Here is a 68,906-nt window from a genome sequence, read left to right as displayed (position 1 = left end):
AACCTGTCTGCGGGTTGTGTAGCACCTGCTCAGGGACAGAACTGAGGAGAAGGGATGTCACCAGTCACTGCCAGGAGGATGACCTCGACAGCCCAGGGGTAGGAGCTCCCACAGCCTCTCAGCTCCTGGTGGCAGCAGTTTGGTCCCAGCCAGCTGGTCTCTCCACGTAGCACAGTGTCCCTTGGGATGGCCGACACCTCAAAAAGTTCCTTTTCCTGTTTCTTCCCCTGCCAGAGAATAAGAAGCATAGTTTTCTTCCTCTGACACCTCTGAGAAGGATTCCCAGGCCTCCAGCCAGGGATCTTGTGTCATCCCGCCTTGCGTAAGGGCCACTCGGTGCTGTGGTTTGCTGGACACCTCTTGGGACAGACACTGCATCCCTGTTCGTTAGACCTTGGCCAGCAATCAGCTTTCACAACACAAAGGAGCTCTGTCCTCCTCCCCCCACGTGAAGCGTGCTCTCTATGCTTGGCTGCAAAATAACTGGGAAGATGCCACATGGGATGACATCGCTGTCCAACTGGCAGCCCCGTGAAGGACAAGCTTTAATTGTGCCTTTGTTTTGTGGAGTTTGCTGTATGTAACCCTTTACTGGTTCTCAATGTGCTGGTGGTGCAACTTCATATATGTTTTCGGCCTTCTTGCAGATTCATCGAGCATGTGTGTGTGTGTGTATGTTAAAAACATACTCGTGCATAGTAACGTGTATTCCCTGAGTGTTGCATGAATCACAGAATCACAGGATAGCTTGACTTGGAAGGGACCTTAAAGCTCATCTCATTCCAACTCACTGCCATGGCAGGGACACCTTCCACTATCCCAGGTTGCTCCAAGCCTTGTCTGACCTGGCCTTGGACACTTCCAGGGATGGGGTAGCCACAGCTTCTCTGGGCAACCTGTGCCAGGGCCTCCCCACCCTCACAAGTTCAAAGAGGGCTGCTGGGGCACTGGGGTGAGCAGATCTCCCGTTCTTCACACTTTTTTTCAATGAAACAATGTCCTCTCTCAGACCTGCACAGAGGGAGAGGGGCTGTGCTAAAAGACTGACAATAACACCATTGCCAGGAGTTGGACTCAGTGATCCTTGTGAGCCCCTTCCAACTCAGGGTATTCTATGATTCTGTGATTAATTGGGATGTAGTAGAAACCTAGAGGCACAAACTGTGATTTTGTGTGACCAGCCATTCCACCAAGGGCTTGATATGTGTCTCAAATGAGTTTTAGCCACTGCACATCTGGCTGTGGCATGCACAGTCCCACTCTACTAGTTCAGTTATAATCTGCCTGGCATTATCTAATCCATCTTCAGTACCATCTCTACCTTCTGGGAAGAGCTGTGAGATGAATTTGGAGCAGGTTGTCCAGAGAAGTTTTGGATTCCCCATCCCTGGAAGTGTTCAAAGGCCAGGTTGGTCAAGGCTTGGAGCAACCTGATCTAGTGGAAGGTGTCCCTGCCCATGGCAGGGGCTTGGGTCTAGATGATTTTAAAGTCCCTTACAACCCAAACCGTTTTATGATTCTATGATTTTATGAATTTGAACATGTACAGTGCTAGGGCAGTAGAATTGGGATAAGAAGCAAGGAGGAGATGTGCAGCATGGATCCTGTGAGGTGAGGTTTCAGCATGTGTTTCACTCTAAACTGCCTCTTGAAGCCATTCCCAAGTCATGAAGGCAAGGGCTGCTATTTGTGGTGGTGAACTGAAAGCATGACGATAAAAGATGTATTCTGCATGATGGTGGTTCCAGACACTGTCTCCAGAGCTGAATCTAAAATAACAAGGGCTGAACCCTCCCTGCAAAGTCCTCAGTCCTTGAGCAAAACATCTTGAGCCATTCCAGTTTGTGAAAGAAACACTCACCTTCCGTGGATTGTGCAAAACTTCTTAGGACATAAACTGTAAATTGCTGGTTTGGTTCCCCTTGGCAATTTCCTCAGGTTTCCATCCCGGGGAATCCCTGGGAGGTGGCCGTTGGCCCAGTTTCCTGCCCTTCACAAGGCTGTGGTTTCAATGGTGGCAGAGTCACTTGCAGAAATACCTGCTTTCAACAGGCCCAGAGACTGTGGGAGCTGGGCCTGTTCAGCCTAGAGCAGCAAAGGCTGAGAGGGAATCTCATCAATACATATAGATATCTCAAAGGCAGGTGCCAAGAGGATGGTCCCAAACTCCTTTTGGTGGTGGCCAGGGACAGGATGAGCAGCAGTGGCCATAAACTAAACACAAGAAGTTCTACCTCAACATGAGGAAGAACTTCTTTCCCTTGAGGGTGGTGGAGCACTGGAACAGGCTGTCCAAGGAGGGTGTGGAGTCTTCCTCTCTGGAGACATTCCAAATCCACATGAACGTGCTCCTACGTCACCTGCTCCGAGTGATCCTGCCTTGACAGGAGGATTGGACTGGATGATCTCCAGAGGTCCCTTCCAACCTTAAAAATTCTGTGATTCTGTGAAGGGAGGACAGATGATCTGCAACAAATGGGGAGCTCAGGGCTTCAAGTCAGTCCTTTGCACGCAGGTATTTGGGTTTGTTGTGTACCTTAAAAGTCAACCATTACTGCTCCTACCTTCATAGAATCACAGGATAGTTTGGGTTGGAAGGAACTTTAAAGATCATCTAGTTCAACCCCCTGCCATGGGCAAGGACACCTTCCACTAGACCAGGCTGCTCAGAGCCCTATCCCACCTGGCCTTGAACACTTCCAGGGATGGGGCAGCCACAGCTTCTCTGGGCAACAAGGATCAAAGGGTCACAGAATCACAGAATCAATTAAGTTGGAAAAGACCTCTGAGATCATCAAGTCCAACCTACACAAGTCCTTGTCTGCACAAGGATGTTCTCGGTGGTGCAGGGGCAGCTGCAGAGACAGGAGCTCACCAAGCAACCTGCACCTTCTGAGTTTTCTGTTCTGGTTCAGGGCAGGACAGGATGAACCTCTGAGATGAAAAGTGATCAAAGTCACAGAGGTATTGGTCTCTTGTACACGTTGTCTAATTGTCTCAAGCAGTGTCGTAGGTCTAGCTCAGATCTCCTGATTTGCAACTGCAGCAAATATAAATTTTGCAGATTAACTCCAAATTTATATCAGACGGAATAACCAAAGGTAAAATCAGGCTTTGAATTATAAATTGGGGTCACCTGCCTCCCTTTGTCCTGCTCAGTGTGTCCTTTGTTCCTATAATGAAACAAGATATTGTTCCCAGGTCTGAAAGCTTTGGACCAGGAGGTGGGAACTGAAAGATTTCGCAGCAGAGGTTCTATGAAGCATCCACATGGGAGAAGACTTTTGTGCTCCCTGTGGAAATGATGACTGATCCCAGTTTTGGTCACGGCAGAGGATCCCTAGCAGGGATGTGTGAAGAACATGCCAGTATTCACTCAGTCAGCAACCCAAGATGGGGAAATAGTTTGGTAAACTAGGCTTTCCTGGTAAGTTTAGCCTGATTTCAGAACTCTCACTTAAAATTCTAAATGGAAATAAGACTTCTAGAAAAATGAATGACAACAAACAGCCATACAAACTTCCCAAATCTTGCTTTTATTGAGAGAAGAATGACAAATCCTTGATGACTGGTACAACAATTCCCTGAATCCAACGATGGCAAAAGCAATCATCCCTGGAGATTCTCCGCAATTAGCCACGCTACAACCTGCACAAAGGAAAGGGTGTTTCAGAATTATGTTGATGAGGAAAGTCTTACTCAGGGCTCAACTGAAAATCTGGGGACCCATCTTTACCCCATTTAAATCCTAAACTTACCATCTGCAGCAACTATACCCGAAACGACACAACCCCAGGTAAGCGTTGCCACGAGGGCATTTCCCACTGTGGCAGAAAGTCCCACGGTATCCACATTCCATGTAAGGTCTTACGGGTCCTGCAAGGCTTCTACCTTAAAAACAAACAAACAAACAAAACCAGGAGACAGTTGTTTCTGTCGGGGTTTTGCATTTTGCTAAACTCCTGTGAGCTGAGACCGTGCCACACCTGTGCCCAAACACAGTCTTAATGCAGCCCTCAGAAGAGGAGGTCAGTGAGCAGAACAACCAAGAATATGCTCTAATTCCTTCTTCAGATGTAAGAACTGTGTCTCCAAGCCCAGGACTCCTTTAGGAACTCACATTTTAGGGATAGACACCAGGGACCTGGTATAAAACAGTAAGTGGGCACTAAGCAGCTCTGAAAGTCTTGTAGGTCACACTTAAGGAGGGAGGCAGCAGCTCGACTGGGAGGCTCACACTTGTACAAAAGAGAGGGAGAGAGATTTTTTTACATGGACAAATAGTGACAGGACAAGGTGGAAAATTTTTAAACTAAAAGAGGAGAGATTTACATCAGGTTTTAGGAAGAAATTCTTCCCTGTGAGGGTGGTGAGACCCTGGCACAGGTTGCCCAGAGAAGTTGTGGCTGCCCCTGGAATTGTCCAAGACCAGGTTGGACTGGGCTTGGAGCAACCTGGGATAGTGCAAGGTGTCCCTGCCCATGGCAGGGGATTGGGACTGGATGATCTTTAAGGTCCCTTCCAACCCAAACCACTCCATGATTCCATGGTTCTACAGATTTGGCCTATTTTCCTCCCTATAAATTTCAGCTATATCTCAAAACAGGTCCTGGTGTCCATACATGGATAAATTCATCAATCCATGTAGAAAAATTCCATGCTACCAAACACAGCAAACCAGGCATTGCCCTCTGGGTCTGAGGCCTGGCAGCCTGGCATTGCTCTTACCTACATGGCTGAACTGTCTTCTCCATTAAAATAGCATCCCCACATTCAAACTGCCTTTTGGGAATGGCCAGCAGCCTGTGCTATTCCCAGAACAATTTTTTTTCTACGGCAGTGCTAGTTGTCAGGGATCAAAATGACCCCAGGGAGCAGATTACTAATTAGGCAGCCTGTTGCCTGGTCCTGTTTGGGTGATTAATAGAGATGTAGCCTGGCAGCTGATGTGTTCTGGATGCACCTGAGTGACTGCACATGAACCAATTAATTCCAGTTTCACAGCTCATCCATGGAACTACACTAAGTCCAGCATATTCAGAGAGAGGAGAGCTTGTTCCAGCACACAGATAATGGATATTACACATTCACAGTGGATCCAGCACATCCCTGGTGTGTTAGATTCCCAGCATGGGAATGGATCGGTGCACGCACACTCAGCAAGACCCTGAAAATCCCAGGCAGAAATAAAAGAGAAGGGTGAATAAAACACTTCTGGTGCCAAACTATCTTTCTGTGGGACATTGCAGAGATGATTGCAAGCAGTCTGAGCTCTCAGAAGTATTTTATTTCCAGAGAAATTTCTTGGTTTTTATATCCAGAAGAAAGGTCCTACTGTAAACATCTGTCAAACATCCACTCTGTGTATTTGTGTGTTAAACAAGGACATAAAAGAGACCAAAGGAATGCTTTGCCCTGTGTCCTGTCTGTGAGAACTGCCATAAGCAAAGGCCCAGGTAAGAATAAGGTCAAACAAGCATATGTAATTATGGAGTCATGGAATCACTTAGGTTGGAAAAGACCTCTGGGATTATTGAGTCCAACCATTCCTCCAGCACTGCCAAGCTCACCACTAACCCATGTCCCCAAGTGCCACATCTACACACCTTTTAAATCCCTTCAGGGATATATGTGATACTGGTCTTCTGCAGTCCATCACAGTCTTTTCCCATCCTTACTCCCCCAAAGGACACTTTCCACCCTATTCCCACAGAGATCAACCCCAAAACTTCACTGGGCACTTGTTTGTGCACAGAGTGCCCTGCAACTGCAGTGGTGCCATTTTCAGAGATGGTGTTAAAACACAAACCCTTTTCCTGGATAATAGGGTGGGTTTGGGGTTCCAGACTCCTTTGCATCCCCCCAAAAGGCACAGCTTTACACCACCACTTATGATTGCACAGGCTTCTCCACTGAAGAGATACTACCAGTAGAATTTCAGTCCTAACTCATCATCTTCTGCCTCCTCACTCCAAGAACAAACACCTGAAACAAACAATATTTGCAGAATATGGGACCAGATTCCTTTTATTTTCTGTGTGGCTTAAAAATATTTGATTATGATTTGATTTGGTTGTTGCTGGGTGACTCAGAAACAAGTTGATTTAAGTACAAGTCTGCAAAGGGGAAAATGCTGGTGCTGAATGGTAATTTGGGGGTTTCCCCTCATGCTTTCACCTCAGATTGGACTTCCAGAGGAGTAGCAAAGGCACTGAAGTGATGGTTGGAGTGTTTGCCCGCTAATTTCATGTATCATCTGTTGTCTGCCAACAAGTTTTGATGGTATGTGTGAAGATTCTTTGCAGGAGGCAGCTTGGCCACATCCCAAAGGGGATGGGACACCTTTGTAAGACACCAGCACCTCCTTCTCTATAGTCCCCCATCTTCATTTACAGCTTACCTGCAGCTCCATGAAATGCCACCAAGAGGAGACCAAAGAGAAAGGGAAGGATTTTCATGGCAGAAAGTGGGCTGGGAACTCGAGTCCCTACAGGGAAAGGAGGCAAAGACATCAGTGAGAAGGTTGTCCCTCCACAGTCATCATGAGCTGAGAAGTGACGAACAGAAATGTTCTTCAAGACCCAGGAGTTATCTAGAAGAGGTGTTCCACATTTTTGTTATGATAATGTCTATTGTCCTAAGGTTTCTCTGGGGCATACATAGGATCGTGGCATAGGAAGAAACTACCATGCAGAAAATACTATTTTAAACTCCCTTTTGATTAATGCATTAAGTACCCAGACACTTATTCTTGATTTCTTGATACTTTGCAATGCATTACAGTAAATTTGATTTGTTTTATGGAAGTTAAATCTGTTAATTTAAATAGAAAAATAAGAAAATTTTTGCCATATTTACACAAAACAACCCAATGTGATTTCTTAAGTTTTTCTAATAAAAAAAAGAGCAGAAAAAGTTCCTGTACAAATAAATCAAAATTCTCCTTATTCTTTCTTAGTGGCTATTGCCTTTCCTTCACCTCAAGAATTATATGATTTCCAGGATGCATTTTTGAGTGTTTACATTTCCTGCAGCCAACAGAAACTCTTCTCCCTTATCAATATTAGAAGCCTCCAGAACTGACTCCTGTCAGACTGGAGTCACTGCACAGTTAAGGCTAAAACAGTGAAATGCAGCTAAAAGTGAAAGATATGAAGTCTCCAGCCAGTTTAAGAATGACAAAACTTTCTCAGAGAGGCTGAATAACGAGAAGATTTTGGTTGTTACCAGGCAGGAGGAGGCTCTAGATTGGAACAGTCCTTGGATCAGTGTCAGCCACCCCGATGCAGGAAGACGAAGGAGCAGAGCGTGGCCTTGTGCTGTTTCTGGAGGGTGGTGGAGGACGGTTGATCTCCACAGTCTTCTGGTGGCCAATCACACAGTCCCTGTGACTTTGGGGTGACACAATGAATCCTCTTTCTTGCCATCCTCCTATGAGGAACCAAAGTATGGCTTTCAAAACGTTGCAGCATCCACTGGGGAAATGGGTTGAGCGGCTTAAACTGCCTTGAACCACCTCCCTTTGAGCAGCCCTTGGGCCACAGCAGCTCACTCAAGGTGTCTGGGCCATATATATTGTCTTCTGGCCAGCTGAGGCTTGGTGGCATCTGCTCTCCAGCATGATAAAATAAATAAATAATAAATATACAACATATATGTATATAATATAAAATATATAATATATTTATATAATAGATGTAATATATAAATATTTAATAAACAGATATATTTTAAATAATATATTATTAAGATATATGCATATATTATACATATATATTATAAACATTATATATATATATATATAAACATAATGAATAAAATAAAACCAGCCATTCAGGCTGTCCTGCTGCTGGGTGGTCATTCTGCACATCTCCATTGGAAGCTGGTGCTGTGTGATGGGAACCCTCAGGGAAATGGTACATGGTGGGATTTACTCAGCTGATGTCCACAGAGCAGGAATCTTTCAAAGGATACCTCTCATCCACAATTTTGGTTCCTGTGACATGGAAGAAAACTATATACCTGAAGCTGATATATATATATATATATATACACACAATGTCAACCAGTATTTGAGGGATATGCAATGATTTCTAGCTCTAGGTATTAATTTTGCCTTCTGCAGTGATGTGCTTCAGGTTTTGATGAGACTAGTCATGTGCATCTGAGTGTTACTAATGAACCAGCCACTTATTTAATTTACCACATAAATCCCAGCAGGAATTTCTCCTTAAATGCCTGCAATTGTCTCATAGGGAAGTGCTGTCTCCATCTGTTTTCAGAGGTTTCATATTAATTCCTTAAAAACACGAACATTCTATCACCCTAAAAGAAAAATAATTATCAGCTGGAATTAGGTTAAAAAACCCCACCTAAACCTATGTTAAATGGGAAGTTCATTCTTCTTTGGAAATTCAGGAAGAGTGTTAATGAGGTGTTATTAATGCTACATAATTTCTACTGTTGGAAGAGAAAATTTGGGCAGTTCTGTTTTGATTAAGAACATGGAAAAGATCTGCACTAGAGATTGGTTGGGAAAAAAGTGAGAGTAAAAGAGTAATCTAATAGTTAGGAGTAAAAAAAAGCAAAGAAATGAAAAAGTGATTTGTTTTTGTTAAACTTTTGCACCAAACCATTTTTAGTACTAATTGCCTGCGCTGTATGTAAGATATTTTAAGCCACATCTATTTATGGAAATTATTACAGCCCATGCTCAGCAATTTCAGTTTTATTAAAACCTTCTCTCTCTTGCCATGGGCAGAACAGTGCACTGAGCACAGCACCCCTAAGTGTCCTTCTCCTTTCTCAAGGACTCCTCCAATGGTTTCCTGCTTTCCAGAGATTTGCAGACATTTCTATAAATTCAGGTGTCTGTTGCAATGGGATCTTCACTTTCCTTTTATACCTTTTTCCTTCTGGAATCTGACCCGTTTCATGGGAGTTGCCGCTCTCCTCTGCCAGCTGTATGAGCCCTGCTGAGCTCATCCCTGCCAGAGCCTCCCTCGACTCTCCCTTCGTGCCCTGCAGGGATTTTTCTTAGATCTCTTTGTTTTCTTTCCCAGCCAAATCAAATACTTCATGGACGTTTCTAGCACAGCCTTTCTTAACAGCTTCCAGGCTGCCTGCAGGCTTCTCTGGACTGTTCCTTTTGGTGCTTTCCTTTCCTCATTTTCGTTTTTTTTGGGTTTTTTTTTTGAGTTTCAGTACTCACATGTTGAATGCATTTAGTCCCACAAGGTGATTAAACCTAATTGTACTGTCACTTTTACAGAGCAGCTCTCACAAACAGCTTTGGAATTAGGTCCTTTGCACCTAATCCAGGAAGGCAAATGTTCTTGTGGGTGTCTGGACTAGTTGTTCTAAGAATCACCATCTTGCAGCCATAAAAACCTGATCTCTACATCTCCTGATATCACCCACAATCACCCCTCAGCACTTCTTTCCTCAGTCACCTCAAGCAAGGGAATGACCTGCAGAAGATGTGACCTGACCCCTGTGTCCACCAGGGTGGAATTATTCACTGAAAACCTTCTCTAAAGTGTTGTGAAGTATTTGCAGAGGTGTGTGGCAGAACACCTGGGCAGAAACGTGGCACAGCATGTGAGGGGCAGCTGGGTCTGTGTGATGTCACCTGTAGGCAGCTTACCTGGAGCACTGAGTCCAGGTTTGGGGCTCTCAATGTCAGAAGGACATGGAGCTGCTGGAGTAGGTCCAGAGGAGGCCATGGAGATGCTCCAAGGGCTGGAGCACCTCTGCTGTGAATCCAAGTTGGAAGAGCTAGGAGTGTTCACCTGGAGAAGAGAGAAGGCTCTGAGGAGACCTTAGAGAACCTTCCCGTGCCTAAAGGGGAGCCAGGAGAGCTGGAGAGCGACTTGGGACAAGGGATGGAGTGACAGGACAAGGGGGAATGAATGGTCTTAAGCTGCAAGAGGGAAGGTTTAGATTAGATAATAGGGGAAATTCTTGGCTATGAGGGTGGTGAGACCCTGGCACAGGTTGCCCAGAGAAGCCTCAGTTCGCAGGTGCAAAGGACTTTCAAAGCAATAGATGGAAGGAGTAATTAAGGTTTCAACAGCTTGGGCTTGGAGAGCTTGATTATTATTATTATTAATGATTTTTTTTCCTTTGGCTTGGTGCTGTGCAATAACGTCACTGTGCCTGGAGAAGCTGCTACATCAAAATCAGCAGAGATGGCTGATGAGACACCTTCCACTATCGCAGGTTGCTCCAAGCTCCATCCAAACTGGCCTTGAACACTTCCAGGGATGGGGCAGCCACAGCTTCTCTGGGCAATCTGTGCCAGGGCCTCACCACCCTCACCGAGAAGAGTTTTTCCTATTATCTAATCTAAACCTTCCCTCTTGCAGCTTAAAACCATTCCCCCTTGTTCTGTCACTCCAGGCCCTTGTCCAAAGTCCCTCTCCAGTTCTTCTGGAGGCCCTTAAGGTACTGGAAGGGGCTGTAATGTCTCACCAGAGCTACTCTTCTTCAGGATGTACCTTTGTTGGAGGCCTGAGAGTTTTTTTTTTTATCAGAAGAGGTTCCTGAACACCAAAGTCCAGCAGAGAAAAGCACAGCCAAACCAGTGGCTGGAAGGCAGCCAGAGCAACTGGGAGCTGGCAGTGAAACTGGGGAGGGTGGATAGCTCTGGGAATATCTTCTGGAAGGTCTTCTGGTTTTCGCCTTTTCTGCTTGGCATTGTTATGGGGCGATAACAGCATGACCTGTGTGGCGTGGAAATTTATTCCCGGCTTGGAATACAGCCTTTGAGCAGAAGAGGCTGAGAAAAGACAGCTGAGACACCTTGGCGTGGGTTCTTCCCAGGAATGATGATGATGGAGGGCAGGGGGATGAGGTGATGAGGTTCTCACATATCTTCCGTGGGTGACGAGAAGGATCACACCACATTGGGCCTGCATGGACCCTTGCAGCTTCTTCACTGCTGGATTTACAAGCAAGATGGTTCTTCAAAATCCCACCCTCAGCTCTAGGAAAGGCTTTGGTGCCCATTAGAGGCTGAATTGTGCTTTGCATGCAAAAAAAATGGGTTTTCTAGGAATGGGCCATTTGGCAGCTGTGTATTTGCTACTGTGGAGGACAAGGCTCAGAGACAACCAAGGCTGAGCTTCACTTGGCTCCAGAGCCCAATTACACCCTTGACTTTATTAAAATGCTTCGCTGGAGCTGGGCCCAACAGCTCAACACTGTTAATTAATGAAACATGAACGTGGATGTGACGACATTAACCCACTAACCCCCAACCCAACCACCGGAGTTGAAGATGCAAACATGCCAAGTTATGGCAAAAAGCAGTGCTGGACACGGACAGAGATCCTGGGGATGCTCCCACAAGAAGGGATAACCAGGCAAGGACATCTCTGAGCGGTTTGGTGGCTCCTGTTAAGCATCAGACTCTGGGCTTTGTTCTCAGAGTTGCAAAAACAATAGTTAAAATTTAAAAAAAAAAATAAAAAACGTATGAAAGCCCCTGAACACACATACATCCAACAGCCCAGCCAATGTAAAAAGCTTTGGGAGCCTCCTGCAGGATTTTGCAAAAGCAATTACAAAACCTTAGATGATATTTGGACCTAATTAAACCTCTTTTCATGGCTTTTCCTGTAGGGACCTGCTGGGGATTTATTTCCTAAAGAGCATCAGGGATGGAGGCTGCAGGGCTGGGAATTGTGATAAAAAGCAGATGAGGCACATCTCTGTACACACAAGGGCCCCTGGAGCCACCGACGGTTGGGACAGCGTTTCACAAAGGTTTTGTCTTCGGGGTAGGAGGGGGGAAAACAACCTGATTAATTTACGGGTCCGTGCACACCATGTCCCGGCTGCCACCTAGTGCTCATCCCTGCGGCACAGGGACGTGGCGGGCATCGCACAGGGGGACATCGGGGTGGGCTTGTGCCAGTTCACAAGAACCAAGGGGAAATCAGGGTGGGCTTCTGCCAGTGCACAAAAACCTGGGAGACACCGGGGTGGGCTTGTGCTAGCGCACAAAAACGTGGGAGACAGCGGGGTGGGCTTGTGCTAGTGCACAAAAACGTGGGAGACACCGGGGTCGGCTTGTGCTAGCGCACAAAAACCTAGGAGACAGCGGGGTGGGCTTGTGCTAGCGCACAAAAACGTGGGAGACACCGGGATGGGGTTGTGCCCGTGCACGAGAGCCTGGAGGACATCAGGGTGGGCTTGTGCCAGTGCACAACAACTTGGGGGATAGCGGGATGGGCTTGTGCCCAGTGCCCAGTTGCCCCAGAGGTCTCGGGCTGGTGCAGCCCCCGAGGTGTGACGCAAGCACCGTGACGTCACACCGCCCGGCGGGAAAGGGCACTGAGGGAGGTGCCCCTGTGGGGGGAGCGGGCGGGGAGGCACCGGGCTCGGCGGCTCCTTCTTCTTCCTCCTCCGCCTTCTCCTCCTCCTTTTCCTCCTCCTTCTCTTCCTCCTCCTTCTTCTCCTCCTCCTCCTCTTCCTCCTCCTTCTCCTCCTCCTCCTCCTCCTCTTCCTCCCTCTCGTCCTCCTCCGCAGGATGCGCGGGGCCATCCCGCGGCTCAGCCTGGCGCTGCTGGCGGCGGAGCGAGGGGCGAGTGAGTGAGCGCGCAGGATGCGCGCAGGATGCGCGGGGCTGTGGGGAGGCTGCGCCACACCGAAGAGGGGGGAAAGGCGGGCGGGAAGGTGGCAGCGGCCCCTCTACGGCCATCTTCCGAGTCACAGGTCATCCCTGGAGATCGGGGAGTGGGGAATCATCCCTGCGCTCCCGCGGAGGGGGGGAGATGAGCGGTTCCGTCCTCGGGCTGGGAGGTTCATCATCCCTGCGGACCCAGCCGGTCTCTGAGGGGTTTAATATGAAAAATTGGAGGTTTTCTTAACTTTTAAAAATTTTATTTATTTATTTATGTATTTTGGAGACTGAGGTTTTTATCAGAGCCCTTCTTGGGGCTGGGCCCCTCTGTGGCGGTGGCTGTGCCACGGCTGACAAGCCACCGGGAGCCGGCAGCTGGAGATAAGACCGGGACAAGGGCTGCGAACCCCCTCGGTGGCTGGGAGACGGAATTGTGGCGGGAATGGCTTTAAACTGAGAGTAGATTTAGATTGGATATTAGGAAGAAATTCCTCCTTGTGAGGGTGGTGAGACCCTGGCCCGGGTTGCCCAGAGAAGCTTTGGCTGCCCCATCCCTGGAAGTGTTCAAGGCCAGGTTGGATGGGGCTTGGAGCAACTTGGGATAGTGGAAGGTGTCCCACCCCTTGGCAGGGATTAGAACTGGATAGTATTTGAGGTCCCTTCTAACTTAAACTTTTTAAGAATTCTAAGACTGTAGGTGGCACCTCTCAGTTGCTGGGTTGTGTGGCTGTGGCATCCCTCAGCGCTGCTTCTCTGCCCTTCTCCAGGGCTCTGTGCCATCACCCATTACCTTGTCCATGGGCAGCTGGGCTGGTTTGGACTGACCATGGCCTGTGTGGTGCCCGGCTATGCCGCTCAGCTCCTCAGCATCCTCTGGTTCCGGGCGGACGGACACCCACCCAGCTGCTGGCTCCTGGTGCTCCACCTCCTCCAGCTGGGCCTTTGGAAGCGGTGAGAGATGCTCCCTGTGACCCATCCAACCCCCCCAAACCCAGGTGCAGTCCCAAACTTGCCAAAACTAGGGTGGACATCCCAGCACGGTGACTCCTGCAGGTACTGGGATGTTTTGCGGATGGCAGGTGGCAGTGCCCGTGCTGGGGATGTGCTGACACAGCTCGGGGACGTGTGTGTGCTGCAGCTCCTGGAAGCCCTGTTGCAGACCCTGCCTCACCTCCTGCTCCAGGCCTACGTGGCTGTTGACCCAGTGGGCTTCATCCCTGGTAAGCTGGGAGTTCCCAGGAGGATGCTTTGAATTGTATAGGAACGATGCGTTTGGGTGAGGGATGTGTGTGCCCACCTGGCAGGGCACAGGGTGGGCCCTGGGTGAAGGAGAAAGCTGCAAAGGGACTGGGAAGCCTCAATGCAAAGCACCAGGGACAAATGTGGCTGCAAGATCTGCTGTGGCTGAACGCAGAGGAGTTCTGAGCCACCCATGGCTTCTCCTGGCCAGTACAGTCTGTACGAGCAGTATCCATGTGCAGTGTCTTGGCTGGGTGTGAACCCAGCATGTTCCTGTTGGTGGTCCAGCCCTAATCACACTGCAGTGCTGAGCGTTTAGGGCTTTGGGGCTGCTTTGCAGGAAAGGTGAACTTTCAGATGTGCAAAGGGAGAATTTGAGGCACGCAAGGTCACACTCTTGTGTCCATCTCTGGTCTGATGGCAGTGACCAGGATGGAGCTGCCCTGGGGCTGCAGAGATCTACCCATGGGAGAGAGTGGTCAGAGGATTTCCACAGGCAGATGCTAAGCACACAAAGAAGACCAGATTTAGCATAAACTAGTTGAAATATTCCAGTTCCATCCCTGGAAACATTCAAGGCCAGGTTGGACGGGGCTCTGAGCAACCTGATCTAGTGGAAGCTGACCCTGCTCATTGCAGGGGGGTCAGACTAGATGGCCTTTAAGGTCCCTTCCGACCCAAACCATTCTGTGATTCCATGATTCCATGATTCTGTTGGCAGAAGTATGAGATGTCTAACTTGTTTTGGGGTGCCATGCTACCAGCAGCTCCTTGACACTGAGATATGGCCCCACAGCGCAGCTGGGCATCCTTCAGAGCCCTGACTGCCCTGTCCCTGTGCAGGTGTCAGCGCAGGGCTGTCCCTGCTCTCCCTCTCCTGGGCTTTGGCCTCCTACAGCCACTTCACCTGCCTGCTGAAGCCTGGCCACCTCAGCCTGCCGGCCGTGGCCATGCTCTGCCTGCTGCTCTGGAGGACAGGGATGCTGGGGACCAGGGTCCTGGCCCTGGTGCTCTTTGCCAGGCTCTACTCCTTTTGGGTTTTCGCTGTGGCAGGTAAGACCTGAGATCCCTCTTCCCCACATCCCACCCTGAGGTCAGCCCTGCGATGCTCCTGGTGCTGGAGCTGTTTGCAGCCTCCCCCAGGAACGGCTTTGCCCATACAGTCCCTTCTCCTTGCAGGTGTCCACTGGTTGCTCATGTCCTTCTGGCTGGTGGCCCAGCAGACAAATATTGTGGTCCACCCGTGCCACTGGAGGCTGTTTAATGGCCTGGTGGGGGCCGTGTACATCTTCTGCTACATCAATGTCCTACCTGGTCCCTCCAAGACCAGGGTGTCTGTATTTTATGCAGTAAGTACCCAGGGTATTCCTTACTCCACATGGATGCAGCTGCTGGAGAGAAGCTTCAAACTTTCCATTCTCATTTCTCACATCACCACTTGATGAAAGTCCAGTGTGGATAAAAAGCCACATGGTCACTAAGGTGGATGCACCTTCTCTTCTGGTTTCGTGTTTTTAGGGGCAGCCATACAATGTCAGAGTTATTTTTCCTGGTAAAAAAGGGTGGACACCTTGCAGAAAGTTAAGGTCAACAACTTTTATGGTTTAAGTGGTACGTTAGGTATGAAATAAAACAGGGAAAGTGTTCAAAGCCAGGTTAAACGGGGCTCTGAGCAACTTGGTCTAGCGGAAGGAGTCCCTGCCATGGCAAGAGGTTGGAACAAGATGAATTTTAAGATCCTTTCCAACTCAAACCAGTCTGTGATTTTGTAAATTTATGAAAATTAGAAATTGGGTGTTTTCTGTCATCAGAAGCACAACTAAAACCATGAGAAGGATAAAGGTGACGACTCTCTTCCCTCTGCTCTGCAGATAATGCTGATGGAGAACACGCTCCTGCTGCTGTTGGCCACCCGGTTCCTGCAGGCAGAGCTGAGGAACAGCCTGGGTGTGACTGGGGCTGTCATGTCAGGGTCTGTAATAGGTAAGATCTGGGGGGTTTAGAGCCCGGATTGCACATTTTGAGAGAAGTTTGAGTAAATGAGCATCGTCAGTTATTTTAGTTGCATCATACTATTCGCTTTGTTTCTTTGAGCTTTCAGTTTAAGCCATTCCCCTTCCCGTCACTCCAGGCCCTTGTCCAAAGTCCCTCTCCAGCTCTCTTGGAGCCCCTTTAGGCACTGGGAGGGGTTCTAAAGGTCTCCCTGGAGCCTTCTCTTCTCCAGGTGAACATCCCCCAGCTCTCCCAGCCTATTTCCAGAGCAGAGGGGCTCCAGCCCTTGGAGCATCTCCATGCTGACCAGGCTCATGTTTTCCCTGTGGGTTGGGAGCAAAGGGAAGCTGTAATGCCCACGTGTGCTGGGCTTTGTGCATCTCCCCAGACTGGTTACACGCAGATCAGTTGTGATCAAGAAAGGGCATGTTTGGGCTGGAAAAGGAGCAATCCCTCTGCCCTTGGATGAGTTTAAGATAGGACTAGGAAGGAACCTGATGTCTCTACCAGTAGAAAGCACCTGATGTCCAGCACCTTTTCTGCAAAGGGCTTGGTGATCTAGAGGTGGCAGTGAGGTCTGGCCTCTTCTCCACATCTCACCCAAATGCTGCTGGGACTCATCCCTTGACACCTTTCTGCTCTTTTCCAGGTGCCACAGCTCTGGTGGTTTATTACAGCCTGCTCCATCCCAAGTCCACAGAGATCTGGCAGGGATTCCTGGAGACATCCTGCAGTGCTGCAGCAGCGGGTGATGATGAGGTCTCTGGGGAGAGCTCCCAAGCTGGGCAGAGCTCAGGAATTTCAGGAGATGAAGAGTCCTTGTCAGGGGAAGGGACCACAGCGGATCCAAAAACTGGGAACAGCTCATCGCTCCTGCAATCCAAAGGGTGTTTGGAGGACAGCTGGACAAACCATCACCACTGGCTGCTGGTAAAGCTGGCCTTGAAGACAGGAGATCTGTCTGTGATCAACGCAGCCTTCGGAGATGGTGGCGTGGGAGAGGTTTATCCTGGAGGATGGATGATGGGGAAACTCGCCGGAGTTGAGCCTGGGGCAAACTCTTCTCTCCCCATGAGAGACATTGTTCCTCAGGAGGCTGAATCTGGTCTGACAGTGGGGAATGGAGGAAGCATCAAACCCAGCGCCGGCGCTGCAGGAATGGCACAGGAGGATGGAGCAGGGCAGGACCCTGTTTTCCCCCCATCCATATCCCATCCCAGCAGCTTCTCCCCGGATTCAGCTGAGGGCTCCTCTGTGTATTTCACTGCCGTTGCAGGAGGCATCACCTTGCCTGGGACAGGGACAGGCACAGGCACAACAATGTGCGTGGCCCTGGTGCAAAAGGACAATGAAGCCCAGCCTTCTCCAGGATGCCTGAGAGAAGGAGGAGGAGCAGTAGGAAGAGGAGAGGGAGAGGACTTATCCCTTGGGATGGCAAGCATCAGCCCAATCCTGGGCACTTGTGCCCACAAGCACCTGCAGAGGAGCTTTTCCCTTGGCAACACAGGCAGCTCTGGGGTGGCAGGTCCCCCCAACGAGGGCTCAGAGGGGACAGAGGGTGCCCTCATGGAGTGGCATCACCTCTGGGACATCCACCCTTGTGGCATGCAGGGGACTGTCAGGAGGAGCAAGCTGAGGTCACCGTGCTTCACCTCCACCCCCAAGGCTGACCCTAAATGCCCACAGCAAGGACTGGGGGAACTGGGAGAGGGGACAGACCTGTCTGGGTTGCCAGGGTGACCCTGTAAAGGGCTGCACTGTCACCTTGGGGTGACTGTCTCATCAATAAGGCCTGGCAGGAGGTGGTGGGGTGAAGACTGTCCCCGTGATGCCCCTGACACTGGGCAGATGTGCTCCTCCATCACCAGGACATCACCTTCCTTCATGGTGCATCTTCTACTTGCTTTTTTGGAGAACTTCAAAGGTCTTAAAAAGCCCTAAAAGTCCAGGGCTAGTTATTTTTTGACCTTATTTATGTCACAGTCCTGCCAGGCTGCCATTGTGTGCTGCCTTTGGTATATTTGTGACAATGACTTGAACTGTGTCCTTTACCAAGTGCCTGTACAAACTGCTGGCCTGTCCCAGTCTGGAGACCTGGCTGCTGTCTCCAGGCTGCAGTCTTGGCCAAAGCAGGTGTTTTCTCAGGACAAATAAGTGCCTAAACCAGAAAAATTATGAGTTTTATGTCCCTCCTTCAGAGCAGAGTAAGCCCTCAAGTAAGGCTCAGCAGTGCTTGGTTTATCTTTCCCCCACCAAGTTCATCTTGAGACCTTTACCAACTCCATTTTTCAGGGTCATAGATCCTCTTCATGCTGTAGACCACAACCTCAGGACTCTGAATTATAGCCAAGAGCCATGTCCTGCTGCTTGTCCACTGTCCCACTTCCTCAGGTGGCCTTTTCTGCCCAGTCTCCTCCTTGCCCCCTTCCACCCAGCTTCCAGATCATAGAATCACAGAATGCTTTGGGTTGGAAGGGACCTTAAAGCTCTTCTAGGTCCAACCTCTTGCCATGGGCAGGGACATCTTCCACTAGAACAGCTTACCAGGCTATAATCCACATCTGCCTGGATGCTGCCTCCTAAATTTAGCCTCAGGCCAAATCTCAGATCTACATAGTCCTGCCACCATCAAATCCCCAGTGCAGACAGGGTTTATTTATATCAGGAACTAAATGTGTGGCCTCAGGAATAGCCAGTGCTTCCCAACAGGCTGGCTGGGCATGGGTTTGTGCCCAGGACATGGGTTTGTGCCCAGGACATGGCTGGATGTGTTAATTGAGGTGTGGTCAGCTGGATTCACCAGCAAGCTCAGGGGTGCCAGCTGAGGCACATCTGGCCACGTCCTCCAGCTGTTGTCCCGCTGTGGGCAGGACTCCCTCCAGTGATGCCACAGGGCAGGAAAGGCAGCAGGAAGGACACAGGCATGCAATGAATTATTAAAAAAAGCTTCCATGATGCATTCACTGCTCAGGGCTGACCCAGCCAGATGGTTCTCCTGGGCACTGAAAACCCAGTTGGTGCTGGTTATGGAGGGAAGCCACATTCCAATGGGATGAAGGCTCTCTGTCCCCATCCAGATCCCAGCCCTCCATGCTGTGGCTGTGCTCTGCAGGGACAAATCAGTTCCAGTGGCTTTTCCAGAGTCCTCCTCACTGTGTGCATCACACAGAAGGCAGAAGTGCTGCTGGAGCATTACAAGAATTTTTATCTAGTTTGTTTTTCTACCTTTGATAATATATAATTATACTTAAAAAACCCAAACCAGCCTTTGCTGTGTCTGTGTCTCATGTTGGGGGTGCACGTAAGCGATGTGAAATCAGGGCAAATAATATGGATTGTCTGTCCTTAAAGCCTTCCAGCCTGTGTGAGAGGCTTGTTACAGCCAGGGCCCAAGTCCTGCATGCTGGGGACAGTCCCAGCAGTGAGCCACAGGTCTCCACCTACAGAAATAACCTGTATTTAATCACAGAATCACAGAATGGTTTGGGTTGGAAGGGATCTTAAAGACCATCTAGTTCCAATCCCCTGCCATGGCCAGGGACACCTTCCACTATCCCAATTTGCTCCAAGCCCCATCTAGGGCCTTGGACACTTTCAGGGATAGGGCAGCCACAGCTTCTCTGGACAACCTGTGCCAGGGCCTCACCACCCTCACAGGGAAGAATTTCTTTCTAATATCCAATCTAAACCTCTTCAGTGAATTTTAAAGCTCTGTTTGAAGTAGGAGGACTCCAGCAGCACATCACATCTCTGGATGTCCCTCCCCACCCTTCCCATCTTTTGGGGGGGGCAGAACTGAAGATACCCAAATGACCTGGTGCACATGCAGATTTTTCCCAATGGTGCCAGAGGGGAGAAACGCTGGGGAGGTGTTCCTCTCAAAATCTCGTTCATTTGCCACCAGAGGGAGATGCTGCTCAAGGTCCAGAGGCTGCGTGCACATCCAGTGCCTGTTCTAGGAATTGCAGAACCATCCAGGTTGGGAAAGTCCTCTAAGATCGTGGAGTCCAACCGTTCCCCCAGCACACTCAAGGCCATCACTAAAATATGTGCCCAAGTGCCACATACACATGGCTTTTAAATCCCTCCAAGGATGGGGACTGGAGGGGAGAGGGACTGAGGCTGCTATGGCATCGCAGATGGGAGCTGGTGAGAATGAAACAGGGAGCTGTGGGATAGTGGAGGTGGCAGATACAGTGCACAGCAAGTGCCTGGAGGAATGAGACCATGGCTGTGGGAGTCTTCTTCTACCTCCCCAGGCATCAGTGGGCCATGGGGAAAGTTTGGAAACCCCTGCCAAGAATTCAGTGCTGGAAAGTCATCCAGATATCTGCAAATATCCCACAGTGACTTCAGATCCAAAGGTGTGTGTGCAAGGGGAGGTGCCACTGACCACACTGAATGCAGGAAGGGAACCTGTTGGTTTGGTAGAACCAGCTCCAGCTGTCAGCACCATGATGCTGAGTCCTGATTTCGGTGGTGTATCCCTGGAGCTGTGCATATGTGCCTGGGGGGTGACAGGGTCACTCCCCACTCTGGTCTGTCTTCACATCAACCCACGGGGTGCAGAGATCCCCCAAATCCCATGTCACAGCTCTGTGTGGAGCAACATGGCCCTGGGCCAGTCCAAACCCAGGATGAGAAAGTGGAGCTGGCAGAGGGGCAGAGGGGAACCAGCTGATGAAATCTCAAAGTGCCCCAAATGCTTGAGGAGACCCAGTCAGACCCTCTGCTCCTTCTGCAGCATTTCCCATGAAGCTCTTTTTGCATGAGGCATGTTATGCTGAGCTAGACTGGGATCTGCCCAGCCTTTTGGGATACACACCACCAACTTTTGGGCTTCAGCCACTCACAGAAGGGCTGGAACGAGGGGATATTTCCATCCCACTGCACTTAGATTATCCAGTGCTTTTCCCTGCTCTGGAATAGAAAATTTCAGCTCATTTGCTTCCTATAACCTCTTTTTTTCCTTTTTTTTTTTTTTAAAGAAACCCTCTCCAGCACTTTGGACGCGAAGGGTCATGCCCCAGCCCAGGAGAGCTCAGTGCCACTCATGAGAGAAGGTCTCAAGGGCAACACAGGAGCAGGGAGCAGGAACCAAGAGTGAATTTTGACAATGAAGGGAGCGACCTGCAGGTTCCCCAGGAGAACTGGCCATGCCACTCACCAGCGATCTGGAAAAAGGCAGGAACAGAGGCTACGTCCCTCAGAAATTACACAATACCCAGGTGAGTCTGGGCTTGGGGACGTGGCTGCTGGCACCATCCCCTTGGCTTGTTTTTAACAGGTCACCCTTGTCCCTCTGTCAAGGTAAAATAAAACAAAGCAGGATGGAAAGGTACAGACAGGGCACGAGGCTGGCAGCAGCCCTGCCCCAGCCCTGCTGGGATCTCACCTTCCAGCAGCACTGTTTTCCACCTCCCTCTTCACCTGGATTTCTGAGCACAGGTTTTGGGGTGGGAGAAAAAACATTCCTTCCAGCTCCAAGATGATGTAACCCCGCCCCTGAACTAGCTCAGGAAAGATTTACCCAGAAAAACTATCTTTTCACTTCCAACAACATTGAAACACAATACTTGGACATTACTGACAATAGAATTCTTTGCCCTGGGGGTTGTTGTTATCTGTTTTTTTTTCCCAAGCTGAAACTTTGGTTATTTTTCCCCTCCTTAATTAAATTTGGTTTGCTGCAAACCCCTTTTTGGTGCCTTTAGTGTTCCTGTAAAGGAACAGGGCCCAGGCTGCAGCTTTGTGCCCGTGGCTCCAAGGCTAAACAATACCACAGAGGGGGGGAGTGGAGGGTAAACCCAGCTAATCAGGACTTGCCTAATAGGACTGAGTGCCTAATGAGGAGCCAGGGACTGTGCTTCCCGGGCTGGATTTGGCTGGAGGAAAATGCTTTGTGGTCTCAACACCAGGTTTGAGATGGCTCAGTTCCCTCCAACGTGCTGCAGGAGCGTTTTCTCCCTCCTGTGAATCCATCCTCAATGGCCACAGGGAGGATCTGTGAGGGATCCATGGGGACCCAGGGGTGTTGGAGGAGCTGAACAAGATCCTGGAAGCAAAAGGATACAGTGATTCTTTTGCTTGAAGGGAGATCCTTAAAATCAAAGCCCTGTTTGTGCCTTAATTTTCCTAAGCAAAGCCACCGAAGGGCCCTGCCTGCTCCCCTAAGCTCCACGAGGAGCTGGGGGATATTTTAGAGATTGGCTTCAATAAATAGCAGCGAATATTCCACTGCTCTGCCCTGGAGACCCATCTGGATTGTCTCCATCTGTGCTGCTACACCCCAGCCCCAGCCAGGGTGTGGGTTTGCGAAGGGCGTGGGGTAGGGAAGGCACCACATGCCTCAGGCCTCTCATTGGTTAATAGGGAGGGAGATTTGGGGTTCAGTGCTGAGGCTGTGGGGTGCAGAGCTGGTGGGTAACTGGGGGGTGTGGGTGCTGGGACACAGGTTGGTGGCTGGGCGTGCACAGAGAGGAGGGTGTGGGTGAGGGCCCAGATGTGCACAGTAGGTGGGTGCAGCTGTGGGAGGGTGTCTGGACATAAACAGTAGGGTTCAGGTGTGGGTGCACATCCAGACATGCACAACAGGTGGGTTCAGGCGTGGGTGCACATCCAGACATGCACAATAGGTGAGTTCTGGTGTGGGTGGGTGTCCAGATGTGCACGGTAGGTGGGTGCAGATGAGTCTGTGTGAGGATGGGAGGTGGGTGCTGAGGCCAGTGGGTGCTTCTGTTCCCTGTTGAGAGCCAGGGCGTGCATGGGGCAGCCAGGGACCGAGGCTAGGGCCTGTACCGGTGCTGTACCGGTGCTGTGCCAGTGCAAGTGCTAGTGTTGAGTCTGGATTCGGGTCCGGGTCCAGGCTCTCGCTCCCGTGCCGGTTCCGGGCCCGAGTCTATGCCCGTGTTCAGGTCCGGGTCAAGGGCTGTGCCGAGCCGGGGCAGGGGCTGGGTCCGCATTCGAATCCATGCCCAGGTGCAGTGCCGGGTCCGTGCCCGTGTCTGGATCCGGGATTGGGGCTGGGTCCAGGGCGGGGTCCGAGTCCTTGCCCGGATCCGGTGCCAGTGTCGGGGCTGTGTCCGTGTCTGGCTCTGTGTCCGGGTCCGTGCCCTGGTCCGAGTCCGGGGTTGTGCCGGTGCCGGTGCCGATGCTATGCCAGTGCTGTCCCGGGGCTGTACCGGGTCCGTACCCGGCTGGGGGTCCGGGGCGGGGTCGGTGCCGGGTCCCGGTCTGTGCCGCATCCGTGTCGGGTCCAGGTCCGTACCCGGCTCGGTGCCGTGCCGGGGCGGGGTCGGTGCCGTGCCCGGTGCTGTGCCGAGTCCGTGCCGTGCCGAGGCGGGTCCGGGGTTGTGCCCGGTGCTGTGCCGGGTCCGTGCCCGGGGCTGTGCCGGATCCGTGCCGTGCCCGGGGCTGTGCCGGGGCCGTGCTCGGTGCTGTGCCGGATCCGTGCCGTGCCCGGGGCTGTGCCGGATCCGTGCCGTGCCGGGGCTGTGCCGGGTCCGTGCCGTGCCGGGGCGGGGGCGGGGCCGGGGCCGTGCGGGGCCGGGCGGGCGCGGGGAGGGCTCAGCGGCGGCGCCTGCGCGGGGCCGTCGCGGAGCTCCGCGAAGTTCCGCGGGGCCCGGGGAAGTTTGGGCTCGGCTCGGCTCGGCCCCGGCCATGGCCTTCCGCCGGCGGGCCAAGAGCCACCCGCTCTTCAGCCAGGAGTTCCTCATCCACAACCACGCCGACATCGGCTTCTGCCTGGTGCTCAGCGTCCTCATCGCCCTCATGTTCGAGGTGAGAGCCCCCCCTCCATCCGCATCCCCCTTCCCCGCCGGGGCCGGCTGTGTGTGTGTCCCCACCCTGTGGACCAGCTGACCCACCCAGTTCTGCACGGGGTGTCCCCCCCCGGGGCTGTCTCGGCTCAGGGGGGTCCGCACCCCGGCCAGGAGCCGCCATCCCGCTTGGGGAGGGGGCTCTGCGGTGCGGGACCCCTCCGTCTGGGGGGGCACAGCGCCGCCTCATTCATTCCCTGTATCTCACCCACCACCAGAGAGGTGTGTGTCCCACAAATTCCTTTGGGGACCCAGCCTGGTGCCGACTTCTGGAGTGGCACATCCTTCTTCCCCTGCTCCAGCCCTGCCCGGGGTCCCTGGTTTGGGAAGGGGCAGCACAGGGAATGTCAAACCCCCTTCTCCAAACCCACCGCTGCTGCAGGGATGTCCCAAGCACTGAAGTGGAGTGCATCAGCCTCACACAGAGAGAAACCAAGCCCTGGCCGATATTCCCAGCTCTTGGAAATGGGAAGAATTTTTTTTTGCCTTTTTTTTCCCCCATTTTTTCTTCTTCTTTAACATTAGCCCTTTTCCAGGTATTTTCTCCGCAGCCAGCGCCGTGGGACGAGCACCGGGGGCTCCTGGGCCTCGGGCAGGACACCAGCGGCTCCCTGGCCTTTCCCCATCCTGGCCATCCCACCTTGGGCCATGAGAAGGCATCCCCGCTCCTCCATGGGATACCTTCACCCGGAGCCCCCCCGGGAATGCCGCTGTCCCGCCAGCGCCATGCCCGGAATGCCGCTCTCCCCCTGCTCCGGCTCCTTCCCTCCCAGCTTGCTTTTTTCCCTTCCCTCTTCTCGGGGAGGAGACGGGAGAGCAGGAGGCCGTGTGGCTTCTCTTGGCTCCGGGAACCCACGGCCGAGGCTGCGAGCCCGTGGTCAGCGGCACAGCCGGGCCGGACCCCCCCTCTTCCCCCGCTGAACCCTCCCCTCCAGCGCAGTGCCACGTTTCAAAGCAAATCCGGATGGGAAAGGGGTGGCCGGGGGGCCTGGCGGAGGAGGAAAGGCTCCTTCTTGCAGCAAATCGCAGGAGGAGGAAATCCATTTCCTTAATTCCCTCCCGCTGGAGCCCCCCTTGCTTTTCTCTTCCCCCTTTCCTCCCCCCCCCTTTTTTTTTTTTTTTGCTGCGAATGCTTTGAATGAGCGAGTGGCTTCCAGCACTCAAATCCCCTTTTGATGTGCTTGTGCATATATATATATACATATATATATATATTTATTTAAGGGTTTCAAAACTAGCCCAAGAGGGCCAGCTGCATTCCAAAGCCACATGCAAATGATGCAAAGTTGGGCTGCAAGTTTCATTGTGGTACTTGAAAAAGAAAAAAGTCGGTGAGGTGTCGTTTCTATCTCGGGGTTTCTCCCTGCAGGTGGTTTTTTCGGGATGCTGGTGCCTATGGTTGCATGTCAGGAACCCCGTCCTGGAGAGGTGGTAGCTGGGCTTGGGAGTGATTTTGGTTGATGTGATGCTCTGAGGATGGTTTGAAATGTGATGAACCCCCCTGTGGAGGTGCCAGCAGGGAGGAGTTTGTGGTGTTCCTGATTTTTTTAGTGTCTTTTAATTAAATATCCCTGGGATGCTGAAGGCAGCAGTTTGCTGCTCTCCCCGCAGACCTCAGGGAGACGGTGCTCGCCGTACTGGGGTGGGTTCCAGTGCTCCCTGTGCACTGCCTGGCTGCATCCCCTCCTGGCATCATCACAGAATCACAGAACCATGGAATATGCTGAGTGGAAAGGGACCCATCAGGATCATTGTGTCCAACTCCTGGCCCTGCACAGCACAGCCCAAGAATCACACCATGGGCCTGAGCATGGGGTTTGAGACAGCTCTTGTTCCTTGTGGGTATTTTATTTTATTTTATTTTATTTTTATGGTTATTTCTTCTGCTTTCTTTTCCTCTGGAGGAGAAATCAGGCTCTGCTCTTCCCTAGCCCTCCAAACCACCCATGCCCATTTGTGCCACCCCTCTACAGTGATTTTTGGTGGCAGCTCGGATATTTCTGCCTTTTGACACCTTTTCATCTCCTCCTTTGCTGTGGTGAGGAGGACACGTCACTGTCCCTTCTTCTCCTTTCATCCCTGCTTCCCACCCCACAGCTGGGCTTCCACCTTCCTGATGCTGGTGGCCACAGCCAGGCTCAGGCTCAGCGGAAGCGGCCGAATCCTGCTCACAATAGGCCGTTTCCTGCAGGGGAGGTTTCTTTGGGAAGACACAAATAAGATTTTTAACCTTTTCCCAGGCATCCCCCAGGAGCTGAGTGCTTCCTTGCTCCAGCACCCTGCTCAGGATGATGCTGGAGGGCTGCTGGGTGTCTCCCTTTCCCCAAGCAAGGTGCACCCTGAGTATCCTTTTGGGTGCCCAACCTTTCCCCTCCAAACAGATTCACCAACCTGGGAATTCCTCCACAGCAGGGAGCAGGTACATGATGGGATTTGGGGGCACAAAGTGTGGCATGAGGCTGCTCACCGGTGTTATGAGTGTGTTGGATTTGATTATTCCAGTGTTTCAGATGATCATAGCATTGCTCAGAGAGGGAAATCCCGGGCTTGGAGGGGGTTTCCCTAAAAAGAGCTGTCCAGAGCTTGGCACTATGCAGTGTTTTTCATTCCCAGCCTGCCTTAAGCCTTCAGGGTGTGAAACACACCTGGTGTATGTCTGTGTGGTGCCAGGGAGGGATTTTGCCACGTGTGTGTGGCTGCTGGAGCACAGAAAGAAAAGCCTCCTCTTTTTTTTTTTTTTTTTTTTTGGTGAAAAACTATTTTCAGTGATAGAAACGTGAAACAGGTGCTTCCCATCCTCCTACAGAAATGGCTTTGCATGTATTTTTCCACCCTGCTTTGCAGAAAAATGAAGCCAAGGCCAGGCTGGGGTTAACCTGCAGCTGGCTGGTGACCTGTGTCCTGTCTGGGGTGGGTCAATCAGTGGGTTGAGTTTGGGGAAGACCTCACTGATTTTGGGCAAGTTCGTGTGTTAGATGGGGACTGCTGCTGCAGTCTCTAAAATGGGGAAACTAAAGCTCAGTTTTACGCATGGGGTGATGATAAGAAAGTGATAATAGAGTTAAAAACCCATTGTTTTATAAGAGCTGCCGTGGCCTTGCTGGGCTTTCCCCTGTGGGCAGAGTGTGAGTCACGGGCTCCCAAACTCTGGGTTGTGACACTGTCAAACGAAGGCGGCTGACGAATGAGCTGCTATTTCCAGGCTTCCTGCTAAATATACTTCCCCCTTCCTGGTCCCCTCCGTAGTACTCTAAAAAATTAAGGCCTTCTCGTTGTTAATGCGGGAAAACAAAACATGTTTCTGCCTCCCCTGGTCGTTGCCAGATGTGGGAGCTGAGGCCATGCGGGCGGCGTTAAGGGCTGGATAGTTGGGGAAGAAGGGGAAAAAGGGGGGAAAAAAAGCAGAATTTAGGTTTAGTTTTAAAAAGGGAATAAACAGGAGGGACTGTGAGGCAGTGAAAATCATGCTGTGCTGAGGGATGAGCGTGTCTGCGGGAGCAGAGGGGCTGCGCCGCCCTCGAAAAGGGGTTTTTGTCACAGCCAGATGTTTACTTTTAAAGGCTTTGGTCCAAAGTTTGGGCTTTAGTTTACATATAGGGCCTGTGTCAATCCATACCGTGGGTCAGCAAGTTTGTCTTTCAAACTCTGACTGGTTGGGGGAAAAATACCCCCATATTGTGAGAGAAGCCTTCGGACAGCGTTTTATCTGTAATTAGTTTGAGCTGTTTTTCAAGCCCTGGAAATATTTTCCCAGCTCTGACTGCAGAAACTCCCCCAGCCTCCCCCACCAGAGGCTTGGAGCTGCTTCCTTCCTGCAAAGTGATTTTAATTCAAGGAGGACTGTGGGGCAGGCAGAGTGCCTGGGGGCTCCTGGCTGGGGTAGAGACAGCGACTGCAAATCCCACTAGGATGAGGCTTTTGAGAAGGGAAACAGGTTTTATAGAATCCCAGAATGGTTTGGGTTGGAAGAGACCTTAAAGATCATCTCATTCCATCCCCTGCCATGGGCAGGAACACCTTCCACTATCTCAGGTTGCTCCAAACCCTGTCCAGCCTGGCCTTGAACACTTCCAGGGATGGAGTGTCCACGACCCCTCTGGGCAAGCTGTTCCCCGAGTTCATAGAGTGTCTGGTAACTCTCTGTGAAAGATGCTCAAAAATTATCCCTCGTTCCTGAAGATATTGGTGTTTAGTTGCAGCAGGTAGATTTTGGGACAGGTGCTAAACTGCCTGGATGCATGTGCTTAAATCCCTTTATTAAAAGCCACTTGCTTATCTGCACAAGTGTAATTGGGATTTGGGTTTGGACTCTTGGAGCCTTTTATGGCAGGGAAAAACCAGCATTTTTTAAATTGCTGGATGGGGCTTGGAGCAACCTGGTCTAGTGGAAGGTGTCCCTGCCAATGGCAGGCGGTTGGAACAAGACAATCTTTAAGGTCCCTTCCAAACCAGGCTGTTCTGTGATTCTAAAAAAGAGTAGGGAGAGCTTTGCTGCTCTGTATTAAACAGCAATTTCCAGGATGGTGGGTTTTTGGATTTTTCCAGTCACCACATTATCAGGAGTAGATGCCTGGTGGTAGATAGTAGATGCATAGTAAATAAAGATGCATAGTGTAGTAGTGCTGGGATTGTTTGGCTTTATCCATTGCTCTGCCATCAAGGGCTGTGAGGTGGATGTGCTGGTTTGATTTTTAGCCATGAGAAGCAGCCTCATCGCTGTCCTGAGCATCACAGGAAACTCTGGTCTTGATGGACACGTGGAGTTTTCTGTCTTCACCATCCGTCTGCCCTTTGGTTCTCACATTAGTGGCTTTAACCACCAGAAACCCACTCACTGCTGAGGATGCTGTTCCCTCTGCATGACTGTAGAGAGCTCCCAGGACAACTGCTTCCCAAATTTACTTGGTTCAGGCACATAGAATCATAGAACTATTAAGGTAGGAAAAGACCTCTGAGTTCATCGTGTTCAACCCAGCTCTGCCAAGCCCATCACTAACCTGTATCCCCAGTTACCACATCCCTCATGCAAGGCAGGATGAGAAGCATCTCCCTCTGTGTAGAGATGCCCTTAATGACGGGCAAGGAGCAGATGAGTGGTGGATGAGGAAGGTACAGCCTTTCCTACATGGTCCCTGCTCTGTGCATTCCATGGAGAGAAACCCCTCTCCCACCCTATAAAAAGTTGTGCAGGGGAAGGTTTAGGGATTTTAATAGCCAGTTGGATATTGGGGAAAATGTCTTCACTGAAAGGGTGCTCAGGAATTGGAACAGGCTGCCCAGGACAGTGGTGGAATCACCATCTCTGAAGTGTTCAGAAAACATGTAGACGTGACACTTGTGGACATGGGTTAGTGGTGGGCTTGGCAGTGCTGAGTTCATGGTTGGACTCAGTGATCTTAGAGGGCTTTTCCAACCTAAATTATTCTATGATTCTATGAATTCCACTTCTGCCAGCAGCAGTTTGGTGGCAGCTCTGGTTGTTCTCCTGCCCTGCAGGGCAGGAGCATGCCTGGCACTTCCTTTCCCATACCAGCATCTTGTTTCAGAACAAACAGGCAGCGAACGTCTTGTGCCTCTGAATAATACTCATGTTGCTCTTCCCGTTCCAAACTTCTGCTTTCTCTGGCTGCCTGTGAAATGCTCAATGCAATCCCTAAAGCTTTGCCATCCCTGGTGCTCGTTGCTCCTTCCTAAGCCAAGGAGACCTGGTTTCTGCCTTGCAGGGGAGCTGGAGGTGCCATTGCTGGAGGTCACGGTTCTGGCATTCCCTGTTTTCCAGGAGGCTTAAGCTGCTCCGTGGTGTGTCTGGGACTATACACTACTCAGGGCTGTGTAGCAATGGGTGCACCATGGGTGCTCCCAGTTGATAAAGTTGACGGGATACTGAGGGGGTTATGTGGGAATTTGAAGCTTGATGTTCACTTGCTGGAGCTCAGCCATGACCTCGGTCAAGTCCCCTGTCCCTCTGTGCCCGCTGGCAAGGGGCATGTCATGAGTAACATCAACAAGATGCAGGTCCCCCCATGGATGTGCAGCGTGTCCCTCACCTTCCAGATGGAGGAATGTAGCAGTGTCCTGCTCAGGGTGGTTCATCTCATGTGTTTCATGCTCCATCTGCTTCTAGAAGCAATGACTGTCTGAACCAAGATGTCCTTGTGGTGGTGCCTGGAGGGGGAGGCTCCCTGGCCAGGTGTGTGTTTCATAGTCTGTGTGAACACTTCCCAGCTGGTTGCAGGAGAAGGAAATGCCTTTGGTGCCTTAGAGGAGACCTTCCCTCCATGTAAACTCTGTAAGATGGGAAGGTTGGATGCCTGGAGTTCATATTTGGCCGCTGTAGCACTTTAGTGAGTGGCTGCAGGTTTGCCTGGGCTCCCCCATCTGTCAAATGGAGCAGACAAGCAGTTTGTCCTTGGAAATCGGTCTGTCAGGAGCCTGCCTGTGTCCAGGAAGTTACATTTATCTTTGGCAGTAAAATGTTTTACTTAGACTTTAGAAAACGACTCACTACCCCTCTGTAATGAAAGGTGAGGGGGTGCAAAGGTGATATCTGAAGCTGCTGGTGGTCTTCCAGCCTATAGGAAGCAAAGGCGAGTGTGGAGATGGGACAAAGCATTGCTTGATGCTGGACTGGATGGATGAAACCATCACCAGGCCCTCTAGAAAAGAAGATTAGGAGAGTCCTTGCAAACTGTGTTGGGGCTGAGCACTGTGCTGGCTTTTCTTCCCACCTCGGAGATACTCCAGAGTAATTTTCTTGGACTTACAAGTCTGGCCTGTGGCCCCTTCAGCAGGTTAGGAGGCTTCATCTGGAGATGATGTCTTCTTTCCAGCTGTTTATAGCTCTGGATGTCAGCCAGGTACTTGGGTAGCTGTAAATCCTTCAGTGCCTGCTGCCGTCAGCACTTCCATGACACGTCCACCCATCTCTGCAGCATCACGGCCACCACCGGCTCTGTGTGTTTGTATCATACCCTGCGCCAGCTTGTGGTGGGGTTTGGATGTGAAGTCCAGGTCCTGGATGTGCTGTACCGCTCTGGGATGAAGCAACTTGGCTTTCCTGGCCAGCAAGGTCTGTAAGAGCCAGCAGTATCTCCTTAAGCCAGCTGAAGGCCGGGCGATGCGCTTTTTCCATCCCCACCCCAAACTCTGCCCGTGGTCTCCATATCCTGCAGCAGAGCCTTTCTTGCATCTACTCCTCCACAGAAAGAGCACAACATGTGGGATTTCCTTTTTTTTAAGTGGGAAAAAAAAATTAAATCCCCAAACATCCTGAAAAGATGCTGTGGAGTTTTCTGTCCCTCGCCTGTGCCAGCAGAGCAGAGCCACTGGCTGGTTGCTCCATGCTCATGGGGGCAGAATGGGAACGCTTGGCAAAGCCCCTGTGTCCCCCCCACAAGCTGTGGAGCAATTTCCAGCTGGGATTTTAATAGCCTGCAGCTCTGGAACAGTGGTAGCTAGGTCTGTGTGAAATGCAGCTCATCTCCATCGGTGTTGGACGGGCATGGGATTTTTTGGGGCTGCCTGTGTATGAAGGTGGGTGCTTGCAAAGCGTTGGAGGGTTGGCTGGGAGCCCTTGGAAATGTGACCTGCTGCCACTGTGGGGTTGGATGGGATGAAGACACATTTGCTGTCAGATGTCTGTGCACTGAGCTGTGGTCCCGGGCTCGAGGGTGTGTTGGTCTCATCCTGTGGATGCACTGGGGTGGAATGCTGTGCCCCATTCCCACAAACCCTCCTGCTTCATTGCTGGGAAGGATCATTCCCTTGAATTAAAAGCAATTTAGACAGGACCAGAGAGAACAGCATGAAGCTGTTTCTGGAGAGGTTTAGGCTGGATATCAGGAAAAAGTTCTTCCCCCAGAGGGAGGTTGGACACTGAACAGGCTCCCCAGGGAAGTGGTCATGGCCCCAAGGCTGCCAGAGCTCAAGGACCTTTTGGACAACACTCTCAGGGACCTGGTGGGATTCTGGGGGTGTCCTGTGCAAGGCCAGGAGTTGGACTTCAGTGATCCTTGTGGATCCCTTGCAACTCAGGTTATTCCATGATTCTATTCTGTGATTCAATAAATGAAGAGTGAGCAGCACAGCCCTGGTTTGCAGGGGCCCTGATGTGTCATCCCAGGCTTTTTTATTCCTTTTTTGTACATGCATCTGGAATCTTGTGGGTAACTAGTGTGAGGTTCAGCATGTCTGTCAAAGCTGCTTTTCCCCTGCCCTGCTGGACCTTCATGGATGCCTGCATGGACCCTAGAGGGGTCCAGCCTCACCAAGTGGAGGAGTCTCCACAAGTATGTGGAGCTAAATCCATGTGTAGCCAGTCCATAGGGCTTTGCAGCCTCTGAGTTTTTCATGTGTGGGTGCTGCCATCCCTACTCAGGCTGGATTCCCAGTGTGGCTGCCCAAGTGGATGGGAATGAGGGCTAGTTTTAATTAATGCAAATAGCCAGTTGGGTCAGTTCCCAGTGTCCCTTGAGCAGCAGGTCACATGTGAGGATGGTCCATGCTCCTGGAGGGATGCTCCCTGTCAGGTTGGCTCATGGCTTTTCCAGCTATGTTGTTTTTCCAGGTTTCTCCCTCCTTTATACCTCTCTTTCTCCTTCCCAAATCCCAAGTTTCTGTTGTCAAACCACTTCCCTTGCAATCTCCTTGCTGAAAGATGTTTCTGCAAGTGAAGCAGGTGCCTGTACATCTCCCTGGACAATTTACCTTTCCCTTTGTGGTAGGAAAAGAGAGTAAATGGTGGCAGAGGAATGGAATCAACAGCTGATTTGCTTTTTTCCCCCTCTGTGTGTCTTTTACAGGTCACAGCCAAGACTGCCTTCCTGTTCATCTTACCTCAGTACAACGTTAGTGTGCCTACAGCAGGTAAGAGATGCCTCTGCTCCAGACACCCCAAGGGGAGGATTGAGTCGTGGTCTGTCCCAAATCCTCTTTGCCAGCTGGCCCGGGCTCACCCTGTACTGATCACACTGCCCAGGCTCTTGTCTGGTGGTAAAGGAGATGTTAAAAATAAGATATTTTGGGAAGAAGCAAAGTTTGAGCAGCTCAGAGCACTCTGATCATGTCTGCCAGCCTTCGTGCTGCCAGGGTTGGGAAGAAATGCTTTCCAGGGGGTTTTGGGGCTTCCTCTGTGTTTCTGCCATGGCCAGGCTGCTCTGTGCTCCCTGCAGGGTGAGGATCCTGCTCCAAGCCCAGTCAGGCAGGATCAAACTGCCTGATTGCATGCCTGGAGTAGCTCCATGTCCTGCTGAGGAGTGGGAGGGATTTACCTCTTTGCTAAGCAGCAGGGGCTGCACAATAGTTCCTGCCTTGCTGATTTTTGGAGGGATGGAACAAGGTGAATGTGTGGAGGTGCACGTGGTGCACAGCACAGGGCAGGTTATGGGCCTGGTTCACATGGAGTAATTTGAGGAGGCTCCGAGGTGGTACAGCTCTGAACCAAACAGACCAGAGGATGTGCCCCAGCTGCCAGCCAGGAGGCAGCTGGAGGCTCGGCCCCTGTTCATATTTTGGCTGCTGGTTGCTACCTTCCTGGCCCAGAGCCCCTCTGGATCTGGCAGCGATCTGGGCACTGGCGTGGAGACAGCAGGAGGTGGTTTGGGTAAAGCTCAGGATGAGCCAAACGCCCGGGGCACAGAGCCTGGCTTGGTGGCAGAAAACTGCAGTTAATTGGGAGTGTTTGAGTAATCATCCAAAGAGCAGGGTGTTGGGATTAGTGGGACTACAGTGAGGCAGACATGCGGAAGATAAAAGCTCTGCCCTTAAAATCTTTGAACGTTGAGGCTGAAGAAGTCATCCAGCTCCCAGATTAAATTGGTCTGTGCTCCCCTATGGCACAGTCCAGACAACTTCCTGCTGGTTTTTAAGGGATTTATTGTTTCCTGATGCCAGAAAACTCAGGGAGGGCACAGAAACACCTCACCAGAGCCAGGTAATGGGGTTTCAGTATAGAGCATGAGGTGGCTGAGGCCTCGGGGAGAGAGACCTTGATGCAGCAGCTTGTTTGGAGGAAGGGTTATTGCTCATCTGAATTTTTCCAAGGCTGTTTCACATCCCTCACAGCTCCTGCTAGAGCAGCTTCTGAGAGAGGAGAGACGAGGCAGAGCAGTTGCACATGTGCACGATATTATTTTCTTGGGACTTGCAATTCAGTCTTTTGCCTTGCTGTGGGATACAGGCACCATGTTTACCTCTGGGCTTGCACAGCACCCAGCCCAGGCTTCTATAGACAGGGTGTTTTCATATCCTTTGCCAGATGTTTTCATAAATCCTGTTCAAATCTTAAAAATCTGAACTGAAGCTTTGCTCAAGGGTAAACAGGGCTGGTGACAAGACGCTTTCTGCAGTGCACCACAAGGACAGCAGCTTTCCTAAATCTGCTTCTTCCCCATAAGCTGCAGGGCTGCAAATAGTCACCTAAATGCAGCTGTCTGGGGTATTTTGGGTGCTGTTGGGTCTCCCGTTGCTCCAGAGGAGCATGGCCTCTCGTGGGTCCTATTTCTCATCCTCCATCCCCTTGCTGCTGTCTCAGATCTCTTAATAGCACAAGGCATCTGCATTTCAGCAGCTGAATCCTGCTCCAGCAGCTTTCAGGAATGTGTGGAAGGGACTGGATACTGGATCATAACTGAGGGGGTGGAAATGCCATCCTGAGCCCTCATGTTCCCAGTGGGGCATCTTTGATCCCATCACCTACTTCAGCCTTCCATGTGTTCATCCCTGCAGGCTGATAAGTTCCTGCCTCCATACCCAGGCTGTCCCTCATCTCTGGCAGGGAAGCTTGAGGTGTCCTGAGTGTCTCCTCCCTTGAGGTGTGTAACTATTGGAGGAGAAACCACCCACCTCTGCCATGAACTAACCCTGGATGGAACCCTGGCACAGTAATGACCTCTCTCCAGTATCCCCATATTGGGAATAACCCCCCTGCCCCACTAACCCTTAAACCCCCACCTGGAAATCATTTGGGTCATGGGGATTTGATCCACTGTTTGGTGTTTTGCAGATGGGGAGCTGGTCCAGTATCACTATGGGCTGAAGGATCTGGTCACAATCCTCTTCTACATCTTCATTGCCATCATCCTGCACGCAGTGGTGCAGGAATACGCCCTGGACGTGAGTGCCATTCCATGTCTTGAGCCACCAGAAGACCTCAAATCCCATGGTCCTGCTGCAGTTAAATGCTGTTCTGGGGGTTAAGGTGGTGATTATGAGTGAGCCTTCACCTCTGGAGGCTGCTTGGGATGAGGAGCAGGAGGAGGAGAGAGGGTTGATGACCCAGTGGCTCATGTGTTCTTGGCTTTTTCTCTCTTCCTCTGCTCCTTCCCAGAAAATCAACAGGCGTCTGCATCTCTCCAAGGTCAAACACAGCAAGTTCAATGAGTCAGGGCAGCTGGTTGCCTTCCACCTCACCTCTGTGATCTGGTGCTTGTACGTCGTGGTGACGGTAAGGCACGGGAATGGCTGGGATTTGGGTTGCCAAGGGGGAATTTGGGATTTCTGGAGCACAAAATCCCACTGGGAGCAGAGTCCCCAGCCAGCCCCTGGGCCAAAATTGGCACATTTCAGCAAGTTTAGTTTTCAAGTGTGGTGGATCTTTCCAGCCACTGAGTGAGGGCAGTTTTGGGAGATCCTTCTCCTGCACTGTGCAAGGCATAAGCTAATGGGATGTGAGATATTTTGGAGCTGGTCTTCAGAAATCCTACCTGGTCTCATCATCTCCATCTGCTGCTCCAGATCATCTTTCTCAGATTCTTATTTTCCTCTTTATTTACGTTCAGTGCTTTGAGGTTTTTGGATGCCTTTTGCAGGGTTGTGGGGCTAATGGGCGGATTTTTGGGATCCCTCTTTGTGGTCCCTTTCCTGGCAAGCTGGCAGTGAGGAGATCGCTGAGAACAGGAAAGCCACGCTGTTCCTTGGGTGCATTGCAAATGTGTCAACCCAAAACTGCTGGGAGAAGAAATCAGAGGGAAAACATGTCTTTTTGGGGAGGAAGGGGGAGGGAAGAACAGGTGTTGTGGCTATTTTGGAAGTGTGAAGTGATGATGCTTTGCTGCCTGCAGCCATTGGGGTCCAGCTGGGGATGGATCCTTGGGGACAGGTCCCCTCCCCACTGCCTGGGGGTTCCTACCAGCTCCAATTAGAGTACTGCTTTCAAGGCCAGCATTTCAGAGGTCTGCTGGCACTGCTTCTCCCCTATGGAGCTCTGAGGAGGGAAACACTGATAACACAGTTGATGCTGCTGGTTTTGGGCTCCCCTTTCCCAGTGCCAGACCCATCCCTCAGCAGCTGTGGGGCTGGAGCCTCCTCCTTGCCATTATGTGCTCCCCAGACACCCCATGTGCTCAAAGCACGTCGCCCTTCACAGCACTTGCACTTCCCCTGGCCTCCCCCAGCTGAAAAAAGGGCTTAGGGCAGACAGGGCATGGATGGTGGTGACTCGGCAGGACAAGTTTCCCATGCCAGCACCTCCTTCCAAAGCCCAGTGCAGCATCCCCGTGGCAGGAGCAAGAGGGGAGCCACATCCTGTAACCTGCCCTGCAAGCATAAGTTAAGAGGTGGAAAATAAAACTATCCAATGCATAATAAATTGGTGCATAATAAATTGGTTCTGTAGGTGTTTTCTGTTTCCCTTTCTTGTCAGTAGTACTTCTGGTTGCTTAAGTGATACTTGGTTGGACAGGCCAGTGAGGGAGAAGCCCCACAGACCATGCACACAGTTGCAGGCATCTCACCCCCACGCCTCCAGAGCATCCCAAACCCCAGAACATCCTGTCCTGAACGTGGGATCATGTGTGCAACCGAGCAAGGAGCCTTCAGCCCCCAAACACAGGGCCTGGAGAGATTTTATAGGGGTGCTAGAGACCCAAAAATGTGTCTGAGCTTTGGTGAGCTCAGCCTTGGCTCTCGCAGGGGACACGTTTTTTCCTGCAGGCTGGGTGTCATCCCCAGTTCCTTTTTACACTGTAACATCAGCCCACCCTGTCATACATAACCTGTTTCTTTTGCTGAAGCCTTGCATCTCTTCTCTTTCTCAGGAAGGATACGTATCAAACCCCCGGAGTCTGTGGGAAAACTACCCGCATGTTTATCTTCCGTAAGCACTTGCGAGGGTGTTTTGTTCCGGGGCTGACCACTTCCTTCCTCTTCACGGTTTTCCCTGTGGCTGGGAGAGGGGTGCTGACAGCACAGCACCCTTTGCATGCACCCTGCTGCAAGGATGCTGCAGTGAGGTCATGAGGAATGGTGGATACCTCGTGTGTGAGCCTGGGGAGGGTGTTCCGGAGGGTTTCCCCCATGAGGAAGGTCCTGTGACCCTGGTTACTCATCCTGGCTGTTTTCTGCATCACCTTGGGCAAGTCTCTTCGCTGTTTATTTTTCACAGTAGGAATGAAGTGGGGGATAACCCTCCCTTTTTGGATTTTTACAAAAGTGAGGTTTGCTGAGGGCATGGAGACCGCAGCAGGAGCATCTGGATAAACTCCAGGTGTGGCTGTCTCAGCTCAACAAATAATTTCAGCCCAGAAATGATACCTCCTAAATCCTGTGGCTTCAAAGCAGTGGAGGGATTGCCCAATGCTGCCCTGCCACCCAGGTCCTTGGGGTCCTGCCATGCCCTGGGTTGGCTCTCATGGATCATCCCTGCATTTCAGGTTCCAGGTGAAGTTTTTCTACCTGTGCCAGCTGGCGTACTGGCTGCACGCCCTGCCGGAGCTCTACTTCCAAAAAGTTCGCAAGGTGAGAGCCAGGTGGACCACCTGGGGATCCCACACGCTGGATTTTGGGAGAGGGAGCTTTGGGAGAGGGCAGGTGAAGAGGGTTGAGAGGTTGACATGGCTCTCTGCCCTGCCAGGAGGAGATCCCCCGCCAACTGCGCTGCATCACGCTCTACCTGGTGCACATCGCCGGCGCCTACCTGCTCAAGTGAGTCACCTCCCTCAGCACCACATCCCGCTCCAGGGATGGGGCTGAGCAGCTCCTTTTGCAGTGGGAGTCACCTGGGAATCCTCAGTGGGGTGGGAGGCTTAAAGGGAATAAAGTGGAGTGTTTCAGTGGACAGTGAGTTTTTGCACAGGCGGGTAGTGATAGGAAAAGGGGGAATGTTTTTAAACTAAAGAGAGATTTAGATTAGATATTAGGAAGAAATTCTTCCCTGTGAGGGTGTTGAGGCTCTGGCACAGCTGTGGCTGCCCCATTCCTGGAACTGTTCAAGGCTGGGTTGGATGGGGCTCTGTGCAACATGGAGTAGTGGAAAGTGTCGCTGCCCGTGGCAAGGGGTTGGGACTGGATGATCTTTAAGGTCCCTTCCAACACAGATCATTCTGTGATAAAAAGCAGAGCAGCCTTGCCAGCAGTTAGGGGTTTGTGTTGGATTCCTACTGGTTTGGGCTGTGCTGATGATTTGGGGACAGGGATTTCCCCCGCTGCTGCAGAAAGGCCTGGCTTTAGGGTGGTGCTGCAGCTCAGGAATGGCAGGGGAGAGGCTGTAGCTGAATTTGAGAGATGATGGTTGACCAGTGATGCTTTTTTCTTCCTCTTCCCTCCTAGTTTAACCCGCTTGGGGCTGATCCTCTTGCTGTTGCAGTACTTGGCTGAGTTCTTCTTCCACATGGCCCGGCTGGTTTACTTCACGGATGAGAACAACGAGAAGCTGTAAGCAGGGGAGCTGCCCAGGGCTTCCACCTCCTCCAGAGCCTGGGAGAGCCACATGGCTTGATCTCAGTGCTGGAAGCTGCTCCTGCCCACAGCTCTGCTTGTCCCTCCCACAGGTTTAATGTCTGGGCTGTCGTGTTCGTGGTCACCCGGCTCTTCACCCTCACCTTGTACATCCTGGTCATTGGCTTCGGGCTGCCACGGGTGGAGAGCCAAGCCCTGGATCCTGAGAGAGGGAATTTTTTCAGCTTCCTCTTCAACAATATCCTTTTCAGGTAGGAATGTCTGCTGTGTCTTCCTTGGCTGTGTTATCTCAAGGTGGGTTTTGCCGAGTTTGGAAGTCACAGAATCACAGAATGGTTTGGGTTGGAGAGGACCTCAAAGCTCTTCTCCTTCCAACCCTGTGCTATAGGCACCTTCCACTGGACCAAGCTGCTCACAGCTCCATCCAAATGCTAGTGGGGATCTGATATTGGTTCCATTTAGGGAAGGTCCTAATGAGCTGAAGGGGTGTGAAGGAAGCAAGAAGGGGTTTAAAGACTACAGAGGGGAAAAACCATCAAATAAGGTGTTCATTGAATGAAGTTATAAACCATGAGTCTATCCTAGAGAAAGGCTTACAGGCTTTCCCTGCTTCACCTTTAAGTGCATTAACACAGATGTGGTCAAGGAAAATGCATTTTCCCTTCTGCTTGGACATGTTTTTCTCTCTGTTGACATGGGAAGCAGAATAGGGGATGGGCTCCTCATGCCTTGCAGTCTGTCTGTCAAGACTGGGACCCTTTCTCGGCCATAGAGCAGCTTTGGGTTCAGTTCAGAATTTGCTAGGCCTGGTCATTCCCAAGCTTTTTGAAGCCATGGACTGCTGGCACACACGAAGATTTGGGGGACTTTCTTAGCTCCATTCCAGCCACATCCATCTTTTAGATGTACAGAGAAGTTGGGAAAGTCATACCTTGACTGTGCAGAGTGTGGCTTGGGCAGTGCTGGTCGAGATGATCCTGTTGATCCATTCTTGCCCTGAAGTTGTAACAATCAGCAATGCCCTGAGCACCTGAGAGCTTTATGGTGTCGAGAGAAAGGGAAGGGGCTGCTCTTTGCTCAGGGGATGGCAGGAAGGGGAGATGGTGGCAGCTGTAGGGATGGCACCTGCCACCCAGGGGGCCACCAGCCCCGGTGTGGGTGGAAGGCTGGGTCGGCCGTGGCCTCGCTGCTCTGTTCTCAGCCTGCCTCTTCTCCGCCCCTGCCAGAATGAGTGTGCTGCTGTTGGTGTGCCTCTTCCAGGCCTCGGTGATGTGGCGCTTCATCCACTTCCAGCTGCGGCGCTGGAGGGAGTACTGGAACGAGCAGAGCAGTCGGAAGCGAGTCGCTGCCGCCACCACCGGCACCAAGCAGCAAACCAAGCCGCTCAAGAGGGACTCGGGTGAGTGCTGGGATGGGTGGCACCGTGGGAGGTATCAGTCCTGTGGTTCAGCACCCCCTCAGGGGGTCCCCAGCAGCGTCCTGGCATAGCGGGGGCTTTCCCCATGTCTGTGGGCCAGGCCTGAGAGGGTTTGGCTTGTGCAAGGGACAAAGTTTCCTCTTTCCATAGGATCACAGAATCAATTAGGTTGGAAAAGACTTCTGAGGTCGTCGAGTCCAATCTATGGATGAACACCACCATGTCAATTAGACCATGGCACTAAGTGCCACATCCATGTGTTTCTTGAACACCTCCAGGGATGGGGACTCCATCACCTCCCTGGGAAGCCCATTCCAATGCTTAACCACCGTTTCTGTGAAGAAATGTCCAACCTGAACCTCCCTTGGCACAGCTTGAGGCTACATCCTCTTGTCCACTCAGTTGTTCCCTGGGAGTAAGCCTGACCCCCGCCTGGCTCCACCATCCTGTCAGGGAGTTGTAGAGGGGGATAAGGTCACCCCTGAGTCTCCTTTTCTCCAGGTTAAACAACCCAAACTCCCTCAGTCGCACCTCATAACCTCTAGATCCTTCACCAGCTTCATTGCCTTTCATTTCTGTCCCCAGGTTACCATGAAAACGGGGTGGTGAAAGCAGAGAACGGCACCTCACCTCGAACCAAGAAGCTGAAGTCGCCGTAGAAGCCAAGGGTTGTCTCCTGGGGAGGAGGGCGAGATACCAAGACTAAGCAGCCCCTCCTCCTGGTCCTCACGGGCAGCGTCTTGAGTGGCTTGGAAACCAGTCATCTTCCCAAGGTGTCTCTCGCTCTCCTCCCTTCCTCTCTTGCTCTCTTGAACCATTTGCAATAAAACCAAAAAGGTCCCTTTCCCCTGCTCCTTTCCCCTCGTAGGAACCTTTTCCAGCCCTCTTGGTTTTGCCTTCCTCTGTTTGATGGTAAATGAGTGTGCAATTTTGGTTTTTTTCTTTTCTATTTTAGTGTTTGGTTATTTTGGTTAATGGTTACAAATGTGTCGTAGACGGTTCCAAACGATCCTTTTTTCTCCCACAGCGTGTTCCTCCCCTCTCTCTTCATGGTGCTTCCCTGAGTCCCTGAGACAGGGCCACGACAGCTTGAAGGCACCAAATGCATGTTATGGGAACAGGTTCCTGGGGGAGTGTGCTGGGGCTGTGAGATCCTGAGGCCCTGGGGCACTCTCAGGTGAGATGGGGCCAGTGCTCAGCAGGGTGGTGATGCTGCAAAGAGAGAGCAGGGTCTGAGGGAGGAACCTCAGCCCTGTCTTGTCTCATGATGGACCCCTGGTTATGTGGGGCTTTTCTGACCCCTGGTTTTGAGCTAATTTTGGAGAGCTGGGCAGCAGAGAGAGGAGAGAATTTCCTTCTTCATATGGAAGGCCCACCTCCCAGCCTCTGCTTGCCCCAGCTCTTCTGGTACAGCTGGGTCTCTCTTGGCTGCCCCGTGGTTTTTCTGGACCTCCCAGCCCCAAGAGCTGAGCAGCTCTCCAGCTCACAGTGCCTTGTCATGGGGCAGCACCATCCTCAAGTCCAGGTGAAACCTCGAGTCCTGCCCCACTCTGAGCACTGGCCTGGCTCCTGTCAGCCCAGGCCCTTTGCCAGCTTGTCTTTGCCCCGTGGACCTGGTGTTCTTGTGGCTCCTGACCATGTCCAGATGACAAACTGGCTGCTGCAAAGGATTTTCGCATCAATGGGACTGTGCCCCTCATGCTGTCACCTCAGCTTTCCTCATCCCTACCATACCAGTCCAGCCGTGCCATCGGTAGCCACCAGCTTCACTCTTTGTTTCAAAAGGATACAGTGCTTGTATCCACCCAAGGTGCTATCAAATCCAGGGTTTCTTCCAAAAAACCTAGCCCCTTCATCCCTTTCTGAGCTGTGAACGAGATGACAGGGAGGGAAGGGGAAGGAAGCCAGAGCTGCAAGGAGCAGCTTGTGTTTTAGGAAAAGCCTGACTTGTGACGGTAGCTGTTGGCAGATGGAGTTGTCTCAAATCTACCTCAGAGGCCATCTGTTGCTGCAGACCACTTTCCCCTCTTGCTCCTGCCCGCTGCCACCTCCGTGTGCTGGCAGAAGCTTTTGTGGAAAGCCAGATCCCACCGGCTTGATCCCTTGCTGCTGAGGAGCAGCATCTGCGTGGGGTTTCGTGGGTCAGTGCCATCTCACTGAACTTCTTTGGGGTGCCACACACCGGGTGAGCAGCAGTGGCACCCTTCACCCCACACTCTCCTCCAGGGCGGTCCCTAAGCTGGGCTTTGCTGTTGGTGCCTCTTGTGCAGCGAAGTCGGGCGTAGCTTTAGTTCTGCTTTGCCGCTGCAGGAACAGGCGACTCGTGTGTTCCCTTGGCTGGGCGAGGAGAGAGGGCACAGAGCTGGGGGGAGCTGGGGTGCTCTTCCATAGGCAGTCCAGGATTGATCCTTGGTGTGCCCCTTGCTCAGCCCTTCGGGCAGCTGAGCTCTGGCTCTCTCCCAGTGCAATTTCAGATTGAGGCTGGCGCAGGTGTTCTTTTCATCAGTTGTGTTTTGAGGAATGGGTGAGAGTTGATTTTCTGCCCCTCTTTGAGTTGAGTTGGGGTTTTTCCCTGTTTCTGTGGGTGACTTTTGTCCCTTCCTTTCCCTCTCCTTGTTGGGGATGCACTGGAGGGAGAAAATGTTCAGGGATACGAGGACAATTGGTCAAATTCCTGTTGATCCTCCATCCTCATGACCTGTGAGTGTCAAACAAGAGATATTGGCAGGAGAGGGTTTCCCCCTTTCTCGGGGGAGCTGAGGAAGGAGGTTGGAGCAGAGCCCTTGGAGGTATCTTGCAGTTGCTCCTCACAGCCCGTGCTGGGTCAATAACACGCATTTTGGCTCAGAGACAATGGCAGTACCCGTGGGGCAGTGAGACCAGAGGGGGAAAAGAGCTTTATGTTTAGGGAGGACGTGGAAAAGGTCTAGTGTGAGAGGTTTTTCCTTTCCCTTCCTCTTCCCCTCCCCAGCCATCCACTGCCATGTGCCCTCCAAGAGCGACTGCTGGCCGGGATCTCTCCGGAGCCTCGGCCGGTCCTTTCCGCAGAGCCGGTGCCTCACAGCAGCTGAGCTGTTGACTCTGTTAACAGGCGACACGTAACAGCCCCCCAAAAAGCTGGCTGCTGAATGATTCCTCCTGCCTGCCTGCTTTGCTTCAGGCAGCTTTTCCACTTGCACAGTGCTGTCTCTTCGTACAGTAGCCGATGATGCTTTGTATCCCAAGTGCCTTATGTTGTAGCCTCTCTGTACTTTAGCAATAGCTGAACACCCCCCCTCTTTAGTATGTATGTACAGCATATGCTACGTTTATGTGGTTTTTTGTTTTCTTTTTGATAGAGCTACCAGGAAAAGGGATAGTTTGTTATGGAAACATTTCCATGTGTTCTTTCTATCATTTGTTTTTTTAAACCTATAGGCGATGGGGGGTTTTTTTGCCCTCCCCTGTATTTAGTACTCAGAAATCCCCATCCTTCTGTTAGACCCAAACCTGGCAGGTTGTTTTTTTTTTTAGGCTGAGCCTTTGTTGTGAGGCAATATCCACTGTCATCCTGGAGGTTTGCAATCCCCTCTCCATCAGAGAGGCTGCTCCTGTCTCTGTGTTCTAGTCCAAGCACAATCCCTCAGCTGCAAGCCCACAGTAACTGCTTCTATGTCCATGTCATTTCTCAGCAGATCGAGCCTTCTTTTCAGCCCAAAGAGCTTTTTTCTTTCCCAAATGGAGTGTTTTCCTTACAAGCCCTTATTGGTCAGTCTGTCCTTGACAGCTCTGTGTATTAAATGCCACGAGCTCACTTCCCTTGAGTGGATGCTCTTCTCATGCCCCATCTTGTCAAGCCCTGTGTCATCTGCAGAAAACACCATAGAATTGTTGGGTGAGGTTGGAAAACACCTCCAAATTAATAAAAATCCAGCTTTTAATCCAACACCAAGATCCAACCCCACACAGGAGCTCTTGTCCACCACAGTGCAGAAGGTGATGGAGACTATCCAAAACTGCAGGTCTTTACTTCCAGTGTAACACTATTGCTTGCACCCTTCCCATGGGCTTGTAGTCTGTGTCCATTATCCATCCTAAGGAGATCAGGAATTGAGTAGCCTGTGAATTTTGGGGTGAAGCATAGTGTTCTCCTGTCCTAGCCTAGAAGAGCTGTAAAATACCAGCAGTAGTTCTCTCTTTCTGTCTTTAGATAGTCAGAGAACGGGCTTGGGAAGAGGAAGGGGTGGAGGAAGAACAGATGTAGCATTTCACGTACAATTTTTGAGTGACACTTACCTTATGGGGCATTACAGTCACGTTTTGTCTTGTTGTTGTTGTTGTTTAGGATTCTTTCTTTCTTACTCATCCTGTTTGGGCTAGTAGTAGACAAGTTCCAGTTCCCCTGTAGGTCCCCTTACCTTCAACTCACTCTTTTAAAATGTATGGTAGGCTTCCTTGTTGGAGGGAAGAGTGGCTACTCTAAGATGTCTCTTCCTTGCCTCCAAGTGACTCTGGAAGCTTGGAGCTACCCTGCCTTTGCTGCAGTGCCTGCGGGTTCCCAGCAGCCTCAGGCTCTTGCCTTTGGTAGATGGACCCCAAACTGTGTAAACAGTGGATAGAAATGATGGGGTTTGATTTACAGCCTTTCAGGAACAAAAGGTTGGCTTGGTAGGTTTTATACCCAAGTGAAATATGTTCCTTTGGCTCGGGGCTGTGTGTGGAGTTTTGCTGGGAAGAATGGCTGGTGGAAAAGCCAGGCAGAGGCATGTAGTTTCTCCTCAAAAATGTTGAACTCAATGGATCAAACTTCAGCAAAGGAACTCAAGGAAAATTTCTCTACTTCCGTATTTCCTGATTTTTGAGTGGGTGGGGGGAATTAACAGTCTCTGGTATTTTATCCTGTTCGTTTCATTCTTTCTGTTACTTCAGTTTTTGTACGGATTTTGTTTGTTGTTGTTTGTTGTTAAATGACTTGTGATAAACTCAGCAAAAGTATTTTTCTGAAATAAATGAATAAAAGGCATAGATTCTTCCACTGCTGCTGTCCAGTGATGCTTTATCACTCCTGAGCTGTACATGTGGCAAAGCAGCTGTGGTGGGTTAGACTGGTCTTTTCTCCTGTCATACCAGGCTAATCTGTTCCCTTTGCAGTATCTTGTGTCCTCCTCTTCATGGAATCATGGAATGGTTTGGGCTGGAAGGGACCTTAAAGCTCATCTGCCATGGGCAGGGACACCTCCCACTATCCCAGGTTGCTCCGATCCCCATCCAACCTGGCAATTCCTGGGATGGGGCAGCCACAACTTCTATGGGCAATCTGTGCCAGGGCCTCACCACCCTTACAGGGAAGAATTCCTTCCTCCTAATATCCAATCTAAATCTACCCTGTCAGCTTAAAGCCTTTCCCCCTTGTCCTGTCAATCCATGCCCTTCCAGCTGGGCTTCATCTTCCCACATTTCCCATGTCCACAACACAGGCAGCTGCTCCGGAGGTCGTTACTTGTGGCTGCCTTCATCACAGGGAGTGGAGGAGAAGGGTATTTGGAGGAGATGATTTATCTGATGTGGTTTAGGCGCATATTTCTTGGTGAGTTAAATTGTATACTTTGTGCAGCTGGCCCGGGATACGACATGACTTGGCTCAGGATTAGGTTACTGTTTTGTAGCATGTGCAGAAAAGAGTTTCAGACTTTGTTTTCTACAGCTCCAGTAATTTCATCCGTAATCTCCTGGTCTCTTGAAGAGTGAGGTGGACCAGAGATACCTGGAGTGATCCTCAGTCAGAGTGATCAGCAGCACAAAACGGGCCCAGAAGGGAAGAGGAGTGACCTTTCTGAACAAGGGGAGCAGGAGGGAGCTGTCATGTGGAGACTCAGCTGTCTGAGGGGAAGTGAGAATCCACAGCACAAAAGCTGGTTTAAAGAAGCATTTTGTTCTAAAGAGCTTTGTTCTCCTCTGCGTGCATGACAGCTGCCTTCTTCTTTTTATTTGTGCTCCATGGCAATACCTGGCAGGTGACATTTGGGGCGATAACATCCCTGCCACATTTACCTTCGTGGAGAGATGAGTAATGTTACTCTAAGTGGAGCACAAGTGTCATAACTCTATTGCTATGCCAACTGCCAGTATTCCCTTTTCCTTGGAGCCCTGCCTGGTGTGATGACAGGCTGCATAAGATGGGTTTAGATGGTATCTCAGTCCTAAAACCATTCTCCCAACCTTTTGTTAAAAATGTGCAGAGCTGCTGTGAGCAGATTTGTGTCCAGACCCCTGCTATCTCCAGATAGCTAAACTCACTACCCCATTTCGAGTAAATCCAAAATGTCACTTTGTGGAGTTTTCCCCCCTCCCTTATTTTAATCCTTAACTATTCCAGCCATTGAGGTAATTCTATTTAAAACAGATTTACTAACACTTTTATAGCAACTGCATTTTTATTGCAATTTTAAAACAATGTAAACTGGCAGTCTTCACTATTTGAGGGTGAAAGGCCCTTTTGACTCTCAAAGAAAACTAGAGTGGTTTTCACTTCAGGCTTCAGAGCTTCAGCTCTCTAAAATACTTTACTAAAAAGTTGAGAGATCAACAGGAGAACCCAACTTTGGTTCTCAGAAATTTTCTTCTGTGAGTTTCATTTCAACATCCAGCAGTTGTGAAGTCGAGTTTGGTGGTGGCCAAAAGGGCAGAGGGAGGTTAGGGAAGAAAAAAGTTAACAAAATAAGGGTGGAATTAACTAGTACTATGGAAAGGGGGAGAGTGAGTGAAGCAAAGGTGAAGACTGGAACATCCTTTTTGAAGCATGAGGTCTTCAAGTCACCTGGGTATTTAACTGCTCGTCTTGTGCTTCAGGTTCTGGGAAAAGATTACTAGGGAAGGCTCGAAGGAAGTCACGGTAGTTTACATAGTCTTCTCCACAGGAACAATAGTCAATGAGCTGTGGGGACAAAAAACAACAAACACCATAAAGAGTTGGAAGAAGCTGCAAAATCGAGGGTTTTTTTTTAGGGGAAAGTGCCCAGAGGTACTGCTTTTGTGTCAGAGCAGGAGATCCTATTTCCCTGTTGGAAGAGCCTTGGTAGTCCTGATTCACAGGTAAACTTAGAATCATAGAATCACTAATGTTAGAAAAGACCTGCAAGATCAAGTCCAACCTTTAGATCATCAAATCCAACCATCTAAGAGTTGGACTTGATGGTCTAAAGGTTGGACTTGTTGATCTAAAGGTCCAAGTCCAACCTTGAATGCCTATAGATGACACTAATCTGTGCAAGAAGAACTAAAGTGTTTGAGTCTAATCTTGATTTCCTTCTGGGCATCACGAGAGTGGCAACAGACCCATAAAAATACAAAGCATGGCCACAGACTTGACACAGGCCATGGGAAATCTTCCAGAAAGCCCTGCCAAAAGTGGGATGGGGGCTGTGTGTCTAACTGTCCCTGTTCCCTGGTGTCACTTTGGTGAGTGCACATGGCATGAAGGGGAGACACAGATAATTGAGCTCGGAGACAGCCCGACTAATGAGCCAGTTCTGGTGTCCGTGCCTGACCCTGCATTGTGTTACAGAGCTATAGCCTTTGAGTGCTTAAGGGGAAGAAAGAGGGCTTTTGTTTCTTTAATTGCATAACTAATCTCCTTCTGACACCCAGGGAGATGGAAAAGGTCTAATATCACAGTTCCTTGAAAGGATTCTTCTTCCCCTTGTCGCCCAGAGACAGATTCACCGGGGTTTGCTCTGGTGTGACTGACAGCTGTGCTCCTCTCCAACCCAGGCAGCAGTTCACACTCTGCCCTGTGTTTAATTTATAGCCCTGCCACGCTCCCGAGGGCTCTGGGAACACTGGTATTAAGATTTCAAGAGAGAAGAGGGATGTTTTTAGTGTGTAAGCCCTAGAATGGGGCTTCAAACATAGAGGTTTAGTCTAAGTTGTCACAGGTTCTCCAGCTAGTTTTAGTCATGTCACTTCCTCTCCCATTCTCAGATGGAGCAGGAAGGACCCACCACACTGTAAATTCCTCAGGGTGGAGGGAGGTCTGATGAACTCTAGCACAGGAAAGCCCTGGGTGCTGGCCAGGGCCTTTATTCATCCACATTCAGAGACACAAATCCCCTGCCCGTGCACCTTTCTAGCCATGGCTGGGATGCTCACACTTGGCTGGTTTAGAAAATTTGTTATTTTAGCAAGGGAACTACTCCCTCTGGTTTCTAGATTTCTCTAAACTCTGAGTCTGCCTTTACTGGCCACTAATCTACTACCTGTTACATGATGCTAAGGAAGCACCCTTGCCAGTCATATTCCTGAAAGGATCCTCCATCCCTGCTGCATGAATTCTTCTCTCAGTTTCCCTCACATTTTCTGCTGTGCAGACTGTGATCTCCACGTGCTGTTGCTCACAGTCCCCAGCTGTGTCAACCAAGTGGTTATGATTCTAATTTCTTTCTCTCTTATTTTTTAATTTTTTGGGACAATACTTAGTTCTTAAACCTTCAATTCAGTTGCTGCAAAATCCAGAATACCTCTAAGCTTTCCTAAGGCCCATTCCCTAAGCACCTCAGTGTCATCTCTACTCAATCCCAACTGTGCTGGACAGACATTCCATAGGTCTGCAGTAGCCTATCCCTGATCTCTATCATGATGTAACACCTCTTCTGCTCATCCAAGACCTGAGCCAGCAGGAATGTTCAGGCTTCACATGACAGTGCAGCCAAACATGGGGGGCAACCTGGGTAACATTTCTTCCCCTTCCTTTGAGGACAGCAATTATTATCTGCTCTAAGACACAGGCTCAGTCCAACAGCTCAAAAGCCTTTCTAAATTGGGACTCTATTGCCCTTTTCTTGAAGCTGTTCCTCTTTGTAGGGTAAAGCAGCTGGTTAGGGTTGGTTTTTATAAGAGATCATTTGGAAGAACTATAGGAGGGAAAGCAGAACACCCCTTCCTCCTGACCTTTTTAAGAAGAATGGTGCTGGTTGGCACTTCCAACCTATCACAAAGGTCCAAAAATATTCCTTTGTCCACGATTCCAGAGCCATCCTTGTCACACTGATGAAATGCCTCATGAAACCTCCTGGTGTTCAAGTAGCTGTGACGGAGCTTCAGCTCTTTCTGAACCTCCTCAATTAAGTCATCCAGGGCCTGCTTGGGGATGTCACTGCAGAAGAAAGGAATAACAGGATTTCATGTAAAAGCTGATTCTGGCAGCCTTACTGTGACACTTGTGTGAACAAGGAGCATTCCCCTGTGTGTTCCACAGTCCTGGGAACTGTGGACAACTCAAGTTTCAAGCAGAGCCCCTGAACTACCATGATATTGCCTCCAAACAACATTCTGAGGGAACATGGTTGTTACTGGGTCACACAAGCTGGGTCCAGACAGCTAAAAAAGAGGTTGTGGTCTAGGCTCTGATGGGCTGATAAACAAAGAAGGAACAATGTCAAAAAAAAAAGACTCCACCAACCACCCACTAAGCCTGCAATGATCAAGTAGCTCAAACTGGCAGCATCTGTTACAGTGAACTGATGCCTTTTGGGAAAAGCTGTCCCCCCCATCCCTGGAAGTGTTCAAAATCAGGCTGTATGGAGCTCTGAGCAACCTGTTCCAGAGAAAAGGTGTCCCAGTCCACAGCAGAGGGGTTGGAACTAGATGAGCTTTAAGGTCCCCTCTAACCCAAACCATTCTGTGATTCCATGATCTGGCTGAAAGTGTCTCTGCTCATGAGCCAGAGCTGTCCCACAAGGGTTTTGGGTCAGCACCAGCCACGACATTTTGTTGTACACACTTCACCCCCTCTGTATGTGTCCAAACACAGGCTCTTGTAGCTGAATAACCAGCAGAGCAGCCAGCCCATGGAGGCTGCTGCAAATGCCCTTAGATGTCAACCCTGAGTGTTGTTTAGCCCCACAACGCCATCCTTTGTAGCCTACTTGTTGACAGTGTCCTTTACTGCCTTCCGTGGGCGAAAATGATCCCTCAGGGATTGCAGTGTTGTTGCAGGGAAACTCTCTGCGTTTCTTTCCAAGTAATTAAGCACATATTCGTCAGCATCAGTGATAACAAACCTGTGGCCAAACACTGGGGAAGAGGCATGAAAGAAAGAAGTGTTACTTGTGTTTCAGCATGGGCAAGTCCCTTCGTCCAGGAGGGAGCATGATTCCTCTCCTGTGGCTGGGCTCAGCTTTGAGCCAGCTCTGCTATTTGTTTCACTTCTTGAAGAAAGAATAGTTTCACTGATTCAAAGATTCAGACATTGACAGTAACAGAATTATATCAGTGTACACCACCTGCTGATCTGGAAGCTCAAATTTGATGAGACCCAGAAGCAACAAATCCTTCAAGCAAAGGAAGGGATATGCACTGTCCATGCAATAAATGTCATATCAGAGCAGAGTATTATCAATCCAGGCTGGATTTTACCTTCAATTGTAGAGCCAATGGTGAAGTCAGAGGGCTGAAAGTATATGGGATCCTCTGGAGTAGACCCTGGCTTGGCAACTCTGGTCCTTTTTAAGTATTTGCCTCCAGGGATGCCAGAGTTTCGGATTGGGGGTTCATAGATGCTGATCGTGTCATCAGAGAGGAAATAAGAGAGGATGAAACGACGATTTCTGTCCTCAGGGACTGGTGATTCCTAAAGCAAAGGTGGTAGGTTTGGAAAAGAACATTTCAACCAGGTTTTCCTTTCCTGGGGTGCTCAGGAGTACCTGGTAACCCACTCATAAGCACCCAGAGCTCACAGCTTTTTTTATTGCTGACTAAACAAAGCTCCTGATGTGCTGACATAGTGTAACAAAGCCTTAGACAGCACTCACTATCTGAATTTCAAAGGTTATGTGCTCTACTCAGGGTAACACCAGCAGAATCTAGGCTGCAGTGACCAAGTATATTCAGTATTTCCACTGACTGAATAATCCAAGAGAAAGGAATATCCTATATGGAATGATTCATCCCAGAGAGGCTGTAAAATTCAGTATTAAAGTTACATTTTTTTCATTCTACTGAGTGCCTGAGAGAGGTTGGTGCTGCTTCAGCTCTTAGTCACAGGAAGTCACTCCCCTGACACATCAGTGGGTTTACTTGCCTCCTTTAAAATTAAGTGGATCTGAACTTGTCAGCTGTGACCTTTAGGGAGCTCCTGCACAATAGGGAAAAGAAACCAGCCCTTATTCACCCAGAGTGTTTGGAGAGGGCAAGCACCACAGGAAATGCCATTGCTACTGCTGGACGTGCCAGAGGCTCCTTGCATAAACCAACTGGAAAGCTGGCACAAAGGCCAGGGCCTGGATGCTCTTGGAAAACACTGGACTCTCCAGCTTCTACGCTGGCACTTGGCTACTCTGCTAGGACAGCTCCTTGCTGGCTGCTGCATCCAGGACTAGCCTGGAGAAGGGCAGGTGCTGGAGCCAGCAGCAGAGACATCAAGCTCTGGCTCATGGCAGCAGTTTCAGGCAGGCAGGGGCACAGTGCCCAGTGCAAGGCTGTTCCAGTCAGGGCCATCTGTCACATGCCGCTGGCAGTGGGAGTTCTTCCATAAATGGCTGTAGGTTTGTGGCATGTCTGGTTGGTACTTTCTGGCCTTGTTTTGTTTTTTTTTCCCTACCTTCTCGTGCTGCTCATTGTCACAGCAAGCACACAGTAACCCCCTGGCATCCCCCGAGGGACACTCGTGCTGGCTTGGGGAACTCTCTTCTCCCTCTGGCACAGAGAAGAATTTGCCAACAGCCTTGTCTGAGCAGGCTGCTCCTCCCACCCTCCTGACTCTACCACACAAGCTGGCATTATTCCACCAAGGAAAGCACTTACCAGGGCCGCCTGGTACCGCAGGACCTTGAGATCATTCTCCAGCATCTTAATAACATCTTTCTGTGGACGCTTCGGAATCAGGCGGAGGCAGTTCTGGAGAGAGTCTTCAGGCATGCCAAAACCATTATGGGGAGGAATTACCTGCATCCAGAGGAGATATCAACCATAAACAGCTGAAACTGAGAAGAAGACAAAGTTTGCAAGGCAGCTTATCAAAACCTGTCTAATTTGGAAGGAAATCTTCAGTCACCAGGTAGCAAGAGCTGTGACAATCTACCCAGTAGAGATGCTACTGGCCTGGTCATGTGTTGGATTTAATGAAAATGTAAGAGGATTAAAAAAATCAGAAAGCCAGGTAATTTCTCTGAATAAAGAGACTATGGCTGTATTATAGAATCATAGAATGATGGAATGGTTTGGGTTGGAAGGGACCTTAAAATCATCTAGTTCCAACTAAACCTTCCTGTGCACAGGAACTCAGCCGTCTATTTGGTTACACTGGTAACCTAATCCCCACCATGTCTATGTTCTAGGCCAATTGACACTCCAAACCATTCCTAGGCTCAGTTTGGGAGGTAACAAGCGCTGTGATCATCTCCAGTAGGCAATCTGGACTTGGCAAAACTGTTTTGGAAAGTGAGGAGAGTTTAGTATTATGACTGCAGCCAGATTTTCATTTTTATATCGATTATGACCATTCTTGCCTTGTCTTCTTTAAATTACTCGCTTTTTTTCTTTAAATTGAACTTGTTTTCTATAGGTTCTCACTAAACTGAACCTCTACTTTATTATAAGAGCTTATGCCAACTACTTCTTTCCTCTCTCCCTTTCAGAAATTGTTTGCAGTACCTGTGGAACTTTTTCGAGTGGTTTCTCACTGATTTGCAGTGGCTGGAAGTCTGTGATCCCAAATTTTTCCCGATAGAAGTTCTGTGTGAACTTGTCACAATCATAGATTAAGAAGGTGCGTCCAAGGAGGGTGATGGTTTTGCCAATAGCAAAATCTATGGGTGAGTACCACTCAAGTACCTCCTCATTAGTGATCTCCAGCACACAGCTTGGGAAGCCCACTAAGGACAATGGAGCAAAAGGAAAAGTAAATTAATCAGGTAGATGTTAACATTTCTAAGTGAAAAGGAATATAAAAGCAAGCTGTATAAATAGCTCCAGGGAGCTGTTGGCACTGCTGTCCTGCTACTGTTTCCCAAAAGATAAAGAATTTAGTGATCACTTAAAGAACTTTGACTATAAAACAGTGACACTTGGAGTGTTCTCAGCCAAGTTTCTCCAGAGGCAGTGTATCTCTGGCACATGGACGTGTCCACCCACCAAGGCACTTTAGCCCAGACAGATGTGCCAATCTAAACCTACTTTTCTTTTCTGCGAGGGTTTTGGGCAAGCGCTGGCGTTTCATCAGGACTGGGAATGGGTCTCTCCCATCGTTTCTACTGTACACTTCCCGAACCTCCACTGTGTCATCTGCCAAGAAGTAATGGATGATGCAACGATGCTGGTCACCAAAAGGGTGGTTTGTGTCATCCCATATGGCGTAGAAGCGAAGGACCTGGGGTGGAGAAAAGAGAAGCAGACAATCACGGATCTGAATCATCTTTTGATGCCAAGAATTCAAACTGCTCACACTGAGATGCTCAAGAGTTCCCCAAGGTCCAGCTCCTGAAGAGGCAGCCCAATAGCCACCAAGGCTAAAATGACAGTAAACTGGAAGGTGTGGCCCAGCTTACATCCACATAGCAAAACTGCCTGTTCCAGTCAAAAAAGGTGGAACACATCCAAAATAGTATCTGGATACAATCCTGGTCTGTGCTAACCCATAGCTGATGGACAGGAGATGTTTGATTGATAGCTGGCCAGAGACAACATGCAGAACTTGGGTTGTATCCCAGCCCTGGTTCATTTTCTAGTATGGATGTAGTCCATAGGGTTCCTTAAACTGTTGCTACATGAAAAGAAGATCCAGAGGAGCAGGGAGGCCAGTGTTAGTCGGCTGTGTGCACAGGGAGAACTCAGTCAGAGCGAGTGGCGGTTTTGTTTGTCTGAAATTGCCTGCTCTGACACCTGGCATCAATGTTTTGGGGGAAGAGAAGAGTGGATGCAGCACAACCATTCGTAATAGAACTGCATCTGGATGCTAAATTCCAGAGGCAGGTGGCTTATCTCATCCCAACAGAAAGCAAGAGAGTAATGGATACTCTGCAATCTAAAAAGGAGCTGGCAAGAGTTTACAAGGCACAAAGCCCAGAAAAAACATAAAAGGTCTTGTTTTTCACTAAAGCCAAGAAAGGAGCAAATGTGGAGTCTCTTCAGCAGACTGAGGTGTTTTAGAATGATGGAGGTTGCAGACTTGGGTTTCAATGGCACATATAGTCTGTAATCACAGAATCATCTAGGCTGGAAAAAAACTCTTAGATCATGGAGTCCAACCTTTGACCAACCTTGACTTTGTCAACTAGATCATGGCACTAAGTGCCACATCCAATTGTTTCTTTAACACCTCCAGGGATGGTGACTCCACCATTTCCCTGGGCAGCCCCTTCCAATGTTTAACAGCCCTTACAATGAAGAAAATATTCCTGATGTCCAACCTGAACCTCCACTGGCACAGCTTGAGGCCGTTTCCTCTCATCCTGTCCCTTGTTTTCTGGGAGCAGAGCTCAACCTCCATCTGGCTCTACTGTTCTGTCAGGGAGTTGCAGAGGGTAAGAAGGACTCCCTGAGCCTCCTTTTCTCCAGGCTGAGCCACCCCAGCTCCCTCAGCTGCTCCTGGTGCTCCAGCCCCTTCCCCAGCTCCTTTCCCTTCCCTGGACATGCTCCAGCCTGAAGTGAGGGGCCCAGAACTGGACACGGGACTGGAGGTGCTTTATGAGTGGGTACTATGGGTAATTCCACAGTATGTGGGTAATCCCACAGTATGTGGGTAATCCCCAGCTCTCTCACCTTTGTGTCGTAGGTCAGGAACTGCCAGAGTGGGTCGGGACCTGCTGGCACAATGGGCTTTTGCACAGGCGTCCGGCGCTGTTCTATGTAAGGATCCGAAACCAATTGCTCTGGAGGGTTCAGTACAATTCCCTGGCTCTCCATGAACACCTAGGAAGGTCATCTGAGGTGTTAATGTGCCGTGAGTTCTGAAGGTAAGAGGTGACTAGAGATTACCGGTGGGCAGAGGTGAGGGAGGTCAGAATACTGCAAGGTCATTCCTCACAGAGAACTCTACTGCAATAGCAAGTACATCAGATGACAAAGATATTTGTTTAAGCTACTTCTTAGCTTTGCTTACCCTTTAATTAATCAGAGCAGTCCTGTCCTCAACATCCTAACTCAGATTTCACCAGAGTACAGTTTTCCTTGGCCTTAGGGTTTTAAATAGAGGATAACTGCCAGTTGGTCTCTTTTATGTAAATGAAAAAAGTTAAATGGGTGTTTAACACAGATGCAGTCAGCCTAAATTTGCAAGAGACTTAGGGCTGTGTCAGACAGTGGAAGTTAGTGTTACCCACACTAGGCCCACCAAGACCTCCCAGGCATGAAGATATGTGTCAGTGTTAGCTTCATTCCATCTTTCAGGAGTACTTTTCCCACAGAAAGAGTGCAATCTGCTTGTTTATGAAGGGCTTTCTTGCTTACCTTGGATGCATGAACAACCTCTAGGGTGTCACTTATGTACTCGCATCACTCACTCAAAACAACCTCTGAAGTCAATGGACTTGTTCCCTTTTTAGCCTTGGGAAGTGGCCCATGAAAATATTCAGCCCAGGAAACACCCATGCAAACTTCTCCAAGGGGGATGTGGGATCCCCCCGAAGACTCACAAGGCAGGTTCACACTTTCAGACTCACTATTTTCCGGTCTGGAGGGTGCAGGTTAATGATAAATAGACTGGTGGCCTGGAGATGTAGACCCATGTAAGCTCATTCCGTGTTTTTCATCAATATTAACATGAGGACCAGCTCTTCATTTGATGTGGGCTGACTTTAATAGTCCTCCAGTTTCAGCACAGCTGGTCCCACAGCCACATATACACCAATTATTACACATGTTTGGGAACATTCCTGGGCATTGAGGCCAACTGGCAAGGAAAAGCCTGGATCTAAACTCTCACAGCTTCCAGAACAGGTTGACTGCACGTAACTCACCTATTGAGAATGGTCCCTGGAGTATTCTAACTCCTGGCCTGGAAGAATAGTAGCTGAGCAGGACTGAGATTATCCTGGGGACAATCTAACAGGATACCAGTGTACTGGTAATTGTTATAACTTGTTATTGGATCATTATTATCTCATTTACTGGCACAGAAATAGCCAGAAATAGAAAAGCAGGCAGTGAGTAAGCTTTTAGAAAGGTCAGTTCATACCATGATTCCCAACCCACAGATCATGGCTTGGCTGTGGATGGGTGCAGAGTTATTGATTTTATTCCTTTCCCCTGCCCTTAACAGAGGAATATTAAATCAGAAAAGAGTTAGGATCCCTAATTTCCTTCTCATGTATGCACAATGTTTCTGCACACAGAGATGAATCGGAATTTGTACTGCAAGAAGTCCTGAGGACAAGAGGTGGATTCCCAGCAGTCCTGGGGCTAAAGTACCGAGCAGTTCACATGCCCTCAGCAAATATCATACATTGAACTCTGCATTGGCCTGAAGAAAGAAATCTACACAAAAAGCAAAATGAAAGACTGTGAGCTACAGATGCAAGCTGCTGGACTCTAACAGGTCTGTCCACCTGTAATTCCCAGGATTCTTTCTGTCAGTGTTCTCTCTTCCAGCAACCCACCTTGGTGAAGGAGTCGCAGTCGACTAAGCGGTACGTCCTGCCGTACATGGTGATGTTCGTGGCCAGATTCAGGTCCTTCCAGTGGTAATAATCCCCCTGGTCATTCTTGGGCACCCGGTGGCGTCTCATAAGTTTGCCCTGAATGAGCCCAGAGTTCTTCACCACAGGCTCTATGACACACATGCTGTCGTCTTCCAGGTAGTAGTAGATGCCCACTTGGCGGATCCGGTAATGCTCCTCTGCAGAGGTAAGAACTTCTTCCTTGAAATAGGCATCGAACTTCAAAACCTGCCCAAGGGACAACATAACAGAGGGAGAGAGAAAGAAACAATTTGAACACTGTGATTAGTCTATTAAGAGCAATAATTTATTTTTAATTTGCTCTGGCAGTGCAAAGTTACTGGATTGTGTTCTACAAAATCATCAAACACAACTGAGGCCAAATCTGTGAGCGATGGCAGAGGCACCATGAGGGCTTTTATCAAGACCTGCCTTTGACAAATTTGATGTGCATGGGACTGGTGTAAAAATACAACCTTTTCCCTACTCCTCCTTAATCACATGCTTTTTTCACTTTCTGCCAGGTGCTTGGCTGTTGACAGTAATTTACTTTACTGACATACGTTATTCTTTATTTGTCAGCTTTACAGCCCCTGATTTAGGGAAGAGATTTTAAAATCTGCATGGCTCATCATTTCAAGGCCGGGTCAGATGGGGCTCTGAGCAACCTGGTCTAGTGGAAGGTGTCCCTGCCCATGGCAGGAGGGTAGGAACAAGGGGATCTTTAAGTCCCTTCCAACCCAAACTATTCCACGATTGTATGATCTGAAGTCACATCTATTCAGCACTGACAGCAAAGCCTGATCTGTGCTGGGGAAGCAAGGAAATTAATCAGCCAGTCCCTGTGCTTGGCAGAAGTAGGAGGAGTATTCTCTCCAAGATCATTCAATGCCCCTAAGAGGATGTAGGTGGCCAATCAGGCCTTGCATACCCAGGCTACATCAGCACAGAGGCCTGGATAATGAAGGGATGATAAAGCCAGCAAGTTCCTACCAGTCAGCAAAGTGCCCCACAAGGGACCAGGATGCCCCCAGCAGCACTGGGGTCCCTGATGCTCCTCTGGCTTGAAGGAAGGGGCAGAGAAGGATCTGACAGAATAAACAGCAATGTATACATCACTCTGAAGGAACAGCCTCAGTAATTAACACGGCACATCTGTTCCCCAGCCTGTCTCACAGACAGGCTGAGGGTTGGCTGGCTCCAGACTGCTCCAGACTGCACTCCCTGGCAGTGTGTGGAGCCCTGCACGTGTCGAGCTCCGGGAGCCTTGCACAGAGCTCTGCAGCCACTGCTCTGTCCGTGGCTGCCAATTGCAGGACGGGACACTGAAGAATTTAAAATCAAGGATCAGCTCAGGACTGCCCCGAACAGACACAGAGCCACCTCCTAGTCCAATATGATCACCAGGATGTAACTCAGGAAGTACTAATGGCGCAGCACAGGCTGGGACACGCTGTGATGACCAATACAAGCATAAATAGATAGACCACAGTCAGACTATCAGAGTCCCCACTGCAGGCTGATGTTTCCAGTTAAAGCTCAGTTGCAATCTCAGTACAGTTTTGGAAACACAAAAAGCCAAGGCTGTGGCTTACAGAGCAAAAGTTATAAACTGGAGCTTTTCAGAGTTAATCAAAATCTCTTTTCCAACCCTGCTGGAAATGCTGGAGTATAACTTGCAGGGAATGTCTTACATCGTTTACGTATTATAATCCTCCTCTCTAGCAAAGAAAGCCTCTTTCAGTCTGGGGTTCAGCTGTCTCTGACTAAGGGCTGTGGCATCTGAAAACTGCTGCACACAGTCTTGTGAACCCTGGAGCCGAGTGTTTGTGTCTCCGAATTTGGCCAGTGATATTCCTGGAATAAGCTTCTTTATACCTGTTTGTCAAAAGCCACGTATGACGGCATGAAGGGTGGAGGTGGAGACTTCTTGGCTGGCCCGTAGGTCAGGGTGGGTCCCTTTGTGCATAAATCATCCAGCTGATCTTGAGAGAGCAGATTTGGGAAGATTGTCTCCCCGCCAATCCCCTCCCTTGGCAGCTGGGAAAAGGCATATCCATTTCTGAAGCCCAGTGTGTGGGACCGATGAAAAGATGTTCTCTGTGGAAAAAAATCCAGCTGTCAAAATACTGCATGAACTGAGTAGATACAGCTACTGAAAGCACAGAAAACCACTCTCTCTCCCCTACCCCCAGCATTTTATTATAAACTACTGCAGCAGCTATTTAAAATCAAATTTTACGCTTAGATCAAGGAGGCTGAAAAAACAGTAAGTGGCTGGATGTAAAAAGTATGAGAGTGGACTCAAATCCTAACACTCTCACAGATTCCCCAAGAACTGAAATCAATGAATTTCCCTATTGCCACCATACTCAGTGCCTAGAATGGGGTGTCAGCACTTTATGTGGTATTATATCACAAACCTTTTGTTCCCTACCCTGTTTTTCAGCAGTACAGGGCACCATGGGACCTCAGTTACTGCCTTATGGTGCTCCCTTGACTGTTGTGCACTCTCTGTGTATTCTGTTGTTATTTATTTTGTTAACCCTCTCCTGGGCATGATACAGGATTTTCTTTACTGGGCTAAATCTTGGTGTGTCATGCTCACAGAACTGCAATTATGAAACCTACTAAAGCACATTAGTTGTTTTATCACCTCTCTCCACAGTCACAGAATCACAGAACAGCTTGATTTGGAAGAGACTTTTAAAGGTCATCTGGTCCAACCCCCTGCCATGGGCAGGGACACCTTCCACTATCCCAGGTTGCTCCAAGCCCCGTCCAACCTGGCCTTGAACTTCCAGGGATAGCACAGCCACAGCTTCTCTGGGTAACCTGTACCCGTGTTTTACCACCCTCACTGCAAAAAACTTCTTCCTTACACCTAATCTAAATTGACTCTCTTTTAGCTTAAAACCATCATCCCTTGTCCTAGTGGTACAGGCCCTACTAAAAGGTTTGTCCTCATCTGTCTTGTGGACCCTTTAGGCACTGGAAGGGGCTCTAAGGTCTCCATGGAGCCTTCTTTTCTCCAGGTGAACACCCCCAGCTCTCGCAACCCGTCTCTAGAGCAGAGGGGCTCCAGCCCTCGGAGCAATTCTTTGGCCTCCTCTGGATTCTCTCCAGCAGCTCCAAGTCCTTCTGCTGTTGTTCCCCAGGGCTGGAGGCAGCTCTGCAGGTGGGGTCTCATCTGAGGGGGTAGAGGGGCAGAATCCCCCTCTCCCCTGCTGCCCATGCTGTGGGATGAGCCCAGGACATGGGGGGGTTTCTGGGCTAGGAGTGCCCATGCACCGGGGCAGGTCCAGCCTCCCACCCACCAGAATCCAAAGTCCTTCTCCCCAGACTCAATCAGAGCTGTGAGTAGGACTTGATCTCTGTCAGCCAGTCCTGCTCTTCACTACTGAAAAGTAGGTTCAGACCTGAGTGCCATCAAGCCATTCCACTTGCTGTAGAATTCACCACACCTGGTACATCACCTGCACTCCTGAAAGCCTGGCTGGTCCCACTGGGCTTTCAACACTTCATGCTCCAGAGAAAGCAGGAGAAATTATGAGTCTTTGACAATAAAACCTCTTGACTGTTGCCAAATAAAACAGAGTTGTATGCATTTCTAGTGCTGAAAGAACAAGTTTCAGCTCCTTTTCCAGCCCCAGACTTGCACTCAGTCCAACCTCAGGCATGTGAAACACTTCTTCTCCACCCCCTACCTCACCCCTCATGGTTAAGCCTCTAATCTTATTTATATCTTCAAGGCCCCACTTGAATTTCACATAATTCCTTGTTTTCTCTTTAACCTGCTACTACAGATCTTGCAATGGAGAGAGCAGTGAGGAAAACAGGTTCAGGTGAAAATAACAGTTGACTAAAGACACGTTAGCACAACATCTTACAAACTGCCACAGAACTGCCATTTCCTTCTGTTAAATACATCCAGAGGGAAAGCTGTGGGGAAAATATTCAAGGAAAACCAGGAAGTTTGTCTTTCATTTGAGCAATATCAGTGTTTGCCAGAAGTGCACAGGCTTTTAAGGGCCCACAGTTGCCTAAAAAAAAACACCTCATAGAGACACTAGGCTCCTGGAGTGGATAAGCTCTCCCAAGTGAGCCTTGGATGCCAGATAACATCTCACAGGATCAGGTGACTAATGGAAATTTAAAAGGGAAAACCCAGAATGTAAACTCCTAATCCCAGTAGCTGCCAGTCCCTATCTGAAGAAATTGCACTGAATTAAGTCCTACTTTTTGCCAAGTCTATAACACTTCACACAAACACCAGTCTCTCTCCCAGTGTCTGTGTTTCCCTGTCCCATGAGCACTAAGCAATAATAACACTGTTTATTTGATCACAGAGGTTTCCTTCAACACCTCTCAGCATTCATTGGAAAACAAGTGTTGTGATGCCCATTTTAGAGACTGGAAAATTGCAGATTTCCGAGACGTTATAAATGATCTCAGGGAAATAGTATTATTATCTGATAATAATTCTGAGATGACCTTTATTACTGCATGGTTATTTGTTATGAGTAAATGACTCCAGTAACTGTTGGAAAACTCAGTTGTCAAAGACTGAGGCCAGACTTGGAGCAAGCTGGTCTATGGAAAGTGTCCCTGCCCATGGCAGGGGGTTGGAATGAGATGATCTTTAAGGTCCCTTCCAACCCAAACCATTCCATGATTCTATGATAAGTAATTTTTATATATGAAGCTGAATGCAGCCAGGAATATTTCCCTGTCAGAGATGCTCTCCAAGGAGCCTGTAAATCCTTGGTGTGCCCAAACCAGGCATGAAATAACCCCCTTTTGGACATTTTGTGGGATGTTTTTGTGCATCCAAGAAGTAAATGGGAGTACTCAGGGAGTATTAGTTCTCTCATCTCAAGAGGACATTGGGAAGATTTGGGGTTATCAGGTCCTTAGTGTGTGGGTCACTGGGAATGGGGAAAAGGAGAGGTTGCCTCCTCATTTAGGTATCAAGTGCAGGGGATGAGGATGAGACTGTTTATTCCAGGGAATCTGGGAGCACCTCCTTGGGATGATCCTGGAGGCTGTGGTGGTATCAGTTCTGTGGTGGGATACCAGTTCTCTCATCAGGTTATCAGGTTCCAGACCTGGACTACCAAAGATTCAGTTCTCCAGGCAATACCAGGAGAGCATTTTTGAAAGTATCAGATGTTTGGAGGAGGGAGTTTCAGGAGGGTGTTGACTGACCAGGAGATTGGTGACTTTAGGGCATATCTGTCCCTTTAAGGGGGGTGGGTGGATGCAGGACACAGTAATATTGGGATGATTTGAGAGATTAATTCCTAGAGGAGGACTGCTTGAAGTTTGGACAGTGTGTGTTCTCCTGGGTATTTCCAGATGAGTGGGTATCAGGTGAATTTAAGGGTCCTGGTTCAGGGCAGTATCACAATGAGTTGAAGGTTCAAACACATTCCTTTGGGGAAACTGAGATGGTTCAGAGAAACAGCAGTTTTCCCGAGGGAATCAGGTTTCAAGACTGTAAAGTGAGTTTGGGGATTTCCCTTGGGGTATCACATGAACTGGTCAGAGAATTATTGGATGGATTCAGGGGGACTGGATTTCCATGGGGTGAGTTTGCAGACAGCAGTTCTGCAGTTATGGAAGAAGCTTTTGGAATCTCAAATGAGGCTGGTGTGTGTGTGTGTCCCTCCCCAAAGCTATCAGAACAAATTCAGGGTTATAAGATGGGTACGTGATGCAATGGATTCCTAGGGGACAAGATTAAAAGCACCAAGACCCCTGGAACACACCTGCAATTACAAGGGAGATTGGGAGAACTTAGGGAGTACCAGATCAGCTGTGAACGGGCTCAGGGAATACCAAGCGGGTTTAGAGCATTCGGGTCCCCCAGAAGTGAGTTCAGCAGGGATCTGTGGGCTTTGGGAAACACCAAGTTCCTTGGGGAGAGTTCAGTGGATATTAGGCCTGCTCGGGAGCATCAAATGAGGTTACAGGGCACCACTTTCCTTGAGGGCCACATCACAGGGTACCAGGGTCTGGTCAGTTTGAGGGATACCACGTTCTCAGGACATGGGTTCACACAACACCAAGTTGCCTCAGGGATATTTGGTGAATTCAGGAGGTACCAGGTCTTTCCAGGGAATTACAGGGTGGTCTGAGGAACAGGATGTTCCCTTGGCATGGGTTCAGGGGGTAACACGTCCCCTCTACTCTGCTCTTGTGAGACCCCACCTGCAGTGCTGCATCCAGCTCTGGGGCCCCTAGCACAAGGAGGATGTGGAGCTGCTGGAGTGAGTCCAGAGGAAGCCACAGAGATGCTCCAAGAGCTGGAGCCCCTCTGCTTTGGAGACAGGCTGGCACAGGTGGGGGTGTTCACCTGGAGAAGAGAAGGCTCCAGGGAGACCTTAGAGCCCCTTCTAGCGCCTAAACGTGCTCCAAGAGAGCCAGGGAGGGATTTTGGACAAGGACCTGGAAGGACAGGAAAAAGGAGAATGGGTTCCCACTGCCAGGGGGCAGGGTTAGATGGGATATTGGGAAGGAATTGTTGGCTGCGAGGGTGGTGAGGCCCTGGGGCAGGTTGTCCAGAGAAGCTGTGGCTGCTCCATCCCTGGAAGTGTCCAAGGCCAGGCTGAATGGGGCTTGGAGCAACCAAGTGGAAGGTGTCCCTGCCCATGCCAGGGGATTCGAACCAGGTGATCTTTGAGGTCCCTTCCAACCCCAACTATTCCATGATTCCATGAATATTAGTTGACTTCAGGGATACTAGGTGTCCAGGGGAATTAGGAGGGTCTGAGGCAGTACCACATTCCCAGGGGGTGTCTTCAGGGGCCATGAGGTCCCCCGACGAGTCTCGGGCGCCCCTGGTCGAGAGGAGTCCCTGGGACGGGGGAACGGCGGAGGGGACAGCGGGCGGGCGCGCTCACCGTGGGGTCCCTGACGGCACAGCCGGGGAGGAAGGGCAGACCCGGCCCCGGCCCCGGTCCCGGTCCCAGGGCCGGTACCGGTGCTGGTCCCGGTCCCGATCCTGATTCCAGTCCGGGTCCTAGTCCTGGTCCTAATTCCGTTCCCGATCCCGGTCCCGGCCCTGATCCCGTTGCCGGTCCCGCGCTCATGGCGGCGCTCCCGGCCCGGCCCCGCCGACGCGTCTCCACGGCAACCGCCGGGGCGCTCAGTGCGCATGCGCGGGCCCTTCCGCGCGCCTCACTCCGCGCCTGCGCAGTTAGCGCCACGGTCCGCGGGGCGGCGGTGGAGGGGTCGGACCGTCCTTACGCGGTACCGGGCGGGCGGTTCGGCCCCCGCAGTGTGGAAATAAGGACACAGAACGCGTTAATCCTCTTTTACTTGGGATTTTCCCCTCACCGCGTCCTCATAACCTCCCCACAGTCTCCTCACAGCCCCTCACACCCCCTTCAAAGTCCACTCATAGCCCCTCATAGCCCCCTCACATCCCACCTTATATCCCCCCAAAAGCCTCTCACATCCCCCTCACATCCCACTCACAGCCCCCCACGGCCCCCTCAAAGCCCCTCACAGACCCCACAGCCCCTCACAGGCCCTATATCCCATCAGAGCTTCTCACAGCCCCTCATAGGCCCCATATCCCCTCTCAGCCTCTCACAGCCTCTCACAGCCTCATAGCCCCCCACAGCCCCCCACAGCCCCCTCACATTGAAATATCTTGGACTCTAAAATGGGTGGTGGCATCCAGGCTACTTTTTTGGGAAGTTTTCCCTGCCCCGTGCAGTGGCCACGGTGAGGAGTAGCCATGGAGGGTCAAATCCATACCTAGAGTGCTTGAAACATTTTAACAGAAGCCGTCATGCTGGTTTATTATGTATATAGTAGGTATATGAGCTGTGCAATAGTGGGGGCTTAATATGTAGCACTGATATAATCCCTCTCTTTCAAACATGATTTTTATCTCTGAAGGAAGGGGCAAAAACAAGCAGCAGGGAGACCAGCAAGGAAAAGGTGGTTGTGCAAAAGCACTCCCAAATGCAAGAGAGAAAAGAGAGCTAAATCCATTACCATGGAAGAGCAAAGTTGCGTGTTGCCCAAAGAAGTTGTGGATTTCCCATCCCTGAAGTGTTCGAGGTCAGGTTGGATGTGGCTTGAGCAACCTGGTCTAGTGGAAGGTGTCCCTGCCCATGGCAGGGGGGTTGGAATGAGATGATCTTTAAGGTCACTTCCAACCCAAACCATTCCATGATTCTGTGATTCTATGGAAAAAAAAAAAAAAAAAAGAAGAGGTTTTTTGTGTGTCTTTCTCTTGTTCTCTTTATCAGCAGTACACAAGACGAGCCAGGCTGCGATCCAAGGGCAGGCAGCAGATCGAGGGTTTTGTAAGCAGAAGTTAAGCGGGGAGAAATGCAGCCAGACCGTCTGTCTGAGCACGGTGTGGGAGAGAGAAGAAAGCCAGCCGGTGGGAGATAAAGAATGAGGCTGATGAGCTTAGAAAGGAAAATAATGGATTGGAGGCCAAGCAGCGCTGGAAGGGTTGGATCTGGAAGACAGCAAAGCTGCTGGTGCGATGGCTGACTCAGAGGCAGGTGCTGGGACTGAGCATTTGCTCTGATTTTCTCATGATGCGATATCCAGGCAGTGTTTAGCAGGGAGCAAGGCCTTGCTCAGAGAAGAAAACTTGCCTTCGTGTGCCAGGGATCATCCCTGAGGAGAGTGACATCAAGTTTGTGACAAGGCTGTGTGTCACAGTGCCCCTGCACAGACTGTAATGATGATGGGCTGGGAGAGCTGGGGATGTTCAGCGTGGGGAAGAGAAGGCTCCAGGGAGACCTTAGAGCCCCTTCCAGTGCCTAAATAGGCTCCAAGAGAGCCAAAAAGGGATTATTTACAAGGGTATCTGGTGATAGGACAAGGGACAATGGTTTTAAACTGACAGAGGGCAGGTTTGAATTAGGTATCAGGAATAAATTCTTCACCTGTGAGGGTGGTGAGGCCCTGGCACAGGTTGCCCAGAGAAGCTGTGGCTGCCCCATTCATGAAAGTGTTCCAGGCCAGGTTGGACAGGGCTTGGAGCAACCTGGGATAGTGGAAGGTGTCCCTGCCCATGGCAGGGGCTTGGAACTAGATGAGCTCTAAGGTCTCTTCCAGCTCAAACCATTCTGTGATTCCATGAAAGGAAGCTTAAGGAAAACCATAGCAGAAGCTGGTATTTTCTTAGGAATAGTGACTGTAAAGCAGGAGAGGAGAAATGAGGAATAAAGAATTGAAGTGCAATTCAGAAGATCTGGATTCATCTTTGACAACTTCTGCACAGACAAATCTGAATTACCAATGTTAAGGTGGTAAGATGTTAGCTTCCTACATCCCTGCTGTCTACCCATGAAAGGGAAAAGGGATTCTTAATCAGGCTCTGCTTTCGTGGCACTGCAGGACACAGATGGAGACAACTCGCCCTCTGGTGGGTAAAAACACAACCATACAGAAGCCTTAGTCTGTGTGTTATATTTAAGAAATCCTTAAAAGTGTTGGTTAGTAGAAGGAAAAATATAAGATTTTTAGAGGTTTTGAGAACTGAAATTCACACAAGTGTACATCCTGGGGGATGAGGTATGAATGTGATCACACATGATCCTCCTGGACAAGGCTGGTAAGTTGAGGACCTGGAGCGATGTGACAGAAAGGGATCACAAAATCAACAATTTTCCACTGTGATGGAAAAATCCCTAAAACTGGGATCCCTAAATCTGGGAAGTCAGTGTGCTGAGGTGTCTCTCTGAAGTGTGTGTAAAGAACTCAGGCAGTGTGGGGACTGGGCATGGTGAATCAGAGCCATGTGTGCATCCGCGGGGCTGCTTTCTCGGGATCATAGGAAGATGTGGTGGAATGGCTCCCATGACCTGAGTGTTGCAATGGAGGGAGACAGACAGTCTTTTTAAGGGCACCAAGAAGGTGAGGAGGGGGAGTTGCCCTTTGGTGAGACAACAGCTGGAGTGCATGGAGTTTTGCCTGGATGAAGACAGCCTTGGCTGCAGTAACCATGAGATGGTGGAGTTCAGGATCCTGAGGGGAGGGAGGAGGGTAAAAAGCAAATTCACAGCTCTGGACTTCAGGAGAAGAATTTGGTCTCTGCTGAGATCTCCACCTGATTGGTAGAGTCCCATGGGATAAGGCTTGAGGAGGAGTCATCTCCTCCAAGCTCAGGAGCAGACCATTCCAACAAGCAGGAAGCCGGGCAAAAATGCCATCAGGCCTGCATGGATAAACAGGGAAAGCTCAAACACAGAAGCAGCACAGAGAAGGTGAAAGCAAGGACATGGATAGAAAGGAATCTGAGAGAGCAGAGATGAAGAAAGGCAAAGCCCAATTGGAATCTGTCCAGGGATGTCAAAGACAACCAGAAAGGTTTCTATAGGTGCATGGATGACAAAAGGGAGATTAGGGAAAATGTGGGCCCGTTACTCAGCAAGATGTGGGAGCTGGTTACACAGAACACAGAAAAGCCTTCTTCACCTCAGTATTTACTAACTAGCCTTCAGGAATCCCAGGTCCTTGAGACCAGTGGAAAAGGCTGGAGCAAGGAATACGTACCTCGGTAGAAGACCATCAGGTCAGGGAATATTTAAAGGATCTTATCAGTGTATATAAATCCCTGAAGCTCTGGAGGGTGCAGACAAGATGGAGCCAGGCTCTGTGTCAGGTCCCAGTGCCCAGGACCAAAGGCCACAGGCACACACTGGAACAGGAGGTTCCTCTGAACATCAGGAAACACTTTTTTACTCTGAGGGTGGCCAAGCGCGGGCACAAGTTGCCCAGAGAGGTGATGGTGTCTCCACCCTTGGAGATCTTCAAAATCCACCTGGACATGGACCTGGGCAGCCAGCTCTGGGTGGCCCTGCTTCAGCAGAGCCAGGTGACCCCCAGAGTCTCTTCCAAACTGAACCATTCCATGGCTGTGGGTGATGGAACTTAAATCCCTCTAATCAGTGTCAGGGCAGCCATTCTGCACTTCCCTTGTGGAAAGGTAATGAAATCCAATAGTTATCGTGAAACCTGGAAAGTGCTTTGCGATGCACAGATGAAACCACTCCCTATTGTTCATTATTATAATCATTATCCACTCTAATATATCCTCTCCATAATTATTATCACCTTTTCTTCCTAATGACTCATAACCTTCTGTAGTTGTGCATTTGGGAATTTCACACCACACAAATTGTTTTGCTTTCACAGATTTTTTTTTTTTCACTAAGGTTTTTAAATAAAGATCAGTACAGTACAAAGCTTAAAATATTGTCAATGTTTTCAACAATACAAAGTCAGCAGATGGGAGTTGGGAAGGGAATGGTTAATACGGAACACTCATACCCTTCCTTGTTTCCCAGAGGAAAAAAAAAATACAAACTCTTTTGTACTTCTGTTTAGTAACAAACAGTGCTTAAAAATAATCTTGTCAGTAAAAGTTGTAAATTGCAAGGCACACGAGGAACCTCTCCTTGCCTCGTTACACAAATTATTAGGCAAAAATACAAATTTAAGGCACCTGTCTCCATCCTCCCCTCTTCCTCCATACAGTGAAGAAATCCTGTCAGTGGGAAATAGCTGTTAAGAGCAACCATGGACCAGCAGACAGCAAAGGGGCTGCCCCTGATCCTCAGGTTCCTTCAGGATGAATCTCGAAAAAGAAACAGCATAAGGCACATTGGGATGAATTCTTGGGAGTTGTTCTGGTTGCAAGATCTGCAAGAATACTGTCTCAGGACAAGAGACACTGGGAGAGAGGATTAGAACCTTGGTCCCTTTGGCATCTCAGGTGTGCTCAACCTTTGGTGGTCAGCTCTTCACCAAAACCTGGCCACGGGTACATCCTTCCCGACCTTGCCTCCTGAGGAACACCAGAATGGAAGGAGACGTGCTCCGAGCATTGAGCCCAAGGAAAAGGCCTGAACAGCTCCCAGACAACTGAGTATTTATCATAGTGACACTTTTGCTCTGTCTGGATCCAGCCCTGGTCTCCTCTGGATCAATGGCAGGGCTTCCAGAGGGCATCCACAGCCACTTCCCAGTTGAGGCCCAGCAGACTGCACAGCATATGGAGCCTGCCCAGGTAGGCAGCCAGGTGTACAAGGCACAGGGATGAAGGAAAGAAATGAGCTGATTGGAGGGGGAGGAGGATGGAGACAGGGATGAAGGAAGCTCCAGTGTTGGCGAGCCCCTTGTGACACAAGGGCGCATCCTCACAGCAGCACAGATCCGTATGGCAGGTCCCTGCCCCATCCACCCATCATAGTAACCAGGAGGTCAGCTCCAGGTGGGAATGCAGGGCCACGTGGGGACGGGAGCAGCGTCACCTGAGGGGAAATGGGAGAGTGTGCAACGACACCTCCACTGTCACACAACTGCTCCAGAGGAGAAGTGTCACTTCTGCTCGACCAGGGAGAAGGCATATGACCAAAAACACCTTGGAAAAGAGCCATGTGGGCACCTCTCCGTGTCCCTGAACTAGACAGCATTACTGTACTCACCCTCCTTTTACATGGGCAGGACATGTCATCTTAAACCCTTAGAGA

General features: G+C 50.0%; 5 protein-coding genes across 6 annotated transcripts in view; 2 read left to right on the top strand and 3 right to left on the bottom strand.

The window, feature by feature from the left end:
- Nucleotides 1–7,362, bottom strand: part of LOC108496339 (gallinacin-5-like) — an 8,565-nt gene extending 1,203 nt beyond the window's left edge. The window contains 2 exon segments of the mRNA XM_017812979.1: nt 6,401–6,487; nt 7,228–7,362. Coding sequence (XP_017668468.1) covers nt 6,401–6,458 — 58 coding nt within the window. The 5' untranslated portion in view covers nt 6,459–6,487; nt 7,228–7,362.
- A 5,173-nt stretch (nt 7,363–12,535) lies between these two features.
- Nucleotides 12,536–17,599, top strand: XKR5 (XK related 5). Its single transcript, XM_017812993.1, has 7 exons — nt 12,536–12,593; nt 13,396–13,579; nt 13,682–13,848; nt 14,711–14,920; nt 15,047–15,216; nt 15,739–15,850; nt 16,509–17,599. The coding sequence occupies exons 1-7, from the start codon at nt 12,536–12,538 to the stop codon at nt 17,597–17,599; spliced, it is 1,992 nt and encodes a 663-aa protein (XP_017668482.1).
- A 5,842-nt stretch (nt 17,600–23,441) lies between these two features.
- TRAM2 (translocation associated membrane protein 2) lies at nt 23,442–44,774 on the top strand. Its single transcript, XM_017813144.1, has 11 exons — nt 23,442–23,638; nt 32,478–32,541; nt 34,679–34,788; nt 35,003–35,119; nt 36,711–36,769; nt 37,326–37,410; nt 37,526–37,596; nt 38,221–38,325; nt 38,442–38,600; nt 39,576–39,748; nt 40,352–44,774. Exons 1-11 carry the CDS (start codon nt 23,519–23,521, stop codon nt 40,423–40,425), a joined length of 1,137 nt encoding a protein of 378 aa, XP_017668633.1. The 5' UTR covers nt 23,442–23,518; the 3' UTR covers nt 40,426–44,774.
- A 1,386-nt stretch (nt 44,775–46,160) lies between these two features.
- EFHC1 (EF-hand domain containing 1) lies at nt 46,161–63,541 on the bottom strand. The gene is made up of 11 exons (XM_017812980.1): nt 63,300–63,541; nt 58,273–58,494; nt 56,335–56,622; nt 54,500–54,649; nt 52,916–53,108; nt 52,394–52,614; nt 51,545–51,685; nt 50,159–50,372; nt 49,669–49,816; nt 48,692–48,896; nt 46,161–46,679 (listed from the first exon to the last, which is right to left on the bottom strand). Exons 1-11 carry the CDS (start codon nt 63,486–63,488, stop codon nt 46,554–46,556), a joined length of 2,097 nt encoding a protein of 698 aa, XP_017668469.1. The 5' UTR covers nt 63,489–63,541; the 3' UTR covers nt 46,161–46,553.
- A 4,014-nt stretch (nt 63,542–67,555) lies between these two features.
- Nucleotides 67,556–68,906, bottom strand: part of PAQR8 (progestin and adipoQ receptor family member 8) — a 15,208-nt gene continuing 13,857 nt past the window's right edge. For both annotated transcript variants that reach the window (XM_017813137.1, XM_017813138.1), the window contains exon 2: nt 67,556–68,906. This exon is cut by the window's right edge and continues 3,498 nt beyond it. The gene's annotated coding sequence lies outside the window, so the exon portion shown is untranslated.

Source organism: Lepidothrix coronata, unplaced genomic scaffold (genome assembly GCF_001604755.1).
Source record: "Lepidothrix coronata isolate B3197 unplaced genomic scaffold, Lepidothrix_coronata-1.0 Scaffold39, whole genome shotgun sequence".
Taxonomy (NCBI): Eukaryota; Metazoa; Chordata; class Aves; order Passeriformes; family Pipridae; genus Lepidothrix; species Lepidothrix coronata.
Note: the sequence above shows the minus strand (reverse complement) of the source record. Positions and strands in the feature narration are given on the sequence as shown.

Coding starts and splice junctions, on each gene's coding strand:
- XKR5 (XM_017812993.1), top strand. CDS start 12,536: ATGCGCGGGGCCATCCCGCGGCTCAGCCTGGCGCTGCTGGCGGCGGAG. Junction 13,580..13,681: donor CAGCTGGGCCTTTGGAAGCG/GTGAGAGATGCT, acceptor TGACTCCTGCAG/GTACTGGGATGTTTTGCGGA. Junction 15,851..16,508: donor CATGTCAGGGTCTGTAATAG/GTAAGATCTGGG, acceptor GCTCTTTTCCAG/GTGCCACAGCTCTGGTGGTT.
- TRAM2 (XM_017813144.1), top strand. CDS start 23,519: ATGGCCTTCCGCCGGCGGGCCAAGAGCCACCCGCTCTTCAGCCAGGAG. Junction 36,770..37,325: donor TACCCGCATGTTTATCTTCC/GTAAGCACTTGC, acceptor CCTGCATTTCAG/GTTCCAGGTGAAGTTTTTCT. Junction 37,411..37,525: donor ACTTCCAAAAAGTTCGCAAG/GTGAGAGCCAGG, acceptor CTGCCCTGCCAG/GAGGAGATCCCCCGCCAACT.
- EFHC1 (XM_017812980.1), bottom strand. CDS start 63,488: ATGAGCGCGGGACCGGCAACGGGATCAGGGCCGGGACCGGGATCGGGA. Junction 51,686..52,393: donor CACTCGAAAAAGTTCCACAG/GTACTGCAAACA, acceptor CTCTGGATGCAG/GTAATTCCTCCCCATAATGG. Junction 46,680..48,691: donor GCACCATTCTTCTTAAAAAG/GTCAGGAGGAAG, acceptor TTGTCCCCACAG/CTCATTGACTATTGTTCCTG.